General features: G+C 46.3%; 1 long non-coding RNA gene across 1 annotated transcript; it reads right to left on the bottom strand.

Moving 5' to 3' along the window:
• Positions 1-41695: 41695 nt before the first annotated feature.
• LOC309520753 lies at positions 41696-43622 on the bottom strand. The gene is made up of 2 exons (XR_014214377.1): positions 43542-43622; positions 41696-42373 (listed from the first exon to the last, which is right to left on the bottom strand). It is a non-coding gene; the product is annotated as an uncharacterized lncRNA (long non-coding RNA).
• Between the last annotated feature and the right edge of the window lie 28467 nt (positions 43623-72089).

Consider the following 72089-nt stretch of genomic DNA (forward strand, 5'->3'; position numbering starts at 1 on the left):
CCTCCAGACACTCACACAGGACCTTCACCGCCTTTACTGGTTCTGATTTAAAAGAGAGGTAGAGCTGGGTATCATCCGCATATTGATGAACACTCAGCCCAAACCCCCTGCTCAAAAAATTCAGTTTCTTGTAATATTAACTTTTTGCTGAAACTCCCATCATTCCTTGGCCAAACTAGATGAGCTTGGTGCTACTTGGAATGCAACAACTTCATGGCAGCCACAGGTTCCCCACCCTTTCTCCAGCAACAGAAAGCAGATATGTTCCAGCAACCATGCCACATCCCTTATGATATTTGGCAATGGAAGGTATATGGCCTCATAATCACCTCTTCCTTCCTCACCCCCTTTCCCTTTTATGCTGTGCTTTTTCAGTTGCAAACCTAAACTTGCAACAAAAAGCTACCCCTTCAGTGTTTCATTTTGCTTTCATTTCTGATTTTTTGCCACATGTTCTAGGAGCCCTGCCAAATACACTTTGGAGAAAGAAATGCCTGGCATCTCAAGGTAAGGAAGGAAAGGGGCCCTGCTGAAAATTGGGAGAGCCCTCAGCACCAGCCCGTGTGGACCAGGAATAGGGTGGGGGTATCTGTGAGTCTCCAGATGTTGCTGGACTCCAACACCCATCAGCTCAACTGGCACAGAATGGCCAGGAACTCTGGGAGGACAATCAATATTCCCCATCCCTTCTGTAGATAGGACTGAACTAGATGGAGGATTGCTCTGACTCCATACGAAAGGAGCCTTCCTACTTAGCCAAAGTGCCCTAGGAAATGACAAAGAAGATGAGCAAGGAGAGGCAGGTCTGGGTTTAAAGAAGGTGACAGACAGAGTGAAGTTCAGAAAGGGAGAGGCAGCAAAAGGCATGGAGTTCTCTTAATCACCAGGGTCTCAAGAAATGTACTCAGTTGAAGGTGAGATGAGCTGTCGTTAGAATCGTGGGCAGCAAGTCCTTTTATACGATTCCAAAACTGAAAGTCCCTCCCTTGTAGACGAAAACTGCCTTCAGGTGTCCTACCCTCAAAGGCCCTGACTAATTATTGGAAGCGGACTGCATCTTGAGCCACCCTGTATTCATTAGCATGTCCAATTCCATTCCCCTTTCATTATCCTCCTATTTACTCCTTTTTGATGACATTTGATGATACGTTTTTCAATTGGTGTTGCCCCCTGCTTCATAAAGAATGTGTACATGTCAAGGTTACAAACCCCCAGTCCACTCAATTCTAGAGATTGGTGTAAAGCCCACCTTCCCAGGCATGGGTGGCTCCATCTGTTTCATAGAAGACCTTTTAAACTTCCCTTAAAAAAAAGTCTTTGAAATTGAATTCAGGGGACATCAGGCACTCAGGCCATGGGTCCATCTGGCTAATAGTATCCTCCACTTTCCAGCTGAGGAGTGGAGAGTTCAATCCTGCTTGGGGGGTCCGCTTGCAGAGTGCCTCCCCTGTGTCTTCCTGCCTGATGGCTTCCCCAGGTTGCTCCAGGGCTATGTCCTCCTGATGGAAGGCACTCTGTGCTACTGAGGTCAGCTGAGCCTCAAGATACAGAAATGGATCCAGAATTACCCCCAAACTACATACCCACTCCTTCAGAGGGAGTGTAAGACGATCAAGTACAGGCATCCATTCACCCAGTCTATGAACCCACCCATTAACCATTCCTCAGTATTATCTGCATGGACCTCCACTTGCATTCAAACCATCTCCCAGCTTGTTTCATTGTCCTATGCTCTGGAGCAGTGGTCAGCAAACTTTTTCAGTAGGGGGCCGGCCCACTGTCCCTCAGACCTTGTTGGGGGCCAGACTATATTTTTTTGGGGGAAATGAACAAATTCCTATGCCCCACAAATAACCCAGAGATGTGTATTAAATAAAACACACATTCTACTCATGTAAAACACACACTGATTCCCAGACTGTTCACCGGCTGCATGTAGAAGGCGATTGGGCTGGATCCGTCCCCTGTGCCTTAGTTTGCCTACCCATGCTCTGGAGTATAACAGAGACCCAAGCAGGCTTCACAAAGCAGGAGAGGGTGTTCAGGAGTGAATGTGTCAATGGCCTGGGCCATTCAGATGTTCCACAAGTTGGCCAGGACTTGAGAGGAGCGCCACTCAAGGCTTGACCAATGGAGAAGGCTTATAGTCCAACAACATCTGGAGGGTACTATGTTTTGCTCAGCTTTGGTCTACACAAATTGAGAAGCAGCTCTCACCAATGGTTTCCGCTAGGATCCAATTCTCAGTCCTACTTGGAGGTGTTTGGCAATTGAACCCAAGACCTTCTGTGTGTGATGCACTTCTTTTTTTCTTTTCTTTTTTTGATGGTGTTTTTATCCGGTTTTATTGATGTCACGGTTTTGGGTTTTTTTAGCAGCATCTTCAAGTTCCAAACCTATTGCAGAGAGAGAACACCGCCCAGCCCCCTCCCCTCCCCCACTCGTGCTGGGTGGGTTGGTACCCAAGCAATTGGGGGGAGGAAGTATTTGGCTTCTCAAAAAAAGGGGGGCCAGAGGTTTAGGAAGCAGGGATGTTTTTCCTGTTTTGTTCCCTTCCCCACTTTCATTCCACACACTTTTTATATTATTAAAATAAATAAATAACCCCCCCCCAAATAACCCAACCATAAACAGGACAGTATCTCAATAAACAGAGGATGTACAAAGACAAAACGACGAATGGATACATGTTTGGGGGCAAAGAAGGAGGGCAAGGGTGGGGGAAACAGCTTTTGACATTCCAAAGAAGAATTTGGGGGGGGGGAGAAGCAGGGAGAAAGAGCGACACGAGCAGGAATTTTATAACACAGAACTAGGACGGTGCCCTTTTTTAAAACCACTGATCCACAGCCCTTCTCTGTGCCAGAAGCCTTCTAACGTAAGCAGCAGTAGAGGTTTGGGATGCACAGTTGTGGTGCCCATGACAGTCTCTCCAGTTTGCAAAGGTGCTCCTGGTTCACAACTCACCATGGCAAAAGAATATACCTGACAGCAATTCCATCTATGGCTTGTGAAGGAAACATAGGCCTAGCTGGGAAAGACTACCCAAGACCCTCCAATAGGAAAATTGGGGGGGGGGTGGCCCACCAAAACGTGTGTCTTTGGCAGGAGCCAAACCAGGGCATCCCAGGATCCAGTCAGAAACCAAGGTAATTCTGGGAAGTCCTGCTCAAAGCCCTGGGGGTGGTTGTGAGGTCTGCTCCCCAGTCCTGCTCAAATCCCCGGACAGACATACCGTATTTTTCGCCCCATAAGACGCACTTTTTCCCCTCCAAAAATGAAGGGGAAATCTGGGTGCGTCTTATGGGGCAAATGCAGGCTTTCGCTGAAGCTTGAAGAGCGAGAGGGGTCGGTGCGCACGGACCCTTCTCGCTCTCCAGGCTTCAGGAAGATATCCGCAGCCCAGGCAGCCCCGTGGGAGGTCCCACAGGGCTGCCTAGGCTGCGGATAGCAGCCTGCTTCTCGGAGCGTCGGGCGCCCTGAAAGCAGAGCAGGGCTTCCTAGGCTGCGGATAGCAGCCTGCTTCTCGGAGCGTCGGGCGCCCTGAAAGCAGAGCGCCTGATGCTTCGGGAACAATTCCGCAGCCCAGGCAGCCCCGTGGGAGGACCCGCAGGGATGTCTAGGCTGTTCCTTGAGCCACTTGCCGGGGCTTTATGGGACCAGCGCAGCTCTGCCCGGCCACCGGGAGCTGGGGGAGAAGCTCCGCCCCGCTCCCGGTGGCCCTGCAGAGCTGCCTGCGGTCCTGGGACCATCGCAGCTCTGCGCCGCCATCCCGAGCGGGGCGCTAAGCTCCGCCCCGCTCCCGGTGGCCGTGCAGAGCTGCCTGCGGTCCTGGGACCAGCGCAGCTCTGCCCGGCCACCGGGAGCCGGGGGAGAAGCTCCACCCCGCTCCCGGTGGCCGCGCAGAGCTGCCTGCGGTCCTGGGACCAGCGCAGCTCTGCCCGGCCACCGGGAGCTGGGGGAGAAGCTCCGCCCCACTCCCGTTGGCCCTGCAGAGCTGCCTGCGGTCCTGGGACCAGCGCAGCTCTGCCCGGCCACCGGGAGCCGGGGGAGAAGCTCCGCCACGCTCCCGGTGGCCCTGCAGAGCTGCCTGCGGTCCTGGGACCAGCGCAGCTCTGCCCGGCCACCGGGAGCCGGGGGAGAAGCTCCGCCACGCTCCCGGTGGCCCTGCAGAGCTGCCTGCGGTCCTGGGACCAGCGCAGCTCTGCGCCGCCATCCCGAGCGGGATGGCGGCACAGAGCTGCCTGCCGTCGCGGGACTGCAGGCAGGTCTACGCCGCCATCCCGAGCGGGGCGCTAAGTCCCGCCCCGCTCGGGATGGCGGCACAGAGCTGCCTGCCCTCCCGGGACTGGTGCACTTCTCCCCATCGCCAGCCCCACAAGCTCGGGGGACAGCGGGGAGGCAGAGCGTGCCTTCCCACTGTTCCCCAACCTGGTTCTTCCAGCCCCGCACCTGGGGGGGGGGAATAATTTTTTTTTCTTTATTTCCCCCCCAAAAAACTAGGTGCATCTTATGGGCCGGAGCGTCTTATGGGGCGCAAAATACGGTATTCACTTACAAAGTGGTTGGTTTGTTTTGACACAAATTAGCTGCCAACCTGACTATTATATGGAAGCCTGAGGTGGTACATGTGACTATCCACGGGTGTCTGAGTAAAAACACCTGCTGTTTTTCATTTATTAAGTCCAGCCTTAATAATTCCCACAATAGTCAATGAGCAATACATCCATAAAGATCTGAGCATCTTGTCCCACCTACTTGTTTTGACTGCATATGGCTACCCTGTAATATTGAAGAAATCAAAGCAGCACTGCTGGACCATTTAGCAGCTCAGACTGCTTATGTCTGAGTATTTTTACTTAATTTTATGGCCTCCCCAAAGCAAAGAAACAGGATGCAAAGTGCTAAAGATGGATCATTCATGCTCCAAATCTCAGAAACAACACTGACGGAACATCCAAGGAAGAAGATTCTGATCTCAAGATTCTGATCCTCGGCTTAATGAATGAACATGGTATTCAGAAATGCTGAGTGCTCCAGAATCCCCACTGTGGAACCTGTGGGATTTGCGAGGCCTCAGCACTTCTCTTACCAATCCAGATGCTGCTTTTACTTTAGTCCTTTGAGTTTTTCCTATCTTGGCATGCTTATCTTAAGAGCAGGCTCCTGTTTCCCAGGCACACCGATCACCTTCTATTCCACCCATTACTGATGAACCAGGACCCTCTACCACAGCTCCTTCAACTATGAAAGATACTAAGTCAACATGGCCAAAGTGAAGATTGGTGGTCAACCCTGTTGGCTTAGCCTACAATGATTTATCAGCTTTGTCTTTGTGATGTCTAGCTCAGTAGGCAACATGTCTTATCATTGTTTTTTCAGTGTTCCGTGTTGCATTTATCTCCATCTACCCTGAGTCATTTCCACTGACTCCTTCCTTCATTTTCACATTAAAATGTTCAGCATATCATAGAATGATTCTGTTGAGTTTTCTTCTCCTTCCTTTCACTTCACCCTCTGTCACAAAGTAACCAGTGCGGCATCTTCCAGAATTTGTTGGTCTCCGTGTCAAATTCGTCTCACCTATGGCTAGGGATAATGGGACTTGCAGCTCCAGAACATATGGATGGGACTTCATTGACTACTCCTGCTCTATGACACACGTGCAGGAGCTTTTGGCCAACAAAGATATTTTTGGACTATAAACCCCATCTTCCCTGAGCATTGTTCATGTTGGGGAATTGGCTGGGGAATTATTGGTGCTGTCGTCCAACAATGTTTAGAGGGCCAGAGCTTTTTGAAATCTAATTTTTCATTAAAAAATATTCCACATCACAAGGGGAAAGAGAGAGAAAAATGTATGCTCTATGGAAAGCTTTTCATCAAGCCCAAGGGCTATCTAGTTCAACATTTATATCACATACAGTAGTACCTCGGGTTAAGAACTTAATTCATTCTGGAGGTCCGTTCTTAACTTGAAACTGTTCTTAACCTGAGGTACCACATTAACTAATGGGGCATCCTGCTGCCGGCAAACGATTTCTGTTCTAATCCTGAAGCAAAGTTCTTAACCCGAGGTACTATTTCTTGGTTAGCGGAGTCTGTAACCTGAAGCGTTTGTAACCCGAGGTACCACTGTAGTGGCAGAGCAGATTCATCTGGGGAGCCCACTAGCAGCATATAATATATTTCTTTCTTTCTTGCATCTATGCTCTACCTTTCATTTGAGGAGTTCAAGGTGATGCATGTGATGTGCCCTCTCTCACAACAAACTTGTGAGATCGCTTAGGATGAGAAATGGTGACTGGCTTAAGGTCAGCCAGTGAAAGTCATGGCTGAGTGGGGATTTGAGCCCCTATATTTCCATTGAAGCCGAAACTGTAGGTTGCATCAGAGCCAATGACAGGGAGAGCCAGCTAAAACTTGTTTTCTCCCCATTCCCCTTTCTGTTGAGTTATACAAGGGCAACACTGAGGTTAAGAAGGAGGAAGGTGACAGGCAGCTCCCCAAATCTGGAGTGTCTGCCAGTAAGAAGGGCAGACTATAGTTGGGGGGGGTAGTTCCACATTTGTCCTAATGGACAAGCCTCAAACAAGAACATAAGACTGTTTGATCAGGTTGTCCATGAGCTAGTATCCACTTTCTGCCCTACATAATTTTATAAGCACCTCCTTGATCATTCTGACTGCTCTTTTCTGCCCTGTTTCTAACACCTGACCTACCAGATGCCTCCATGAAGACCACAGGCAGGACATGATAATGGCACCTCTCAATCGTGTGTGTTTGTATTGCTAGAGCAAGAGATTCTTAACCTCAGGGTCGTGGGTTTGAGCCCCACATTGGACAAAAGGTTTCAGGATTGCAGGGGGTTGGACTGTATGACCCTCATGGTCCCTCCCAACTCTACAATTCTATGATTCTACAGTGGCATCTTGGTTGTTGAATAGCTTGAATCCCCAAAAAATTGGCTCCCAAACACCGCAAACCCAGAAGTGTGTGTTCTGGTTTGCGAATGTTTTTTGGAAGCCAAACGTCCTACGCGGCTTCCGATTGAGTGCAGGAAGCTCCTGCAGCCAATCGGAAGCCAGGCCTTGGTTTTCGAACAGTTCCGGGAGTCGAACGGACTCCTGGAATGGATTAAGTTCAACCACCAAGGTGCCACTGTAATTGGGCCAGCTATTCGTTATATGTGTAGCCAACATTACTACTCAGGTGTAGAAAGCTCTAGGGGATGAGCAGAAAAACCCTTAATGGAGAATTGCCTTGCCAGACCACAAAGCCAAGCCAGTTCATCCAGTATCCTCCTTCCAACTGTGACCAGCCAGATCCTCCCATGAGAGGTCCAAAGGCACCAGTTATCTCTGTCGTTTGGCCCTAGCACCTGTGCCTTAGGGGTAGACTGCTGTCATCCACAGAGGCTCCATTTCGAATGCAGCCGATACAACACTCTCTCCCTCCCTCGTGCTACTCTCTAATCTTAAGAGGAACATCTCCCTCTGCTGTCAAGCTAGAAGCCAAGCAATTTTGTGGCTTTCTATTTTGACTCCACGCCATCCCTTTGAGGTTTTTATGCCAGATTGCTGCAGGGTATTGTTATAGCCTGTTCTTCCAGACAGTTGTTAGGAATTGCACCTGAGGTGCAAAAGGAGTAATTACCATACTTCAATGACACATTGACAGTGCTCTCCTACTCACTCCCTGCTGTAAAATTAGGTGAGCTCAGTCTTTCAGCCGGGCTGAAATCCACCATCAGGAATCAGTGTTTCACTCAGTTCTGTGAGAAGAAAGGAGGAAAGCACAGAAGCTGGAACGTGTAATGAATCGGAGCTTCCTAAGGATGGGTAGTGATTGACAGACACACATTGCTCCCCTCCCCCTCCTGCGAGTATTTCATACCCTCCAAGTGTCCCTGTTTTCCAGGGACATCCCTGATTTAGAGAAGCCATCCCGGTTTCTGATTTGATCCTGGAATGTTCCCACTTTTCTTTAGGATGTTCCTAGTTTCATTGGAGAAATGTTGGAGGGTATGGAGTGCCAAGGAGGGGGTCGCTTTCCTGAATCTTCCCTCCAAGCTACTAATCAACCACATGCAGGCAACGAATGGGTTACCAGACTTTATTGCCTTCTTCTCCAGCACCAGCTACAGAACATCAAACAGCAATATTTATACATACATACATACATACATACATACATACATACATACATAGGGACGCGGGTGGCGCTGTGGGTTAAACCATAGAGCCTAGGACTTGCCAATCAGAAGGTTGGCAGTTTGAATCCCTGCAACAGGGTGAGCTCCCGTTGCACGGTCCCTGCTCCTGCCAACCTAGCAGTTCGAAAGCACATCAAAGTGCAAGTAGATAAATAGGTACCACTCTGGTGGGAAGGTAAATGGTGTTTCCGTGCGCTGCTCTGATTCACCACAAGAGACTTAGTCATGCTGGCCACATGACCCAGAAGCTGTACACTGGCTTCGTCGGCCAATAAAGCAAGATGAGCGCCGCAACCCCAGAGTTGGCCACGGCTGGACCTAATGGTCAGGGGTCCCTTTACCTTTACATACATACATACATATATACATACATACATACATACATACATACATACATACATACCCCTCTCTGGGTGGCTCCTAACAGAATATTAAAACATTATATTAAAAATTAAAAACATAATAAAACAGCAAACATTAAAAACTTCCCTAAAAAGGGCTGCCTTCAGATGTCTTCTAAAAGTCAGATCATTATTTATTTCCTTGACATTTGATGGGAGGGTGATCCACAGGGCAGGTGCCACTACCAGGAAGGCCCTCAGTAATACATGGCATGTTCTCTGCCTCCTCATGGAGGTAAACTTGAAGGGGCTGGGGAATGCTAGCCATCAACCAGCTCCATCACATGCTCCCGCTGTTGGAACTAATTGTTCCCACCTGCCTCAGGGACCCCACGCAGCAATACCTGCTCACAGGATCACTACTTCATGACATGGGGTTATCTGACCCATGAGGAGGTTGAAGGCAACATTCCCACATGCTCCTATGTATTCATAGCAGCAAACTTAGAGCCATGTGCAAATTTATGTGCCCTCCAGACCTTCCATGGCAATTAAGCATAATAAGCTTCTACAAAGAATTATCACTTTTTATACCCCAGAAGTTGTGGTGTCTCAAATACAAATTTCTGTGGATTTCTGTAATAAAGATTTATAATCCTACCACTTAGGAGAAATTTGTATGCCATGAAATTAAATCATCTGCTATTGAAGTGGGCCAAAGAGACTAATATTTCAGGAACTGAGCAAACTCATTTTCAAAATGGCCATTCTGCAAAATGCCTGCATTTTTAGGAATGGGGGCGATGTTCAATTCAGGAAGAAGGAGGATGGGGACAAAAGTAGAAAAAGAGCTGCTTCATTTTGTGGCTTCATGAGTATGTCAGCAGTCTCATTTTGTTTCTAGAGTATGAGCGGAGGATTTTTTTCTTTTAAATACAATTTCAAAGTGAACAGAGGCAGACTTCCTTGTGCGTGAAGCTTCCATGGGTTTTCAAGGTAATCCTGCTTCCAATCATAACGAAGGAGATGAATAAATCCACTTTGTCTCAATTTTGGAATACCTGTTTCTTCCCCCCCAGCTAGAGCTAAAAATATTTTCTCATTATGAAGTTATTGTTCTTTAAATAGGCCATGGGTTGTTGTCTGCTTTCCAAAGAAGAGGAATACTTATGGTATATAGTATGGAGTTTATTTCCCCACAGTCTTCATTGGTGCTGTCCAATTCCCAGTTCCATTATGCGGCTTTAATCCTACTTTATGTAGGTTTATGAATGTCCTCATGGAATGGGACATGGAAGAAGAAAACATTTTCTCTGCTGTCATTTCTGTGACAGGTCTAAATTTCCATTTTCATAGAGCCTGCAGGCAACAGGGTGGCAGCTCATGGGATCTCCTGAGAAGGAGAAGGGGTTGAGACATTTGAAGAACTATCCCTTATGGGGATAGGGCTGTTTCCCCCTACAAATTTCCCACCCAACTCTGAGGTATTTTCCTCCAAACTCAATTAGCTCTTGGTTGTTGCTTCTGTGTCAAGACCCCGAGGCCTCCATGGAAGCTGGAACAAGAGGGAACTCCCCTTGGCTGTGTGGCTGTTATAAAGGGGATAAGCTATGGCCCCTGGCCGCCGGATTGGCCGGCCGGGGGCCATGACATGGGGCCACATGGTCTGACCACAACGCCATCACACCCGGAAGTGGAATGCCTTTTTCTTCGCCTTTGTCATCTCCCCCGAATAAAATATTTGAGGGGGCTGCCACCGTAAGCTGAGGGACGTCGCCATTCAATTAGTGTGCGTGCTGTCACGGCTTAAAATTAGCCGCTCTTTCTTTAATACAAAAGGAACTGTGTCAGCATGAGTCAGAGGTCAACAATATATCAGCAAAGACTGCATGACTCATGCAACCTTTCACCTACAAATGCCTATATATATATATATATTGTGTGTGGTTGTGGGTTGGTTGGTTGGATGGTAGAGAGTTGGCTGAGTTTGGTGTGTGTAAAAGCTGTCAGTCGTGGTTGGAGAAGATGACTTTGTAAGAATAAAAGCAGCTATACTCTGCAGAAATACTCTTTCTCAAAGACTCTTTTGTGCCAGCTAGGGTCCGAGGACAAGGCAAAGGAGTAAAAAGGAGGTCAGAACCTTTTCTTTTTCAAACACTGACACTTGCAACATGTTATGTGAACGATTATGTGGGGCAGAGCTTACCTCCCCCAAAAATATTTTATTCAACTTGGCAGCATGCCCACAAAATTCCCAGACAACGCTGAGCTGTTTGTAATGGTTTTTTTCTTCCCAACCTTCCACATTTTATGGTGCAATTTTTATTTGAAGAGTAAAATGCCCCACCCCCACCCACAAAAAAGGGTTGTTTCTCAGGGATATGGATCAAAGTTGGGTGTTGGCGCAGGAGTGAGGGGCAAGCATGAAAGAAACCCACAGAGAACAGGTGCTTTGCTGAAGCTAAGTTTAATGCATAATGTTCATTCCAGAAACAAAGGAAGAATTGCCTTTCAGGCATTGCAGTAAGGTAATTCAGACATTGATCTTCATGACACAGGTAATATATACACATTTAGAGTAGAAGAAGAAGAAGAAGAAGAAGAAGAAGAAGAAGAAGAAGAAGAAGAAGAAGAAGAAGAAGAAGAAGAAGAAGAAGAAGAAAGACATAGTGTATAGAAGAGTTGGGATCAACACATCCTAGAAAGCAGCTTGGTGGTTTAACTGGGGACACTTGGCACTTCTGGCACCAAGGCCCAGGAGATAATCAGTCATGAAGCCATGCTGAGTTTGTCAGTTGCTGGTGAGGGCATCCTGCCGTTCTGTGTGCTCCCTTTAATAGCATGAATAGCATCCAGAGCAGCCGTATCCCAGGCCTCCTCCCATAGACGATGTGCCACCACAGGCGGTGTATCCTCCCACACAAATCGGCTCACACGTGGCAGCAAGTACTGCTCCTGGGATGATTACTTTAACTGGAGGTGGCTGGATGCATACTTGCGATGGTGGTACCTGAGTCATGCAACCAACACTGGCAGCAGGATTTATAGCGAGGCTACTTGATGACACTCCACCACCACTTGAACCCCCAAAGCCCCCACTTCCCCCCAAACCCCCAAAGCCACAACTTGGTTTCAGCGATTCCAGACAGCCAGCTGGGTAACAGCAGGAGGAATTGTAGCCACAGGTCATTTTGGAGGGATGGGTACTGGATCTGAAATGATGATGAGCAAACATTCATCCAATTTATTCATGATTCACGCATCCAATTTATAACAAAACAACAACCATAACAACAAGCCCAACCACCAGCAGTGAAGAAGAAGGAGAGGAAGAAGAGGAGATTATAACACAATCTGCAAGTTCATTAAAAAAAACCCCATATCATTAAAAAATCCCAAGCCAGCTATAGTGCAGCAGTCCAGCATTGGAGGCCTCTTGGTGGTGTCACCAACGGGTTTGTCTCCCTTGCGACCTCATGAGATGGTCTTCTTCCACGCAGCTCCCCCCTTTTGGAACACATTCCACACTGATGTGTGTGTATCTCCTTATGATAGATAGACTTAGATAAAAGATCTAAAAGCATTCTTGTTTACCCTTGTCTGTTCCTGCGAACCCGGAAATTATTACATTTTCATGCTTTTCTTTTATGTTTCTAGGAGTTGAAGGTTGTCCAGACCCCTCAGAATAAACTTTGAAGGGTGTGAGAGCACAGGAAAACTCAAGGAAATGTAAGATATTAATTCTGTTATATATTTGTGTCCTTCCCTTTCTTGTACACAAACCCTTTCTCTGGATGGGACCATTTTATGTTGTGTTTACCATATGTTGTTGATTGTTAAAAATTAATACTCTAAAAATATTAAATAAATATCTGACCATATGGTTGGATTGGAATCTCATAATACTCAAAAAATCCAATTTCCTGTAATATTAACTTTTTGCTTCAGCTCCCTGGCCCTTGGCCAAATTGGCTGAGCTTGATGCTACTTGGAATGCAACAACTTCATGGCAGCCACAGGTTCCCCACCCTTTCTCCAGAAAGCAGATATGTTCCATCATCCATGCCACATCCCTTACGATATTGGGTAATGGAAGATATATGGCCTCATAATCACCTCTTCCTTCCTCACCCCCTTTCCCTTTTATGCTGTGCTTTTCCAGTTGCAAAGCTAAACTTGCACCAAGAAGCTACCCTCTTCATGTTTCATTTTGTTTTCATTTCTGAATTTTTGCAACATGTTCTAGGAGTCCTGCCAAATACATTTTGGAGAAAGCAATGCCTGGCATCTCAAGGTAAGGCAGGAAAGGGGCCTTGCTGAAAATCAGGAGAGCCACCAGCACCAGTCCGTGTAGACCAGGAATAGGGTGGGGTATCTGTGAGCCTCCAGGTGTTGCTGGACTCAAACATCATCAAGGGCCCAACTGGCACAGGCAATGGCCAGGAATGATGGGAGTTGTAGTCCAGCAACTCTGGGAGGACCATCAATATTCCCCGTCCCTCCTATAGACAGGCCTGAACTAGATGGAGGATTGCTCTGACTCCATACGAAAGGAGTCTTCCTTCATAGCCAAAGTGCCTGTAGGAAATGAGAAAGAAGATGAGCAGGGAGAGGCAGGTCTGGGTTCAAAAAAGGAGACAGAGAGAGTGAAGTTTGGACAGGAATAGGCAGCAAAAGGCATGGAGTTCTCTCACTTACCAAGGTCTCAAGAGAAGTACTCAGGTGAAGGTGAGAGAAGCTGTTGTTAGAATCGTGGGCAGCAAGTCCTTTTATACGATTCCAAGACTGCAAGTCCCTCCCTTGTAGATGAAAACTGCCTTCAGGTGTCCTACCCTCAAAGGCCCTGACTAATTATTGGAAGTGGACTACATTCTGAGCCACACTGTATTCATTAGCATGTGTTTTATCCAATTCCATTCCCCTTTCATTATCCTCCTATTTACTCTTTTTGATGACTAATTATGATACTTTTTACAATAGGTGTTGCCCCCTGCTTCCTAAAGAACGTGTGCCTGTCAGGGTTACAAGCCCCCAGATCACTCAATTCTAGAGATTGGTGTAAAGCCCATCTTCCCAGGCATGGGTGGTTCCATCTGGTTCATAGAAGACCTTTTAAACTTCCCTTTAAAAAAAGTCTTTGAAATTGAATTCAGGGGACATCAGGCACTCAGGCCATGGGTCCATCTGGCTAATAGTATCCTCCACTTTCCAGCTGAGGAGTGGAGAGTTCAATCCTGCTTGGGGGTCCGCTTGCAGAGTGCCTCCCCTGTGTCTTCCTGCCTGATGGCTTGCCCAGGGTGCTCCAGGGCTATGTCCTCCTGATGGAAGGCTCTCTGTGCTACTGAGCCTCAAGATACAGAAATGGATCCAGAATTGCCCCCAAACTACATACCCACTCCTTCAGAGGGAGTATAAGACTATCAAGTACAGGCATCCATCCATCCATCCAGTCTATGAAGCCACCCATTAACCGTTCCTCAGTATTATCTGCATTGACCTCCACTTGCATTCAAACCATCTCCCAGCTTGTTTCATTGTCCTATGTTCTGGAGCAGTGGTCAGCAAACCTTTTCTGCAGGGGGCCGGTCCATTGTCCCTCAGACCTTGTGGGGGGCCAGACTATATTTTTGGGGGGGAAATGAACAAATTCCTATGTCCACACAAATAACCCAGAGATGTGTATTAAATAAAACACACATTCTACTCATGTAAAAACACACTGATTCCCAGACTGTTCACGGGCCGCATTTAGAAGGCGATTGGGCTGGATCCGTCCCCCGTGCCTTAGTTTACCTACCCATGCTCTGGAGGATAACATAGACCCAAGCAGGCTTCACAAAGTAGGAGAGGGTGCTCAGGAGTGAATGTGTCAATGGCCTGGGCCATTCAGATGTTCCACAAGTTGGCCAGGACTTGAGAGGAGCGCCAGTCGAGGCTTGACCAATGGAGAAGGCTTATAGTCCAACAACATCTGGAAGGTACTATGTTTTGCTCACCTTTGGTCTACACAAATTGAGAAGCAGCTGTCCGCCATGGTTTCCGCTAGGAGACAATTCTCAGTCCTACTTGGAGGTGTTTGGCAATTGAACCCAAGACCTTCTGTGTGTGATGCGCTTCTTTTTTTCTTTTCTTTTTTTGATGATGTTTTTATCCGGTTTTATTGATGTCACGGTTTTGGGTTTTTTTAGCAGCAGCTTCAAGTTTCAAACCTATTGCAGAGAGAGAACACCGTCCAGCCCCCTCCCCTCCCCCACTCGTGCTGGGTGGGTTGGTACCCAAGCAATTGGGGGGGGGAGGTATTTGGCTTCTCAAAAAAGGGGGCCAGAGGTTTAGGAAACAGGGCTGTTTTTCCTGTTTTGTTCCCCTCCCCACTTTCATTCCACACACGGTTTATATTATTAAAATAAATAAATAACCCCCCAAAAAAACAACCCAACCATAAACAGGACAGTATCTCAATAAACAGAGGATGTACAAAGACAAAACGACGAATGGATGCATGTTTGGGGGCAAAGAAGGAGGGCAAGGGCGGGGGAAACAGAACAGCTTTTGACATTCTAAAGAAGATTTTGGGGGGGGGGGAGAAGCAGGGAGAAAGAGCGACACGAGCAGGACTTTTATAAGACAGAACTAGGACGGTGCCCTTTTTTTAAACCACTGATCCACAGCCCTTCTCTGTGCCAGAAGCCTTCTAATGTAAGCAGCAGCAGAGGTTTGGGACACATAGTTGTGGTGCCCATGGCAGTCTCTCCATTTTGCAAAGGTGCTCCTGGTTCACAACTCACCATGGCAAAAGAATATACCTGACAGCAATTCCATCTATGGCTTGTGAAGGAAACATAGGCCTAGCTGGGAAAGGCTACCTCAAACCCTCCAATAGGATAATTGGGGTGTGTGGCCCACCAAAACGTGTGTCTTCAGCAGGAGCCAAACCAGGGCATGGCAGGATCCAGTCAGAAAGCAGGGTGGCTTCAGTAATTCTGGGAAGTCCTGCTCAATGCCCTGGGGGCAGTTGCGAAGTCTGCTCCCCAGTCCTGCTCAAAGCCCCGGACAGACATATTCACTCACAAAGTGGTTGGTTTGTTTTGACACAAATTAGCTGCCAACCTGACTATTATATGGAAGTCTGAGGTGGTACGTGTGACTATCCACGGGTGTCTGAGTAAAAACACCTGCTGTTTTTCATTTATTAAGTCCAGCCTTAATAATTCCCACAATAGTAATGAGCAATACATCCATAAAGATCTGAGCATCTTGTCCCACCTACTTGTTTTGACTGCATATGGCTACCCTGTAATATTGAAGAAATCAAAGCAGCACTGCTGGACCACTTAGCAGCTCAGACTGCTTATGTCTGAGTAATTTTACTTAATTTTATGGCCTCCCCAAAGCAAAGAGACAGGATGCAAAGTGCTAAAGATGGATCATTCATGCTCCAAACTTTGTTCCTCCATCAAAGTTGGCTTTCAGAATGAGTTTAAGTTGCTGGACGGGATAACTCTTCCCTCTCTTGCTTTTACATTGTGCTTTTCTTTTTCTGTGACATTTGTTTCAAGCTTCCTGGACTGTCTCTCTATATAGAGACAAGAAATACACACAAACACATACACTCACACACCTGGGCAATGATGTCCTTGTGTGTGTGTTGTGTAGGGCTGGAGCCTAGGAGATTCATGTCCAAATCCTCATTCTGCCATTAAACTCACCGCATGACCTTGGGCCAGTCAGTATCGCTCATCCCAAGCCACTTGGTAGTGCTGTCATGATGATTAAATAGGGGAGGTGGGACCATGTATACCCGACCCTTTGCTCATTGGAGGGAAAGGCAGATTGAATTCTACCAGAATTCCAAAAAATCGGCTAAATATCAAGTGCTGGGTGGCATGAGATGTTATACACCCTATTGCAAAGTTTGGAGCACCCATCATTTCACACTTGTAGTGTTGTGCCCATAGCACCACCGTGCTCCAACTCACTTCCAACTACATTTTAGATAGGATATTGACTGTGGAAAGGCATTCTGCCCCTCTTTCGGTGATCCTTGACAGTGACTTACCAATCCTACCATTCCTGGTTTGGAAAACCTATCTGATAGTTTGTGACTCCATGCACATATGCGGCCTAGGACCCACATACCTACAGGACCGACTCTCCTGTTATGCCCCACAGAGGACCTTAAGGTCCACAAATGACAACATTTTGGAGGTCCCAGGTCGCAAGGTGTTTAGATTGGTCGCAACTAGGGCCAGAGCCTTTTCAGTACTGGCCCCGACTTCGTGGAACGCTCTGCCACAAGAGACTAGGGCCCTGCAGGGCTTGACATCATTCCGCAAGGCCTGCAAGACAGAGCTGTTCTGCCTGGCCTTTGGTTTGGACTCCGTCTGACCCTTATGTCTTCCCTCCTCTTATGGTTTTGATCTATGGGCTACTTTTAAAATGGGGCTGCATTTTAAATTGCATTTTAACCTTTATTTTAAATTGGGTTTTTTCCCCTATTATGATTTTACTGTCACTTTACTGGTTAGCCGCCCTGAGCCTGGCTCTGGCCAGGGAGGGCGGGGTATAAATAAAATTTATTTTTATTAGTCTTCTGTTTATGAATTTTGATACAGTAAAGGTAAAGGTACCCCTGCCCATAAGGGTCAGTCGTGTCCGACTCTCGGGTTGCGTGCTCATCTCGCTCTAGAGGCCGTGAGCCAGAGCCATCCGAAGACACATCCGGGTCACGTGGCCAGCGTGACGAAGCTGCAGCTGGCGAGCCAGCACCAGCGCAGCGCACGGAAACGCCATTTACCTTCCTGCTATAAAGCGGTACCTATTTATCTACTTGCACTTAAGAGTGCTTTCGAACTGCTAGGTGGGCAGGAGCTGGGACCGAACGACGGGAGCTCACCCCGCCGTGGGTATAGTGTTATAAAAATACAGTGGTACCTCGGGTTAAATATGCTTCAGGTTACAGATGTTTCAAGTTACAGACTCCGCTAACCCAGAAATAGTACTTCAGGTTAAGAACTTTGCTTCAGGATGAGAACAGAAATTGCGTGGCGGTGTCGTGGTAGCAGCAGGAGGCATCATTAGCTAAAGTGGTACCTCAGGTTAAGAACAGTTTCAGGTTAAAAATGGACTTCCAGAACGAATTAATTTCTTAACCCGAGATACCACCGTATATTATTAGCCGATATGTTGCTTGTTGATGTTTGGAGTCAGTTCTCCAGTGGGCTTCCCATAGGCATCTGGCTGGAGGAACAGGAAGCTGGCTCAGATGCTGAGGCTGTTCACTGGATTCACTCAGAGTTCAAACCTTCCCTGAATTGAGCCCATTTGGGAGGATCATGGATGAGTTGGGAGGACACAGCCCTGGAACACCCTGGGTGAGCCCACCCAGAAAGATCAGGGGCTATAAAGGAGTTGAACATCAGGCAGGAAGACACAGGGAATGCCCTTTGGAAGTAGACCCTCAAGCAGGATTGAATCCTCGCCTCTCCACCTGTAAAATGGAGATTCAATACTGTGCGCTGTTCACTTGCAAGGGCACTGCTGCTCATAATGCATTGTAGGGGAAGTTGCAGGGTGAAAGTTTAGGCAATACAGTGGTACCTCGCAAGACGAATGCCTCGCAAGACAAAAAACTCACTAGATGAAAGGGTTTTTTGTTTTTTGAGCTGCTTCGCAAGACGATTTTCCCTATGGGCTTGCTTCGCAAGACGGAAACATCTTGCAAGTTTGTTTCCTTTTTCTTAACACCGTTAATACAGTTGCGACTTGACTTCGAGGAACAAAGCATAGAACGCGGTATGGTAGCCTTTTTTGAGGTTTTTAAAGACTTTGGTGATTTTTGAAGCTTTTCATAGAATAGAATCATAGAATCATAGAGTTGGAAGAGACCACAAGGGCCATCGAGTCCAACCCCCTGCCAAGCAGGAAACACCATCAGAGCACTCCTGACATATGGTTGTCAAGCCTCTGCTTAAAGACCTCCAAAGAAGGAGACTCCAGTTTTTCCAAAACTTTCCCAACACTGTGCTTCGCAAGACGAAAAAAATCACAAGACGACAAAACTCGCGGAACGAATTAATTTCGTCTTGCGAGGCACCACTGTATTGAGCTAGATGCACCAATGGCTGACTTTGCTTAAGGAAGCTCCCTTTGAGACGGATGTCCACTGAATTAAATTTGGAGGGCTTTGTTTAAAGCAAACATATGTAGGGATTATAAGGGAAGTTTAAAATGTCTTTTTAAAACAGATAAACCCATCCCAGCATGGGAAGATGGGGTTTACACAAATCTCTAGAATTCAGTGGAAAGGGGGCTTCAAGCCTAGACAAGCATGCATTCTTTACGAAGCAGGGGGTGACACCAATTGTAAAACGTATCATAATTAATCATCAAAAGGAGTAAATAGGAGGATAAGGAAAGGGGAATGGAATTCGATAAAACACATGCTAATGAATACAGGGCGGCTCAGGAATGGCTGGATGAAGTCCGCTTCCAATAATTAGTCAGAGCCTTTGGGGGTAGGACACCTGAAGGCAGTTTTCGTCTACAAGGGAGGGACTTGCAGTCCTGGAATTGTATAAAAGGACTTGCTGCCCACGATTCTAACAACAGCTCCTCTCACCTTCACCTGAGAACTGCTCCCGAGACCTTGGTAAGTGAGAGAACTCCATGCCGTTTGCTGCCTATTCCTTTCCAAACTTCACTCTCTTTGTCTCCTTCTTTGAACCCAGACCTGCCTCTCCTTGCTCATCTTCTTTGTCATTCCAACGGCACTTTGGCTATGTAGGAAGGCTCCTTTCATATGGAGCAATCCTCCACCTAGTTCAGTCGTGTCTACAGGAGGGACGTGGAATATCAGTGGTCCTCCCAGAGTTGCTGGACTACAACTCCCATCATTCCTGGCCATTGCCTGTGCCAGCAGGGCCTGATAGGTCTTGGAGTCCAACAACACGTGGAGGCTCACAGATGCCCCCACCCTATTCCTGGTCCACACGGACTGGTGATGGGGGCTCTCCGGATTTTTATTTTTTTTTTTATAATAATAATTTTTATTACATTTTTCCAAATTACAGAGAGAACAGAAGAAAAAACAGAACAGAAGAAAAAAAGAGAAAAGAACAGAAAATCACCTCCATTTCAACAACTTATTTCAAATTTCCAGTGGACTTCCCCACATCTCCCGCATAATGCATTCTTGATAATAAAGTCATCAGCAAATTATACCCTTATTTCGTGTGTTTCTTCATATTTTCAATTGCAAATTTAAGTTTAAATCTCTTATTCTCCATTTATTCTAAAAATATAACATGATTTCATTTTTACCCATTTAAACTTTGATTCTTTCACAAATATTAGCAATTTCATAGATAATTAAATTTCATTACTGGGGCTAGTGTTCCAAGTCATACGACGTCTTATGTTTCATACAACTTATAATACTTTTGCAAATAGTCTTTAAATTTTTTCCAGTCCTCCTCCATTGCCTCTTCTCCCAGGTCTCGGATTCTTGCAGTCATCTCGGCCAGTTCCATGTAGTTCATCAATTGCGTCTGCCACTCCTCCAGTGTGGGCAAATCTTGGGTCTTCCAATGCTTGGCGATAAGAATTCTTGCTGCAGTTGTAGCATACAGAAAAAAAGTTCTATCCTTTTTTAACACCTTCTGGCCGGGGGCTCTCCGGATTTTTAACAGGGCCCCTTTAAGCCTTATCTTGCTTCTTGGTGTAAGTTTAGCTTCGGAACTGAAAAAGCATAACATAAAAGGGAAGATTGTAAGGAAGGAAGAGGTTATTACGAGGCAATATACCTTCCATTGCAAAACATCTTAAGGGCTGTGGCATGGATGACAGAACATACCTCCTTTCTGTTGCTGGAGAAAGGATGTGAAACCTGTGGCTGCCAGGGGGCTGTTGCATTCCAAATAGCATCAAGCTCAGCCAATTTGCCCAAGGGATGATGGGAGTTGGAGGAAAAGTTAATATTACAAGAAATTGGATTTTTGGGGTATTATGAGATTCCAACTAAACATATCAACCCAGGTTCGGTGCACCTTGGTATGACTCCAAATGTAAGCAAGCTAGACTCTCTCTCTGTTGTATCTACAACAGATATAAATCTTCTGGAGCTGAAACTCTTCCCCCAGAGTACTTGCAGGCCAAAATTGCTTACAAACAAGCACAGAAGTCAGCCAAGCATGAATGGCACCTAAGACGTTGGCAAGTGCTGATTGCTGCCTCTAAGCTTCGCAGCTCTCGTGGTTTTTGGAATTTAATCAACAAAAGATCAAGGAAATACCCATTGACGGTTTTACCAGCCCCGACATGGGAACAATTTTTAAGAAAATATTTCTCCCAGACAGCTTTCTCTAACATTAATTCTGATACTCTTTCATGTCACTTGCCCATATGGCCAGATACTGACCCGGAGGAAATAGTAGATTTAATTGCTAAACTGAAAACTGACAAAGCACCAGGGCTCGATCTGATCCCGGCGGAAGCTATTAAACAACACCCAGCATGGCGGGCCAAAATTCTTGCAAAAGTTTTTGATGCAATTAATGCCACGGGCCAGATACCAAGATCATGGAAGGAGTCCATCATAATCCCTATATACAAAAAAGGACCACCAGAGGACCCAGGAATCTATCGTAATATCAGTTTATTATCAATCATCGGAAAAATCTACACTCGCTTCTTGCTAACTAGACTAACCCAATGGGCCGAAGATTCCAATCTGATAGGCCATGAACAGGCCGGGTTTAGACCAAATCGTGCTTCTATTGACCAAGCACTAATTCTATATCATTTGGCGTGGAAGTATTCTCCCCCCCCCCTTCATGGTCTTTTATGTGCCACTTTTATAGATCTGAAGGCGGCTTTTGACAGTATCTCTAGAGAGCTGCTATGGGAAAAATTGGCAAAGTGGGGCATAGATAAAAGGCTGTTGTGGCTTATGATCAAATTACATGAAGGGACGGCCGCGAGGGTGAGGTTAACACCTGAGGGCGATCTCACAAACTCTATACCAATCAATAAGGGGGTACGACAAGGGTGCATCCTTGCCCCCTATCTCTTTAACCTCTATATTAGTGATATGAGAACTCCCCTAGTTGAGGCCCAAACCATCATTCATGCACCCAGGCTTGCAGACTATCGCTGTCCCTTACTATTGTACGCGGACGATGCGGTGATCCTCTCATATTCAAGAATCGGTTTGAGGAGGGCCTTTAAGATCTTCTCGTTATATTGCCAAACAAATTTACTTACTATTAACCACTCCAAATCTAAAGTCCTAATTTTTTCCAGGAGCTGTAAATTGTATAGGTGGGAACTCGAGGGGAAGCCAATTGAACAAGTCCACAAATTTCAATATCTAGGAATTTACCTCCAGCATAATATGGGATGGAAGGCGCATATCACATACTTACAAAATAAGGGCAAAGCCCTTATCTGCGCTCTATTACGCTTTTTCTTTACAGAGGGGGCTATGCATGTTCCATCTGCCTTAAAAGTTTATAGTGCAAAAGTGGTTGCAACTATGGCCTATGCAGTCCCTTTATGGGGCGCTTTTGTAAACCTCATGCCTCTGGTGACATTGCAAAATCTTTTTCTCTGACGCCTTTTGAAACTACCCTCCTGTGTAAGCAATTCTGCTATTCGCTTAGAACTTAAGACCCCCTCCTTAGAGATCCTGATGTAGAGACATGCTTTTAATTACTGGCTGTCCCTTTGGCATAAATTGCCCAATTATCATCTAATTCAGTGTCTTTGGAGAGATGAATTTACCAGCCCATGGGCAACAAAAATCCATTCCAAACTGTTGACATATGGAATCTCTCCTTCCGATATACTAAATTTAGATCTAATTACAGCAAAAAAGGTCATCAAACAAAGATTGGAGGAGGTTGATTTGCAACAAAATCTTACTACAGGTGGAGGTACATGTTCCCCGATAAACCAGGGCATTACATTTATGCCCCAGATTCCTCGATATTTGTCTACCTTATCGGTTGCGTCGCATAGATTCGCTTTTGTTAGAGCCAGATTTAATGTGTTCCCCTCAAATGTGCTTAGCAATAGATTTTCTAATGGTAAAACCTCTGTTTTATGCGCATGTGACAACAAATCAATAGAATCCCTTCATCATATCTTGTTTAATTGTCCTTTATATATTGTTCCCCGAGGATTCTGAGCTCAATCATTTTGGAAACTCTTGCTAAACCTCCTGAATCACATCTAGCCTATCTACTCCAGGACATTGATTCTTATAGAACATTACAGGTTGCCAGATTCCTGAATTCAGTTCTTTCATATAAAAGACTTCATGGAATGCTGCATGACTATTAAAATCTAGTAAACTCTATCCACCATCTTTATAATCAAGGCCACAATATGGTACATCTAGAGATTGTATGTAATGTGAAGGAGAGTATGCGTTGAAATATTTTAGTTGATATTTTAGAATGTAAAATGTTATTTTATTTATTGATTGGTTTTTACCTTGTGGGCTTATAGCCGAATAAAGTATTATCATATATCATATCTGTCAGAGCTGCTACCAGGTCCCAGCTCACATAGGACCACGCCACACAGCGTCCACTTTAAAAGAGTCTTTATTGAGTTACAGGTTTCATTTCCGAACTGCAGCGTGCAGCTCTACACCTTCTGCTCTAGGTCGGCGAAGACCCGTCTGAGTCCCCGCCTCTTGCACACCAGCTTAATACCCTAGCCTTGCTCCACCTCCTTCGCCTCTCCCTACGTCTCTGGGTCCTTCTGCCCCCCTGGGCCTCCTCCCTTCTACTCTCCTCTGACGCTGACCCCCCTGATCCTTCTGCCTCCTTGCGGCGGGCTTTAGGACCTGGCTCACTCTCCGGGCTGCTTACTGCTCCAGCTTCCGCTGCATTTGAACTTGGCGCGCGCGCCCAACTCTCTACTTTCCTCTTAACCGTTGCCTCGCTCTCTGAGGAGGGCGTGACCACCCCTGACTCGTGCCCTCCCTCCTGCTGACAGCCTCCGGAACCCGATGCCTGGCTACCTTCCTCCCTGCTGCTCTCAGTCTTGAGCGTGGGTCCCGACTTCCAGCTGCTGCCGCCCTCAGTTATGAGCGTGGGTCCCGACTTCCAGCTGCTGCTCTCTGAATCTCCTCTGTTCCCTTCCTCCTGGGGTGTCCCCCCGGATCCCCCCCTTGCTCTGCTCACTGGGGCTCCCTTTTGGGAGTCCTCTGACTCACTGCTTAGGCTTGGAGATCTCGGGTCGTCATCATCACTCATTCTCCCTTCGGCTTCCTCCCCCTCGCTCTCTGTTTCCACCCTTCTCTGCGTCTCTGCTTCTGAACCCCTGACATCCATCCCCCCCTCGAAGCCCCCCCTTCCCCCCTCCCCGCTGTCAGGTGTGGGTGCTGGGCGCTCCATCATCATGGGAGGGAATGCTGGATACAGGTCGCTCCCCGTGGGTGGCCGCCAACTGAAGACCTCCGAGTCTTCCCCCTCGCGGTCGTCGACGTTGACTTGTTGCTCTTCCATCTCTGTACCGCCGTGCTCGAACCCGAGGTCCTCCCCGAACACGTCCATGTCAGTCTCTGCGTCGGTCGCTCGACCTGGCATCTCCAGCCACTTCCTGCGCCATCGCTCCTCTGGTCGATCGTCCCACCAATACGAGTTGCCTGATGCCGAACCTGCCGGTGAACCTTCTGGGGAACGGGTGCTCCGTGCGGGTTCCCCTTCTGAGTCGAATCCATGGAACGTGCTGGAAGAAAGTGTGGGTGTGAACAACCAGTCGTCGAAGAAGCTCGCTGGCATGGGTTTGTGTGGGAAGAGGGCATGAAACTCGTCCTTGAGCAGGGGTTCCTCCAAAGCGTAGTCTGGTACCCAGCTATTGGCGCTGGCCCGGGTGCCCTCTCTGGCTAAGAGGTATTCGACTCCCTCTTCCCCCCATCTGGAGTCCAAAATCTCCGTGACCTCGTTGATGTGGTCCTGGTGCTTCACCTCCCGCGTCTCCGTCCGTTCCCGGAGCGGACTTGGCGCCGTCCCTGGCTCCTGGAACCTGTGAGGTGCCTTGTAGGGAGTGAGCACCGACCTGTGGAACACCGGATGCATTCTGGAACCCTCCGGCAGCGCCAGTCGGAAGGCTACCGGGTTGATCTGCGCTTCGACTTGGTACGGACCGATCTGCTTTTGCCCCAACTTCTTCTTGGCAAGCGACCTGGTCGGCACTGCGTGGGCTGCCAACCAGACCCAGTCTCCCACTTGGATCACTTCGCCAACCCGCCTGTGCTTGTCAGCTTGCACCTTGTAGGCGTGCTTAGCTAGCTCCAGCTGCCGTCTGAGTTGATCGTGGACCGCCTGCAGCTCTGACGCGAACGCGTCCGCCGTCTGTGGTTCTCCTTCCCCCACTCTCTCCAGTCCCGGGAAGGTTCTGGGATTCCTCCCATTGTTGGCAAAGAACGGCGTCACTCCTGTGGACACGTGCTTCGTGTTGTTGTAAGCGAACTCGGCTAGCGGCAGGTAATCCACCCACGTCGCAGGCTGTTGATTGGCATAGCATCTCAGGTACTGCTGCATGATGGCATTGACCCTCTCTGCTTGCCCGTTGGTCTGCGGGTGTCTTGCTGATGCCAGATTGACCTTGACATTTAGAAAACCCATCAGCTTCTGCCAGAAAGACGAGATGAACTGGCGTCCGCGGTCGGACAGGATAGACCGTGGCAGGCCATGCACTTTGAACACGTGATCTATGAACAGTTTGGCGGTTTGTTCCGCCGTGGCCACCTTCGCACACGGAATGAAATGTGCCATCTTGGTGAACAAGTCCACCACCACTAGCACAGCTGTCTTGCCTCTCGAGTTGGGTAAATCCGTCACAAAGTCCAGGGCCACCCTCTCCCACGGTTCAAACGGTGTTTGCAGCGGTTCTAACAGTCCCGCCGGTGGTCTGTGTACCGGCTTGGCCCTCTGGCAGGTGTCGCACCTCGCGACGTAGTCCGCGACCTCTCCTCTCAGCCTGGGCCACCAGAAGTCTCTCGCGACTAATTCCATCGTTTTCTCTGTGCCAAAGTGACCGGCCGTGGGTGCGTCGTGCAACTGTTGCAGTACCTTGGCGCGAAGGTCGTCTCCTGGTACATAGACAGCCCCTTTGCGTAGGAGCAAGCCGTCCCGCACCTGGAACTCGTCCGTGGTAGCCGTGCCTCTGAGCAGTTCCGCCATCTTGTCTTGCGCGAATGAGTCGTCCCGCAATGCACGTCGCACCGCATCCAGGTCTACTGTAGCTGAGGCACACGCCCACGCCGTCGGTGCGAAGATGTGCATGGCCGCCGCTGGCGTCACCTCTTCTAGGTATTGCGGTTTTCGGGACAGTGCATCCGCCATGATGTTGGTGTCGCCTGGGACGTACTCTATTCGGAAATTGAAGTCAGCAAAGAACTCCGCCCAACGTATCTGCCTCTGGTTCAGGAACTGAGCCGTGCGCCAGTGCTCCAGATTCTTGTGGTCCGTGCAGACCTGCACCGTGTGCTTGGCGCCGATTAGGAAGTGCCTCCACGCCTTGAAAGCTGCATGAATGGCCAGCAACTCCCTGTCCCAGATGGTGTAGTTCTGCTCCGACTTGCTGAGCTTTCTGGAGTAGAACGCTCCCGGCCGCCACACCCCCTGCGGGTCTCGCTGCAGCAGGACAGCTCCCACGGCTCTGTCTGACGCGTCTGTCTCTACCCTCAACGGTTTACTGGGGTCGATATGCAGCAGTTGCTTCTCCGATGCGAAGAGATGCTTGAGCGCTTGAAAGGACTGTTCCGCCTGCTCCGTCCAGATGAATTTCTTTTTTTTGGAGCTGAGCGTGTCCGTAATTGCTGCCGTCTGCATCGCGAACCCCTTGATAAACTTGCGATAGAAGTTGGCGAAGCCGACAAACCGCTGGACCTCCTTCCGGTTGCGCGGGCTTTTCCAATCCAATACCGCACGAACCTTGGTGCTGTCCATGGCTATCCCCTTGTCCGACAACTTGTATCCCAGGAAATCCACCTCCGTCGTGTCGAACTGGCACTTCTCCAGCTTGGCGTACAGTCTATGTTGTTGCAACCTGCTGAGCACCTCCCTCACGTCTCGGTCGTGAGCTTGCTGCGAGTCAGAGAAAATCAGGATGTCATCCAGGAAGCAGACGCATGTCTTGTAGAGGAGTCCCTCCAACACGTGATGCATAAAAGCTTGAAAACAGTGAGAGCCATTTTGTAATCCAAAGGGCATAACTCTGTATTCGTAGGTGCCCAGCGGTGTGAACATGGCCGTCTTCCACTCATCGCCCTCCCGCATGCGGATGAGATTGTACGCCCCTCGCAGGTCCAACTTGGTGAACACGCGTCCCTTGCGCACCGTCGCGAGGAGGTCGTCAATCCTGGGCATGGGGTAATCAGACGGTTTGGTCATCTGGTTCAAAAGGCGGTAGTCCACAACTAGTCTTTTTTGGGGCGTGTCTTTCTTTTTCACGAAGAAAACGGGACTGCCCCCCACTGCCTTGGACTCTCTGATGAAGCCACGCTCCAGATTATGCTCGATGAACTGTTTGAGTTCCTGCATTTCATCTTCAGACATGGAGTATAGCCGCCCCTTCGGCAGCGTCGCCCCCGGTAGGAGGTCAATCTTGCAGTCATATGGCCGGTGAGGGGGTAGCTTGTCCGCCTCCTTCTCGCAGAAGACCTCCAAAAAGCTCGCGTATTTGTGGGGGACCGCTTGCAACGTTCCCAACTGCAGTTGTGATTCCTCCTCCTCTCCCTCCCGTCGGGGCAGGATGCAGTGTTCTGCGCAATAAGAGGAGCCGAAGATCAGTTGTCTCTGGTACCAAGCCAGTGTCGGACTGTGCCTGTCCAGCCAACTCATGCCCAACACAATGGGCGTGTCCGACAGTTGGGTGACATTAAAACTGATGACTTCCCTGTGGTTGCCAAGGCGCATCACCATCGGTGGCGTCTGCTTCACCACCTGCCCCCCTAGCAACTCTCTGCCATCCACTGTGACGACTTGCAGGGGCAGAGTGGCAGGCAATAGCTGTATAGCGTGCTGCTCCACAAAGCTCTGCGCTATAAAGTCTGCGTTGCTTCCAGAATCCACAGAAAGCGGCACTTCGATAGTGACGCCGTCGGGTAGCTGGAGAGATGCTGTGAGCTGCACTACTGGTTTGGGTGGGAGGGGATCCGTGGGTTGCAAGATTGCTGGGGACTGCTTCACAGATGCGTCTGGCTGGGCCCCAGTGCCTCCGTCTCCAGCCAGACATTGTCGTTTCCCTGCTGTGGTTCTCCTTGCTGCGTTGCTGCAGTCACCATTGCTGAGGCTGCAGTGTGCTTGTGGAGCCTCCGGGGACACTCCTTCGCCAAATGGCCTGGATCCTCGCAGATGTAACACTTCCTGTTCCCTCTAGGAGGCTTCGCTTTCACTGCTGCCGGTGCTAGGGCTCTGGCTGCTGACTGAGCCCTTGCACCTCCAACCTCCATCGGTTCCCCTCCCCCTCCTGGCGGAGGTGTGGATTGCGCACGCGCTGCTTCCCTCGGAACGAAAGAGAAACTTCTCGCTGCTTCGCGCCCTCCACGTCCTTCATCTCTGCACCATGGACGTTCTTCCAGCCTCACCCCCACAGTCAGCGCCCTTTGGACCACCTCCTGCGTGCTTCGGGGCCTCTCCCCCCTTGCAATTTCATCCTTAACCGCTGAACTTAGACCCTCCCAGAAGAGGTCTCTGACAGGGGGCGAATCCCGATCCCATTCTAAAGCACTGACCAGCGCAAAAAATCGGGCGTGATACTGCCGGACGCTCGCCCTCCCTTGTTTTAGTCCATGAATCTCCCGTCTGGCAAGATCCACATCAATAGTAGACAAAAAACACGCATCCATCGCTTTGATAAAGGCATCTGCATTCTGAAGCGCCGGATCTTTATCCCTCCACAAATTGCGCAGCCAGGCTTTGGCATCCCCATGCAAATGGGACAATATGAACCCCACCTTCTCTTCCTCATCTCTAAAGTCTTTTGCCAGCAGTTGCAGTGCGCACATTACGTCTGCTCTAAAATTAGGGTACTGTTGCAAAGTCCCATCGAAGTGAGCCACAAGCCCTCCTGCTCTCCGTGCCAATCTCACGCCCTCCGGTCTGGGTCCCGGTTGCCCTTGCTTAACAAGCATTTCAAACCTGGCGTGTAGGTCTCTGTAGGCGGCTGTAGTCTCCTCCTCCCGTTTCTTGGAAGCCAATACCTCTGAGGACAACTGGGTCACTGCCTCTTGCAGCGCGGAGATCCTCTGTTCTTCCGTCATCTTGCTAACCTTTGTGAGCTCGCTTACAGACACCCCTCTTCCTCCCCTAGCGGCTTCTGCTCCCGCTGCGAGGTTTCAGGTTTCTGAAGCTTTGAAGAGACGGGTCTTACTGTCAGAGCTGCTACCAGGTCCCAGCTCACATAGGACCACGCCACACAGCGTCCACTTTAAAAGAGTCTTTATTGAGTTACAGGTTTCATTTCCGAACTGCAGCGTGCAGCTCTACACCTTCTGCTCTAGGTCGGCGAAGACCCGTCTGAGTCCCCGCCTCTTGCACACCAGCTTAATACCCTAGCCTTGCTCCACCTCCTTCGCCTCTCCCTACGTCTCTGGGTCCTTCTGCCCCCCTGGGCCTCCTCCCTTCTACTCTCCTCTGACGCTGACCCCCCTGATCCTTCTGCCTCCTTGCGGCGGGCTTTAGGACCTGGCTCACTCTCCGGGCTGCTTACTGCTCCAGCTTCCGCTGCATTTGAACTTGGCGCGCGCGCCCAACTCTCTACTTTCCTCTTAACCGTTGCCTCGCTCTCTGAGGAGGGCGTGACCACCCCTGACTCGTGCCCTCCCTCCTGCTGACAGCCTCCGGAACCCGATGCCTGGCTACCTTCCTCCCTGCTGCTCTCAGTCTTGAGCGTGGGTCCCGACTTCCAGCTGCTGCCGCCCTCAGTTATGAGCGTGGGTCCCGACTTCCAGCTGCTGCTCTCTGAATCTCCTCTGTTCCCTTCCTCCTGGGGTGTCCCCCCGGATCCCCCCCTTGCTCTGCTCACTGGGGCTCCCTTTTGGGAGTCCTCTGACTCACTGCTTAGGCTTGGAGATCTCGGGTCGTCATCATCACTCATTCTCCCTTCGGCTTCCTCCCCCTCGCTCTCTGTTTCCACCCTTCTCTGCGTCTCTGCTTCTGAACCCCTGACAATATCATATCAACTAAACATGAAGATGAATATGAATATGTGAGCACTGAAGGCATTGGGCTATCAATGGTCAGATATTTATTTAATATTTTTGTAGTGAGCTGGGTGTTCATCAGTATGCAGATGACACCCAGCTCTACCTCTCCTTTAAATCAGAACCAGTGAAGGCGGTGAAGGTGCTGTGTGAGTGCCTGGAGGCGGTTGGAGGATGGATGGCGGCTAACAGATTGAGGTTGAATCCTGACAAGACAGAAGTACTGTTTTGGGGGGGCAGGGGGCGGGCGGGTGTGGGGGATTCCCTGGTCCTGAGTGGGGTAACTGTGCCCCTGAAAGACCAGATGCGCAGCCTGGGAGTCATTTTGGACTCACAGCTGTCCATGGAGGCACAGGTTAATTCTGTGTCCAGGGCAGCTGTCTACCAGCTCCACCTGGTACGCAGGCTAAGACCCTACTTGCCCGCAGACTGTCTTGCCAGAGTGGTGCATGCTCTAGTTATCTCCCTCTTGGACTACTGCAATGCACTCTACGTGGGGCTACCTTTGAAGGTGACCCGGAAACTGCAATTAATCCAGAATGCGGCAGCTAGACTGGTGACTGGGAGTGGCTGTCGGGACCACATAACACCGGTTCTGAGAGATCTGCATTGGCTCCCAGTACGTTTCCGAGCACAATTCAAAGTGTTGGTGCTGACCTTTAAAGCCCTAAACGGCCTCGGTCCTGTATACCTGAAGGAGTGTCTCCACCCCCATCGTTCAGCCCAGACACTAAGATTCAGCGCCGAGGGCCTTCTGGCGGTTCCCTCATTGCAAGAAGTAAGGTTACAGGGAACCAGACAGAGGGCCTTCTCGGTAGTGGCGCCTGCCCTGTGGAACACCCTCCCAGCAGATGTCAAGGCAATAAACAACTATTTTACTTTTAAAAGACAACTGAAGGCAGCCCTCTTTAGGGAAGTTTTTAATGTCTGATGCTGTACTGTTTTTAATATTCAGTTGGAAGCCGCCCAGAGTGGCTGGGGAAACCCAGCCAGATGGGCGGGGTATAAATAATAAATTATTATTATTATTATTATTATTATTATTATTATTATTATTAATCTTAACAATCAACAATGTATGATAAACACAACATAAAATGGTATCACCCAGAAAAAGGGTTTGTGTACAAGAAAGGGAGGGACACAATTATATAACAGAATTAATATCTTACATTTCTTTGAGTTTTCCTGTGCTCTCATACCCTTCATAGTTTATTCTGGGGGGTCTTGACAACCTTCAACTCCTAGAAACATAAAAGAAAAGCATGAAAATGTAATAATTTCAGGGTTCACAGGAACAGACAAGGGTAAAGAAGAATGCTTTTAGATCTTTTCTCAAAGTCTATCTATCATAAGGAGATACACACACATCAGTGTGGAATGTGTTCCAAAAGGGGGGAGCTGCCTGGAAGAAGACCATCTCATGAGGTCGCAAGGGAGACAAACCCGTTGGTGACACCACCAAGAGGCCTCCAATGCTGGACTGATGCACTATAGCTGGCTTGGGATTTTTTAATGATAGGGTGTTTTTTTAATGGGCTTGCAGATTGTGTTATAATCTCCTCTTCTTCCTCTCCTTCCTCTTCACTTCTGGTGGTAGGGCTTGTTGTTATGGTTGTTGTTTTGTTATAAATTGGATGCGTGAATCATGAATAAATTGGATGAATGTTTGCTCATCATCATTTCAGATCCAGGACCCATCACTCCAAAATGACCTGTGGCTACAATTCCTCCTGCTGTTATCCAGCTGGCGGTCTGGGCTCGCTGAAACCAAGTTGTGGCTTTGGGGGTTTGGGGGGAAGTGGGGGCTTTTGGGGTTCAAGTGGTGGTGGAATGTCATCAAGTAGCCTCGCTATAAATCCTGCTGCCAGTGTTGGTTGCATGACTCAGTTACCACCATCGCAAGTATGCATTCAGCCACCTCCAGTTAAAGTAATCATCCCAGGAGCAGTACTTGCTGCCACGTGTGAGCCGATTTGTGTGGGAGGATACACCGCCTGTGGTGGCACATCGTCTATGGGAGGAGGCCTGGGATACGGCTGCTCTGGATGCTATTCATGCTATTAAAGGGAGCACTCAGACCAGCAGAATGCCCTCACCAGCAACTGACGAACTCGGCATGGCTTCACGACTGATTAACTCATGGGCCTTGGTGCCCACCAAGTCTGCAGGATTCCCAGACACTTGGCTCATCCATGCTTGCCTTACAAATGTGCAGCTGCTTTCCTAGGATGTGTTGATCCCAACCTCTTCTTCTTCTTCTTCTTCTTTATAAATAATATTTATTAAAATTTTAGAGACAATAAAAGTTTACAAAATTTAAACATAAAAGTTAAAAACAAAGAATAGTCGTAGCAGAAAAAAGAAAGAAAAAGGGTACAAAAATACCAAAAACAAAACACAGAAAAAATAAAAATCAGTTTAAAAAAGAAGAAAAATCAGTATTTCATATCTCATAGTTCATTTACTTGATTCCTGACTTCCTCACACCTCCCCTTTTGTATTCCCATTTAAAATTGCTTTCAGCAAATCCTTACCCTCTGTCATTTATCTTTACTCAGTATCTTAACCTGTTATAACTATATATTTTCAACCATTGTCAATCCATATTTACATATTCTTAATGGTCTTTTTTGCCAATACCACTTATTTTCCATTCCAACATCATTTTAACATTCATCTCTTCTTCTTCTTTTGGGCTTTTGCTATGTATGGAATTTATCTCCAGCTAAGGGGCAATTTTTTTAATGCCTCCAACTTGTATTGCGCTCGAATGCTATAGAAACACAATACAACTCTGAATGTTTATGTACCATCTCTCTCATCAAGATCAGTGTCTGAATTACCTTACTGCAGTGCCTGGAAGGCAATTCTTCCTTGGTTTCTGGAATTGAAATGTTCTGTCTTCCTCCTATGCATTAAACTTAGCTTCAGCATAGCACCGGTTCTCTGTGGGTTTCATTAATACTTGCCCCTCATTCCTGAGCTAACTCCCAGCTTTGATCCTATCCCTGAGAAACATGATACTTTTTGTGGGTGGGTGGTGGGGTATTTTACTCTCAAAGATAAATTGCACCACAAAATGTGGGAGGTTGGGAAATAAAAAGATTGAGGTTGGGAAGCGGGGGAGGGGGCATTCCAAATACCTCAGGGTTGTGTCAGAATTTTGTGGACAGGCTGTCAACTTGAATAAAATGTTTGGGGAGGTGTTTAAGCCCTGCCCCGTATAATGGATCACATGACACGGTGCACGCACACCATTTGAATGGCAATGCCCATCAACTTTGAGGCGGCAGACCCCTCAAATATTTTATGGGGGGCCCGAATACCCCCTGGCTCCAATAATAATAATAATAATTGTCGAGAGCCTGCTCGACATCCGAAATAATCAGTCTCACACCAAGATGACTTGAAGAAAAAGCTTTGGCTTTTGCCGTGCAATGTTTATTGTGTCCGGTGAAAATAATTCATCCTCTCTCCTCCAGCACAGCGCTTGTTGTGGGAAGGAGGACAGGAGCCTTTGGTGGGGCATATACCAGAACAGCAGAAGGCGGCAATGCTGGATGTAGCAATGGAAAGTCGGCAGGCAAAGAAACAGATGCAGCAGCCCAAAGGAGATTGGCTGGAGTCAAACTGGACATTGCTGTGTAAACTTCAGACCAAGCATGCAAAACCTTGACATCAATCTGAGGATGGCTTTGGAAAAATTGTCCTATCTTCTCCCAGTCTTTTAAACTATAATTCCCATGCTGAGGAAACCAGGGACAGTGAGTATCCAAAGCTTCTATAAGGGACTGAAGGTCAGCATCCCAAACAGCAAGGTTGTTACTGGCCAAAAGAAATTTAAGGTCTTCAAAAAACTTTTTCTGTGGTGGAGAGAGAGACTGCCCCATAATGGCAAAAGAAAAGGGGGGGTTGGGAGCACTCACCAGGGATCCACTAGGTGGATGAAGCCCTTGCCGGGCGAGGTGAGAGCTGAACGTTGTAAAACAGCATGAAGTCCGAGATAAATCACACGAGGGCACCAAATGTCGAGAGCCTGCTCGACATCCGAAATAATCAGTCTCACACCAAGATGACTTGAAGAAAAAGCTTTGGCTTTTGCCGTGCAATGTTTATTGTGTCCGGTGAAAATAATTCAGCCTCTCTCCTCCAGCACAGCGCTTGTTCTGCCTCGTACTCAACAAAGTAACAATCAAAAGGAATGCAACCTTGCCTTTGCCCACAGACAAAGAGAGTGTTATGCTACGTGAGCCAATCATTTAGTCTAGCATGAGGTGTTCACGTGCTCATCATGCTCTTAACAATATCTCGTGCTGTAAAATCAATCTGCAATCATAAGTACTCTGCTCATGCTCTTATGTACAAGCAATCATTTTCCCACATGCCCTCTTTTCTTGTTTATATTATAAGAGGGACCATTAAGCAGAATCGCATTCCCATTACCTAAGCGTTTATATTTTGCAACATAAATTCCCCTTGTAATCCCTGTGGTGGGCTGTGGTCGAAACCACCATGCAGTACATTGGGAAATCAAAAAAAAAAAAAGCAAGCATTGAATACAACACACCATAATAAAACCCACAATACATGCAATTACAATCAATAATATTTTTCTTAACCATAATCCATTAGGCAACCAAGAAAATAACCAATCCCATGGATCAAAACCTTCAGGCAGATCCAAAGGATTATGGGTTATCATTTGTTCCATATCAGTTATATACATACAACAATGAGAATGAATTAAGGCACAAATCCACCTTTAGAGGCAAAGATTACATTTAAAGCATAAAAAGCTTATAAAACAACTTCTCTTATTTCTGACATTTCTGTGTTAATAATTTTTAAAGCCAAGATAGTAGAATTAAACAAGGCTTCGGTCGAATTTGCCAATCTATGCAAATCACGGTAATTCATCCCTACACCTAAAGAGGGAAAAAGGTATCTAGAGATGGCTGTTCCTCTATAATGAGAAATAGGTGATTATACTTCCCTTCTGTTACGCAAACGAACCTCTGGGAGCTTATCTATTTTATATATCAGGGGTATCAGTATGCCTAGAGTGTAGGTTCCAGAAAAGGCAAAGGGGATTTCTTTGTAGGCCCTTGTGCCACAGAGTAACCATAAATCAGATTGAAGCAAATATGCAGATTTACTGCTCTTTCTCATCCTGTTGAACCAAACATAAAAATCTCTACACGCAGCCTGTTGTTCATAAGTCATGTAGGTTGTGACATTATTAACTAAAACTTTTGGCCTATCACTCATAGTGGTAACATTAAGAAAACAAGAAGATCCATTAACATACTCATATGTCCAATCACAATATGGATAATGACCTAAAAATATACTTCTATTATGATTAAAACGAAAACAAAGAGACGCTATTTCAAGAAGCGATAAAGACACAGGAGGTGAACTTGTACGACTGTCCTTCATATTATTGCTAATCTTATATGAAGCATTTACTGGAATGCTAGAATACCACCACCAAAAGAAAGGTTCAAAGCTTTGAGAAGCTTTTTAAAATCATTTTTCTCAGCAGCTAAAAGGCACTAGCCAAGCATATTCCGCTTGCTGTAACTAAAAAGATTGCAACAAGGTCGAGAACAGAGCCCCTTGTCTTCGCAGGCCTTGCTAAAGAACCATATTGCAACTTGCTTTCTGTCCGGGAACCATGCCAAAGCACAAAAATGAAACAACTGGAACACACTGAAATCCCCTCACCCCCTCCCCTGCCAAGAGTCCAGAATAGTTCCAAGACAGCCCTCTGTACATGCTCAGGGGAACACATCATAGGGCAGGACTCCTGAGGGAGGAGAAAAGAAAAAAAATCTGGGGGGTAAAATCCAAGTGATGCCAATAAGAATGAGAATGGTAAATTAGTCCAATGGCCACTTCCGAGCAACCTGTGTGATATTTCGTGGCTCGATTATTGGCATGTAAAACCACAATCCAGAAGAAGTCACACAACCATTTCTGCAGATACAGGAGCCCATTTGCTGTAAATAAGTCTGATGTATTGCTCCTTGTACTGCTGAGTCAAAAGTCCAAGCCCAATGAAGCGTGATGACACAGATGGGATGGTTGCTATTAGGAGGCAGCAAAACTGTAATAATGTTTGGTGGTTGAAGTGGCTTCCCAAGAAAAAGGGGGGCCAACGCAGTAGGGGTGAAGATGGCCTTTCAGCGTGCCAGGAAACACTGGAACAGCTGTGGAAGAGCCTCTTCCATTGCAGAGGTGATTGTGATCTTGTCCGCTGGATTCTTGTGTCCTTTAAGGGCAGAAAATAGTGGAGACAGAGTAGAGGTGGGCAGGTCCAAGTAACTCTTTATCCAATTCAGCTGTCCAAGAATTTGTTGTAAATCCACCAGTTTATGATGATCAGGGAACTGTAGTTGAGGCGTGACTGGAATGGCAGCAGATGCTGTCAGCTTGTGTCCCAGGTACGTAATGGGTAAAGTCCGCTGGGTAAAGTCCTTAGCCATTGTCAATCCAACAGGTTTTATCCTTTGCAGGATTTTGGGACACGGTGGAGGACAAGGCCGTGGCTAGCAAGCGAGCTTTATGCGTCTCAGTGCCCACTGGCTGGCAGGCTTTAAGCATATCAGCAATGGCTATATTTGATGTTGTCATCAAAGGGCACAGTGCTTGCTTACAGTCCTCATTTCCATTATCAAACGCAAGCTGGCGTACAATCAGTTCTTGTGCTGCCAGGTCCTGAACTTGCCGCTTGAGGGTATTATACAAGCCATCAACAAATTGTCCATAGGGCTCTGTAGGGCCCTGTCTGACGCTTCCCAATCGGCCATCGCGCTCATTCTTGTCATCAGGGACAGAGGCCAGAGCCTCTCGGGCTGAGGCTGTAGTGGCCTCCCAATACTGAGGGTCGAGAGTTAGCTGTTGGGCAATGGTAAGAAAATTGCCTCCACCCGTCAGCCCATCGAGGACATCAGTTTGGGTCAGCATAATGGGGGCTGGGGGTGCAGGAGAAATCACAGGAAAGAGATTAGGAGTTGTACAATCAAAACCCAACAATGGGGCAGCGGCGCGGAGAGATTCTTGGAGAGGAGTCGTAACGGGAGGCGCAGGAAGCGGAGAATGCGGAGAATGCAGGAGAGGGAGGACAGGAGCCTTTGGTGGGGCATATACCAGAACAGCAGAAGGCGGCAATGCTGGATATAGCAATGGAAAGTCGGCAGGCAAAGAAACAGATGCAGCAGCCAAAAGGAGATTGGCTGGAGTCAAACTGGACATTGCTGTGTAAACTTCAGACCAAGCATGCAAAACCTTGACATCAATCTAAGGATGGCTTTGGAAAAATTGTCCTATCTTCTCCCAGTCTTTTAAACTATAATTCCCATGCTGAGGAAACCAGGGACAGTGAGTATCCAAGGCTTCTATAAGGGACTGAAGGTCAGCATCCCGAACAGCAAGGTTGTTACTGGCCAAAAGAAATTTAAGGTCTTCAAAAAACTTTTTCTGTGGTGGAGAGAGAGACTGCCCCATAATGGCAAAAGAAAAGGGGGGGTTGGGAGCATTCACCAGGGATCCACTAGGTGGATGAAGCCCTTGCCGGGCGAGGTGAGAGCTGAACGTTGTAAAACAGCATGAAGTCCGAGATAAATCACACGAGGGCACCAAATGTCGAGAGCCTGCTCGACATCCGAAATAATCAGTCTCACACCAAGATGACTTGAAGAAAAAGCTTTGGCTTTTGCCGTGCAATGTTTATTGTGTCTGGTGAAAATAATTCATCCTCTCTCCTCCAGCACAGCGCTTGTTCTGCCTCGTACTCAACAAAGTAACAATCAAAAGGAATGCAACCTTGCCTTTGCCCACAGACAAAGAGAGTGTTATGCTACGTGAGCCAATCATTTAGTCTAGCATGAGGTGTTCACGTGCTCATCATGCTCTTAACAATATCTCGTGCTGTAAAATCAATCTGCAATAATAAGTACTCTGCTCATGCTCTTATGTACAAGCAATCATTTTCCCACAAATAATAATAAATTTATTATTTATACCCTGCTCATCTTCCTGGGTTTCCCAAGCCACTCTGGGTGGCTCCCAACAGAATATTAAAATACAATAGTCCGTCAAACATTAAAAGTTTCCCTAAACAGGGCTGCCTTCAGATGTCTTCTAAAAGTCTGGTAGTTGTTTTTCTCTTTGACATCTGGTGGGAGGGTGTTCCACAGGGAGGGTGCCACTACCGAGAAGGCCCTCTGCCTGGTTCCCTGTAACTTGGCTTATCACAGTGAGGGAACCGCCAGAAGGCCCTCAGCGCTGGGCCTCAGTGTCCGGGCAGAACGATGGGGGTGGAGACACTCCTTCAGGTATACTGGACTGAGGCCTTTTAGGGCTTTAAAGGTCAGCACCAACACTTTGAATTGTGCTCGGAAATGTACTCATCCTGGAATGTCCCACATTTCCTTAGGATGTTGTTAAAGCTTGTTGGGTCATATCTCTTTTGACCCACTGCATCTGCTGCAAGGGCCCTGCATGTTCTCAGCTTTCTGCCTCTTAACAAAACGAAACGACCTTGCTAAGATTCTCAGACAGACTGCTCTCCAGAGAGAGCTCAGATCAAAGGAGAAATGGATGCATCATGTGGGCAGTGCACCCACTTGATAAGAACACTCCTGGAGTGTTAACTCCTGAGAAGCCAGAACCACAACAGATGTCCCTATTTTCATAGGAGAAATGTTGGAGGGTATGGAGATATCCGACCCCCAAGCTGTTTGATGGCAATCTTGTATAGGGAAGTTTTTTAAATGTTCAATGTTTTATTATGTTTTGTAGAGTGTCTGGGGCAGCCCAGTAAGATGTGTGGAGTATAAGAAGTAAAGTTTCATTATGGAATGGGACTTCCCTATACTCATCAGAGAAAGGATGGAGCATATCTAACACCCATCCCTTCCCTATATCAGCATCTATTGCATAATCGTTCATTTCTCTTTTATCCTGTGGTATTTTGTAAAGGTTGCATGAAAGCTTCCATACACAATAGAGTAATTTTCCCCAAATGAAATATAGAGAAGTATATATGCTCACAACCTTCAGAGTGCTGGCAATGAAATTGATTGAGAACAGTAAAACAAAGATGATCAAAATGATTAAGGAGAGGACTGGACAAAGGGGAAACCCCACAACACAAGCACTCAAGCAAGGGTTTCTCTTTACACACTGAGAGAGACGTGAAGACCCAACCACCTTTGCAGCAGGCAGGGTTGGTCTGGAGAGACGGGGTGATTCCTCCCCTCTGCAGAGAATGTTGCAAGACCCTGCCTGTCTCCCATAGGGGGAGTCATCCCTATCAGGAATGGCGTCCCCCTCCATCTGGTAAATAGCCAGACACTACATGACATTGATCCCTGGCATTGATGCTCTTCCAGAAGTAATCTGGGAAGAAGAAGAAGAGAAGAAGAGTTTGGATTTGATATCCCGCCTTTCACTCCCCTTCAGGAGTCTCAAAGCGGCTAACATTCTCCTTTCCCTTCCTCCCCCACAACAAACACTCTGTGAGGTGAGTGGGGCTGAGAGACTTCAGAGAAGTGTGACTAGCCCAAGGTCACCCAGCAGCTGCATGTGGAGGAGCGGAGACGCGAACCTGGTTTCCCAGATTACGTGACTACCGCTCTTAACCACTACACCACACTGGCTCTCTGGGACAATGTCAAAGGTTTCTATACCACTTATTTTCCATCTGTGGTGAATGGTGGAATCGGTGTGAGTAACCCCAAAGATTATACAGTTGTCTGGGACTGGGCAGAGGAGGAGTGTTGGAGACTGCCTCTCCATCCTGACCCTTCCAGGGAGGAGGAAGAGGAAGGCAGTATTGATTTACAGCCATGGTTTGAGGGAGGTCACAGCTCAGTGGCAGATGAGAGGGAAAATTGGGAGAGGAGGAGGCAGAACTGGAACGGCAGCTGGCTGACATGGTGTCTTTAGAAAGGATTCCAGGCCCCCACCTCCCAGAACCCAGTGACCCTTAAAAGTAGGAGAGCAAAGAGCCCAAAGACAGAGGGCATGTAGCAGCACCCATAGAAGCGATGAAGTGGGAGAGAGAGGCGGTGGAGATTAACTCAGGACAGTGCCATTGGCTGGGTTCCATAGCCTCTCTCTGTAATATTGAAATCAAAAGGAGGGTAAGAAACTTTTCCTTGTCTTTATACTTTCCTGGGCAACCAGCCAGGAGCTGCTGACATCACCCTGACAACTGTTTTGTGTGCCAACACAAGCACTCCATTGGTGCTTCCTGCTACTCATTTCCCCACTGACTTATTGCTTGCTTCCTTGATCACTTTCCTTCCCCTCATGAGTTTTCGTTCCTCCACCCCTCCTCTGGCCACTTTCCCTCACTCTTGCCTGCTCTTGCGCTTGCTCTGGAAGTCCCTGCTCTCTGGATGCAGAGACAAACATGACTTTCTGCAAAATAGGTTCCTGCATCATTTTCCACCAGCTGCTAGGAAGCTGGATAAATCCAGTCTGTGATAAAGTGCTGTGTAAGTATCACTGGGAACAAGGCTGCAAGACTAACAGTGTCAGCCTACAAAGAAATATGGCTGATAAAGTGAGTCAGGGCATTGGAATACTTTCACTCCTTTCCCTAGAGTCTATGTTTTGTAATACTTTTGGGTTTAACCATTATAGCTATGCTGTAAAGGGTTCCAATTACTTCACTAATTTCCATGCATTCGCATGCCTGTGGCTTATTTACCTGACAGATGGTGATCCAGCCTCTGTTTAAAATCCTCCAGAAGTCCACTATTTAGCTCTTACCATCAGAAATGCCTGGTGGTCGGAATCTCCTTTCTTCTCATTTGAATCTATTGGTTCTGGTCCAACACTCTGAAGCAGGAGAAAAACAAGCTCGCTCCATCTTCCATGTGATGGAAGGAATGTCTATAGAAGTGACGAGTCTCTGAGAGATTTTGAACAGTGGACTGCACTGCTTTGCAATGTGGTGGACTGTCCTTCTCCTAGATGACCCCCAAGGTCCCTTCCATCTCTACACTTCCATGGTTCTATGAATGACTATAAGTCTAATAAAAGGAAACTCAATGGAACCACAACCAGTGGTGATACAGATAGGTGAGATTTATTGTAGCGGGAGGACAGTTGCATGACATAATGTATGTTAACATTATGGGGTTATTGGGTTGTTGCTCTTAACTTTATGTTAACTTTATGTTAACATATCTTTATGTTGCATGACATAAAGTTAAGCAATTGTGGTCCCTGCCTGTTTGGAGGAGGCAGTGGTAAATCCACTTCTTAAGAAACCTTCCCTGGATTTGGAAACCTAACTAACTATGGACCAGTTGCTAATCTTCCTTTCCTGAGCTGGAAAGGTTCTGGAGCGAGTGGTCGCAGACCAGAACAAGGCGCTTTCGGAAGAAACTGCTTTTCTGGATCCATTTCAATTGAGGATTAGGAACAGTTTTGGTACAGAACTGCTTTGGTTGCCCTGTATGATGTCCAGATAAGACTGAGACACTGTTAGTGGGTGGTTCCCTAGACCAGATGGGTGGGAGATTGAGAGGTCTGGAGGGTGGCAACTCGAGAAAGGGACCTTCACTGTGGTGGCTCCCCGTCTGTGGAATGCTCTCCCCAGGAAAGTTCACCTGGTGCCATCATTATATACTTTTAGGCGCCAGCCAAAAATGTTCCATTTTAATGGAGCCTTTGGTTGATTTGATTGACATCCTATGCCCTTTAAAAATGGGGGGTAGGGGGATTATTTGGTTGTTGCTTTTATCTTGTTTATATATTTTGTGGTTTTATATTTTGATTTTGTTCTGTGAACTGCCTTGAGACCTCCTGGTATAAGGCAATATATAAATTCTAAATAATAATAATATTAATAATAAAACAAACAATGCATTGAAGTGTAAAATAATTAAAAGACTGTTTTAAGGTTGCCTGCTGTGATTTAATCAAAGGGATACAGAGAAAAACAGAGCTTCTTGGGAAACAGGAAGCATCATATTCAGAGATCCATCAATGAATGACAAGTGTATGTCATTCACACTTTGGTGTCCCACAAATTTTGGTCAAAGTACATTAGGTACAAGGGGAGAAAAAGTTACATATCCAAGAGAAAAGGGAGGAAAACAGAAAGATGCACTGAGCAGAGAGGTGTAGACCTGAGTATCAGAGATGCTAGGAGATCCTTGATCCAGTCCATTTGGGCTTGTCTAGAAGGAAAGACCCAGCATTTCTGACCCCTGAGTGCATACAATCACCAGCCATTCACCCAACACATGCAATTCAGGGACCATTTCCCCCCTTTCCTCTGGGGATCATGTTCAGATTCAAAAGAGGAAAAAGTTAATCCTTCTCTCAGTAAAGGAGCTGTCACCAGAGGGGTAGAGCGCTAGTTTTATTTCAGGCGAGATGCAGTGAGCCCTGAATTTATTCACATAAAGTTGATGTCGGCTATTCTACCGAAAGAGCCTCTGTATATTTTAGACGTTGTAGTACTTCGACCAGGAACAGGAAAAGGAAAAGGAACAGGAACAGGAATGGGACGTAGCTGGATGGATATACCCATGTTCATAGATGGCATCTTGAACGGCAGCTGTTAATCTGAAAAAAAGGAGACAAACACTTAGAATCATAGAATCATAGACTTTGATTATGTTTATAGATGACATTGTGGAAAGGCAGTTCTGAAAAAAGAGGGACATTTAGTCCAACTCCCTGCAATGCAGAAAACTCAATTCAAGTATCCATGACAGATGGCCCTTGGCATCCATATAAATAACAGAGGTAAGGAAAGAGTGAGAAAACACATAAAAAGAAAAAGAATTAACAAATCCCCCTAAAAAAGAGACAGTGAAACAGGACATTAAGATATTACACAATTGCGTGGCAAGTCCCCCTCCCCCCATGAGAAATAAAGACACAGGACACGGTATATAAGGTTAATGGGCGGGAAATGGCCGCAAATTTATTGATTGCAGGAATTGAGCGGTATTGGCTTAGGCATTGGTCCTATCAGCTAACCGGCTTCAGCCCGATTGCATGAAGACCGATGAGGGTTAACCACCAGTAGGGGGAGTCCTGCTGATGTACATCAACTAGGATCTCCCCCAGGGTCACCACTCGGGGGCGTGCCTTAGGCCCACACCTCCATAGGCTTTGGACAGGGCAACGCCCCCTGGAATCCTTTACCGGACTACCCTTTGCTTTGGGGGAAGGTGATGGCACTTCCTTCCCCCTCATTTGCATAACAATACCCCTACCAATGCCTAACTGCCAATGCTGAGGAATTGTGACGATCTGCTACGAGGTGGACTAAAAAGACCAAATGGCAGGTGCCAATTCACCAAGTGAAAAAAAATCCTACCAGGCCCCTTGACGGTGACCAAACGAAGTCCATAGCAAGGTCAGAGGAGCAAGTAAAGGGCGGGCAGGGTGGGAAACCTGATCAGATGTAGAGGCAAGAGAGGGTGGACCTTGGGCGTGCCAGGCATAAATAGCCCGGGCCACGCCTCCCTGACCAGCTGATTGGCTATGCAGGGAGCTGACGCGCCCGAGGATTTTATATATTGAATATATAAAACAGAAGCAATTAGAGAAAAAGGCAGGTGACTGCATCACTACAGAGTATTGGTATTAGGTTATCGTCTCTCTCTCTCTCTCTCTTCCTCAGCCACCTATCACAGCTTCCAAGAATTTGGTAAAAACCATTCAGAAACCAGAGGCCACCGAGAGCAAGTCTCAAAATCCATGGTAAAACCCCAGAGCTGACCTGTCTGAAGGTGTTGACAATGGGATGACATTTTAAAACGAGTAAAACGGAAAGAACACGTAGTAGAATATCATCTGGGGAAGATACTAGAATCCTGTTACAAAGTGGATGGAGAGTAGGAGCCCAGTGGTGTAGCGTGGGCAAGTAATTTACGCCCTCTAACCCGTGGATTTTAGCACTCAATTTTCGCACTGCGAGTGCGCGTGCGCCCCCCCCCCATGTTGCGCCCGGTGCGGCCGGCCCCCCTGCACCCCCCACGCTACGTCACTGTAGGAGCCAGATGGGGGAAAGGACATTTTAGAAGAAAACTGGCAATTGTATCCAATATATTATTTCCCTGATGATATTCCTCTAATAAGAGCGTTGGACAAAAGTTCCTTTGGAAGATGAGGAAAGGCTTCCTATTTCACAATACCTGGCTTTACTTATTCTATAGTGGCTGTAATTATGGAGATGAACTTCCAACGGGAAAGCGTTTCTTAAAAAATCAAAAATCACACACTGGGTTTTCTGGTGCCTGGTCAAATGTGAGTTCCGATTGAACCTTCTCCCACATTTGAGGCTCATGAAAGGTTTCTCCCCTGTGTGAATCCCCTGGTGCTTCTTAAGGCATGAGCTCTGACTGAAACATTTCCCACACTTGTAGGGATTCTCTCACAGTTAAAGGACTACAACTCCCATCATTCCTGGCTATTGGCTGTACCAACACAGTTACGGGGCACAAAATGTGTTAATTCCTTGTAAAGGCTTATTATGCTTATTAGTCAGTCAAGAGACTAGGAATGTTTTATTTGATCAAATTACCACCTACCCAACAAATTGCTAATTAAACCATTGAAGGCCTTCCTCTTTCAATAAGAAGCCTTTGAAGTGGAATATGTTTTTAAGTATATGTGTTAGAAGCTGCCCAGAGTGGCTGGGGCAACCCAGGCAGACGGGCAGGGCTTAATTCTTATGATTCTTATGATTCTGGTTATGATTATCCCAGTCTGCACTACATGAGAACTATATTTTGACTGAGTTATATATGGAACTGTGCTTAATTGTTCTTACCCTTTTCTCATTTTATGGTTGTACCAGTTTTATTTTTATGTAATTGTATATTTTATTGTAATAACCCACCATGGGACCTTATAGCAAACGGCAGGTAAGGATTCAAATCAGATCAAATGAGCAATATTGGTAAAACCACAATGTAAGATTTTTGTTTCTCACAGTAAATGAGGCAGGAAGATTCTTTTAAGTCAGAGGGGAGAGATATTCACAAGCAGCTGATGAATGGAGGGGAAACAAGAGGCAGTCATTAAGTGAATTTGAATTTATGCTGCTGTGCATTTAACATGGGATACCATTGATTTGGTAATTGGGCACTGTGCAAACTAGCTTTCACAAAGGACATTCTACACTGAGCCATGCATTTTAGGGATGGAAGAGATGTTCAGTTCAGGCAGAAGTCATTTTGCAGAGTTTCAAGATAATCCTGCTTTCCTCATCTCTCTCTCTCTCTCTTTCTCTCTCTCTTCCAATTTTCCAAAAGTTAATCCTTTTGGAATTAACACAGAATTAACACAGAATTAACATCCAACACAGAGGTAATGAGGACATGCCTGAACCAAGACTCACAGAAATATGACAGGGGCGATATGGTTGAGGCACTGGTTGTGCAACTTTTAACTAAAAATAAAAAAACCTGCCCCAGCATTACTTGATTGGAATGTAAGCAGAAAATTGGTGTAGAGAGTGTTGTCAATGAAGGGCAACTTAAAATCATTAGAATATCACAATGGCGAACTCTGAGGCCACATTAGCCCAAGTAGACTCAGTATGTGACCCATGAGAGCAGCAAAAGAATGAGACTGTACAAAGGTGGTGGGTTAAAATCAGGCTGAATCTCTATTGACAGCAGCAGGCAGCAAAAGGGTTGCCATGGCTGTGGGTCCCAGGCTCAGTTCATCATTCCACAAGCCCCACATTGAGGGAATAGACGCACAGGGTTTTAACAGCCACAGCAGGTGATGCAACCTTCAAACAGTTTGACTTCATCCCCAAAGGCAGACTGTGCCATTGTCTCCCAAGACCAATGGATGTTACCTTCCTGAAAGCAGCCTAGTATTGCAACTGAATGGTCTCTCAAAAGGTGCTTTTTAGATAATTTTCAAAATAGAACTGCATTACTTTGGTATAAATGAACTAAAATCTTACATTCTGTCTTTCTACCTCCCATCCCAAAAAAACTCAAAAACAGCTTAGGGATGCTGGATTAGATGGTGAGGCTGTTCACTGGATTCATCCAGAGTTTGAACCTTCATTGAATGGAGCCCATTTGGGAGGATCATGGTTGAGTTGGGAGGACACAGCCCTGGAACACTCTGGGTGAGCCCACCCAGAAAGATCAAAGGATTTAAAGGAGTTGAACATCAGGCAGGAAGACACAGGGAATGCCCTTTGGAAGTAGACCCCCCAGCAGGATTGAATCCTCCATTCTCAAGCAGTAAAGTGGAGGATTCAGTACTGTGCACTGTTCCTTTGCAAGGGCACTGCTGCTCATAATGCATTTTGGGGAAGTTGCAGGGTGAAAGTCTAGGCAATATTGAGCTAGATGCACCAATGGCAGACTTTGCTTAAGGAAACTCCCTTTGAGGCTGATGTCCACTGAATTCAATTTGGAGGGCATTGTTTAAAGCAAACCTATGTAGGGATTATAAGGGAAGTTTAAAATGGCTTTTTAAAACAGATAGACCCATCCCAGCGTGGGAAGAGGGGGTTTACACAAATCTCAGGAACTGAGTGGAAGGGGGGTTGCAGCATAGTACCCCTGCTCTCGCTTGAACAAGAGGCACCAACCATGTATACATACTGTAGAAACATGTAGCAGAATAGCGCTGAACTGGCACATACCAGACACTCCAACCTTTGAAATGATTCATCAATGATTGAGGTTCTGAACCAATAAGGATGAAAGCAACAATACTTAGCGCTAATTAAAAAGAACACCGGATCTCATAAAAGAAGGTAGAAATTTTAGTGTCATAGAAACACCAACTATTAAAGGAATAGCAGCACAAACCAATTAGGAGAAACAGAGTGAACTTCCAAAATGAGCTGCTGCCTCCAACTCAAGCCTAACCGCAACGGCAAATGAAAGAGAACCTCTTTGAATATAGCACATGGAATCCCCACAGAGAACGGTGGGTGAACACTTATATGAATGTCTAGCCATTCTTGCCAAGAGAACACATAGCAATTTGGATTCTTCAGGACTGACTCAGTACCTCAAAGCTCCTAAGTGGAGTTCAGAGGAGGCTGGTGTTATGGAGCCTGGATGAGGCAATAGTCTCCCATGCTCTCCAATCAGCCTTGCCGTTTGGGAGATTTGCATTGACTAAGCCATCCTTCCTCTTCCAAGATCCAGCGGCGCCATGCAATGTGGTCGATTATGTAGGGCATAGCTTACCTCAGGCATCCCCAAATGTGGCCCTCCAAATGTTCAGAACTACAATTCACATCATCCCTAGCTAACAGGAATGGTTTTTCCACTTCCCAGCTTCAATTAGCCTAAAATGTGGGACAGTGTGGGACATTTATGGTGAGTTTATCTTTGAAGAGTAAAATACCCCACCACAAAAAAGAGTTATGTTATGTTTCTCAGGGATATGGATTTAAGTTGGGTGTTGGTGCTGGAGTGAGGGACAAGCATGAAAGAAACCCACAGAGAACAGGTGCTTTGCTGAAGCTAAGTTTAATGCATAAGAGGAAGACAGAGAACATTTTCATTCCAGAAACCAAGGAAGAATTGCCTTCCAGGCATTGCAATAAGGTAATTCAAACATTTTTGACCAAACTGTGGGAGGCAGTGGAAGACAGGAATGCCTGGCGAGCTCTGGTCCATGGGGTCACGAAGAGTCAGACACAACTAAACAACTAAACAACAACAAAATTCAAACATTGATCTTGTTGACACTGATAATACATGCATATTCAGAATTGTATTGTTTCTATGGCATTCAAATGCAATACAAGTTGGATGCATTCAAACATTTGACTCTCAACTGGAGATACATTCCACAGCAAAAGCAAAGAAGAAGAAGAAGAAGAAGAAGAAGAAGAAGAAGAAGAAGAAGAAGAAGAAGAAGAATAATAATAATAATAATACAGGGCGGCTCAGGATGAAGTCCATGTCCAGCAATTAGTCAGGGAAGGTAGGACACCTGAAGGCAGTTTTTGTCTACAAGGGAGGGACTTGCAGTCCTAGAATCGTATAAAAGGACTTGCTGCCCACGATTCTAACAAGAGCTCCTCTCACCTTCACTTGAGTACTTCACCTGAGATGTTGGTAAGTGAGAGAACTCCATGCTTTTGCTGCCTCTTCCTTTCCAAACTTCATTCTCCGCTTCCTTTTTTGAACCCAAACCTGCCTCTCCTTACTCGTCTTCTTTCTCATTTCCTATGGACACTTTGGCTATGTAGGAAGGCTCCTTTCATATGGAGTCAGAGCAATCCTCCATCTAGTTCAGTCCTGGCTACAGGCGGGACGTGAAATATCAATGGTCCTCCCAGAGTTGCTGGACTACAACTCCCATCCTTCCTGGCCATTGCCTGTGCCAGTTGGGCCTGATGGGTGTTGGAGTCCAGCAACACCTAGAGGCTCACAGATACCACCCCCCAATTCCTGGTCCACAAGGAGTGGTGCTGGGGGCTCCCCCAGTTTTTAGCAGGGTCCCTTTCCTGCCTTACCTTGAGATGCCAGGCGTTTCTTTCTCCAAAGTGTATTTGGCAGGGCTCCTAGAACATGTTGCAACAAAATCAGAAATGAAAACAAAATGAAACACTGAAGTTTAGCTTTGCAACTGAAAGAGCACAGCATAAAAGGGAAAGGGGGTGAGGAAGGAAGAGGTCATTATGAGGCCATATACCTTCCATTGCCAAATATCTTAAGGGCTGTGGCATGGATGACGGAACATATCTGCTTTCTGTTGCTGGAGAAAGGGTGGGGAACCTGTGGCTGTCATGAAGTTGTTGCATTCCAAGTAGCATCAGGTTCATCTAGTTTGGCCAAGGGATGATGGGAGTTGAAGCAAAAAGTTAATATTACAAGAGATTCCAACCAAACATGAAGATGAACAGTAGCATGGAATATGCGACCACTGAAGGCATTGGCCTATCAATGGTCAGATATTTATTTAATATTTTTGTAGTATTAAATCTTAAAAATCAACAACATATGGTATACACAACATAAAATGGTCCTATCCAAAGTAATGGTTTGTGCACGAGAAAGGGAAGGACACAAATATATAATAGAATTAATATCTTACATTTCTTTGAGTTTCCTGTGCTCTCATACCCTTCATAGTTTATTCTAAGCGGTCCGGACAACCTTCAACTCCTGGAAACCTAAAAGAAAATCATGAAAATTTAATAATTTCAGGGTTCGCAGGAACAGACAAGGGTAAACGAGAATGCTTTTAGATCTTTTCTCAAAGTTAGTCATAAGGATGATAGACACACTTCAGAGGGGCACATGTTCCAAGAGGGGAAGCTACCTGGAGGAAGACCATCTCATGAGGTCGCAAGGGAGATAAACCCATAGGTTACACCACTAAGAGGCCTCCAATGCTGGACTGCTCCACTCTTGCTGGACAGGGTTTGTTTAATGATAGGTTTTTTTTAATCGATTGCAGATTGTGTTATGATCTCCTTTTCTTCCTCTCCTTCTTCACTGGTGGTGGTAGGGCTCGTTGTTATGGTTGTTGTTTTGTTATAAATTGGATGTGTGAATCATGAATAAATTTGATGAAATTGATCATCATCTTTTCAGATCCAGGACCCATCACTCCAAAATGTATCCTAGCTTTGGTGCTGCCTACACGGCCTTTGTGGGAATTGGGATCTATGGGATCAATGGGGGTTATGGAGGCTTTGGGGGCTTAAGTGGTGGTGGAGTACCATCAAGTAGCCTCGCTATAAATCCTGCTGCCAGTGTTGATTGCATGACTCAGTTACCACCATCGGAAGCAGTCGTCCAGCAATCTCCATGTATTCTGACATGTCCTGGACCAATACTCTCTGCCTCGTGTGAGCCAGTTCGTGTGGGAGGATATACTGGCTGTGGGGGCACATCCTCCTTTGGAGCTGGCCTGGGATATGGCTGCTCTGGACTCTATTCATGCTATTAAAGAGAGCACTCAGACCGGCAGAATGCTCGCACCGGCAACTGATGAACTTTGCATGGCTTTATGATTGATGATCCCATGGGCCTAGGTGCCAGAAATGCCAAGCGTCCCCAGTTCAACCACCAAGTTTACAGGATTCCCAGATGTTTCGCTCATCCATGCTTGCCTTACAAATGTGCAGCTGCTTTAGAGGATGTGTTGATCCCAACTTCTATACACTATGTCCTCCTTCTTCTTCTTCTTCTTCTTCTTCTTCTTCTTCTTCTTCTTCTTCTTCTTCTTCTTCGCTTTTGCTGTGGAATGTATCTCCAGTTGAGGCACAAATATTTGAATTGCTCTTGAATGCCATAGAAACATAATACAATTCTGAATGTGTATGTATTATCAGTGTCATCAAGATCAATATTTGAATTACCTTATTGCAATGTTTTGAAGACAATTCTTCCTTGGTTTCTGGAATGAAAATCACTGCCTTCCTCTTATGTATTAAACTTAGCTTCAGCATAGCACCTGTTCTCTGTGACTTTCTTTCATGCCTGCCCCTCACTCCAGCACCAACACCAACTTTGATCCATATCCCTGAGAAACATAACCCCCTTTTTGTAAGTGGTTTATTTTACTCTCCAAAAATAAATTGTACCATAAAACGTGGGAGATTGGGAAGAAGAAACACCATTACAAATAGATCAGCGTTGTGTGGGAATTTTGTGGGCATGTTGCCAACTTGAATAAAATATTTTGGGGGGAGGTAAGATCTGTCCCACATATCAATCACATAACACAGTGCACACACACACTAACTGAAAAGCAATGTCCATCAGCATGGGGGTGGCAGCCCCCTCGAATATTTTATTATGGTGAGAAGACAAAGGTGAAGAAGAGCAACAGCCAAGAGCTAATTGAGTTTGGAGGAAAAGAAATAGATTTCAAAATACCTCAGAGTTGGGTGGGAGGTTTGTAGGGGGAAATGGCCCCACCACCATAAGGGTTAGTTTTCTAAAAGTCTCAACCCCTTCTCCTTCTCAGGAGATCCCATGAGCTGCCAGCTCGTTTACTGCAGGCTCTATGAAAATGAAATTTAGATCTGTCACACAAATGGCAACAGTGAGAGAACAAGCCTGTGCCCCCCATATATATATATGTTTTCTTTTTTCATGTCCCATTCCATGAAGACATTAATAGACCTACACAAAATAGGATTAAAGCCTCATAATGGAACTGGGAATTGGACAGCACCAATGCAGAAACTGTGGGAAAATAAACTCCATACTATGTACCATAAGCATTTCTCTTTGGAAAGCAGAAAAAATCCATGGCGTATTTAAAGGACAATAACTTCATAATCGGAAAATATTTTTAGCTCTAGCTGGGGGAAAAGAAACAAGTATTCCAAAATTGAGACAAAGTGGATTTATTCATCTTCTTGATCAACATAGCTCACTCATGAAAATGTGAATTAATCGACTTTGCTCATCTGCAGGCAGAATACATCACTTGTGACCAAGCCTCTTATATCTGGGTATATCTATTAGTATTCTCACTCCAAAATCTCAGAGACAGAGGCAGAGAAAAGGAAATGGGAGGAAGCGGGATTACCTTGAAAACCCGTGGAAGATTCACGCGCAAGGAAGTCTGTCTCTGTTCACTTTGAAATTGTATTTAAAAGAAAAACATCCTCCACTCATACTCTAGAAACAAAATGAGACTGCTGACATACTCATGAAGCCACAAAATGGGTGAGACCAGAGTCAATGGCAGACAGAGGCAGCTCATTCTAGTTTTGTCCCCATCCTTTTGGTCTCCCTACCAAAAGCCAATCTGCCACCTGACCATTTAAGGTAAGTGGACTTAGCTTGAAAGCCCATGAAGGCTTCATGAACAAGCCACTCTGCCTGTGTTCATTTATTATTATTATTATTATTATTATTATTATTATTATTATTATTTATTAAGAAATTCTCCTCTACCTGTTCTCTAGAAACAAGATGAGACTGGCATCATACTCAGGAAGCCACAAAGTGGGTGGGACCACAGCCAATGGCAGACTGAGCAGCCTCATTCTAGTTTTCTCCCCACCCTCCTTCTGTTTGAACTGAGCATGTCCTCCAACCTTAAAAATACAGGCATTTTGCAAAATGGTCATTTTGAAAACTAGTTGGCTCAGCTCCTGAGGTATTATTCTCTTTGGTCCATTTCAATAACAGATTATTTAATTTCATGGCATACAAATTTCTCGTGATAGGCAGTAGGATTATAAATGTGTACTGCAAAAAATCCAAGGAAATTTGGACTGAAATTTGTATTTGAGATGGAAATTGGCACCACAATTTCCCACACTCCCGGGGCATAAAATGTGATAATTCTTTGTAGAAGCTTATTATGCTTCTTAGCCATGGAAGGTCAGGAGGGGACATAAATTTGCACATGGCTCTATGCTTGTTACTATGGATACATAGGAGCATGTGGGGATGTTATGTAATTTGGTGGGCTTTCTTTTTATATATATAAATTTTTATTTGTTTTTTAACATATCATTTTCAACAGTAATTAAACATACTTTTACATCTTATTCCATTTTTTTTGACTTCCATCAGTCCTGTCTGAAAATTTTCTAATCTAATCTCTTAGTATGCATTTCTTATTTTCCCTATTACATTTCAAACTCATAACCAATATCTCTATCTTTTTCTACTTTGTAACACTTCGTATATTTCTCCTTACAAAACTTCTTTTAGTCCTACTAGCGTAATTTGTTTGATTACAGTTGCTCTTCAAATAATTCATATACTTCATCCAATCCTCTCGAAATCTCTGGTCCCGCAGATCTCGAATCCTTCCTGTCCTTTTGTCCAATTCTGCATAATCCATTAATTTCGTCTGCCAGTGTGGTGTAGTGGTTAAGAGCGGTAGTCACGTAATCTGGGAAACCGGGTTCGTGTCTCCACTCCTCCACTTGCAGCTGCTGGGTGACCTTGGGCCAGTCACACTTCTGTGAAGTCTCTCAGCCCCACTCACCTCACAGAGTGTTTGTTGTGGGGGAGGAAGGGAAAGGAGAATGTTAGCCGCTTTGAGACTCCTGAAGGGGAGTGAAAGGCGGGATATCAAATCCAAACTCTTCTTTTGTCGGAATTTCTTCTTGCTTCCATTTCTGGGCTAATAATACTCTTGCTGCTGTTGTTGCATATAAGACCAGTTTGACATCTCGTCTATTAATGTCTTGGCCTATAGTACCTCGTAAAAATGCTTCTGGTTTTTTTAAGAGTGTATATTTCAACATCTTTTTCAGCTCATTATATATCATTTCCCAGAAGTTCTGTACTTTCTTACATTCCCACCACATGTGATAAAATGTTCCTTTTTTTCCTTTACATTTCCAACATTTATTATTTATCTTATACATTTTAGCTAATTTCACTGGTGTAATATACCATCTATACATCATTTTCACTATATTCTCTTTAAAAGCATTACAGGCTGTAAATTTGAAACTCTAGACCGCCGAAGCTCCGTCTGAATCTCCTCCCCCCAGACACCAGTTTAAGACTCTGGCCTTGCTCCACCTCTTCCTTTGCTCTTTCCTCCTCTGGTTCCGCCCGTCCGCTGGTGTCTTGCCGCTCCTAGACTCTTCTGACGCTGAGTCCCCTGAATCTTCCCCCTGCCTCCGGCGGGCTTTAGGACCTGGTTCCCAATCTGGGTTTTCTGCTGTCTCACACGCCTGTACATTCGAACTTGGCGCGCGCTCCCAGCCGGCAACCTTCCTCCTGACCGTTACACTGCTCCTGTCACTGCTTCCCCCTTTGGGGGGGCTAGCTGGACCTGACCTCCTTTCCGTTCCCCCAATCTCCGATAGAGGCGTGGTCAGCCCTGACTCATCTTCTCTCCCTGCTGGAGGAGACGCTGGCCCTGACACATGGGACTCTTCCCCCCCACTACGCTCTGGTGGGGAAGCTGGTCCTGATCTCCCGCTGCTGCTTTGGGAGTCCCCGCTGGCCCCTTGTTTCTGGTGCGTCCCCCCTGGGACCCCCCTTGCCCTGACCATCGGCGCCTCCTTCTGGAAATCTTCCGATCCGCTGGAGAAGCTCATGGAATCTCTCGGGTCACTGTCATACTCCCCTACGCTGCCCTCAGATTCTTCCCCTTCACTCTCCATTTCCTTCCTCCCCTGTGCCTCTGTTCCTGAGCCCCTGACACATATGAAGTCAAAAGCACAATAACCCATTCCAAGAAGAGATGTCCTCTCCAACAAGGTTTAATTGAAAAGGAGACGTACCAAGAGCAGGAGAAAACACGGGAGCTGGAGACAAGGGTTGGCTACTCAAATTAGTGGGGGGAAACGTCTGTGGGGAGCCCTTTTATACAGTTTCATTCACCACTACCGAGTTTGAGTCAGTCCTAGAGAACTAATTCCTATTTGCAATCTGGCTGCACATCCTGGGTATTTGCTGTTTTGGGCACTCACCTCTGAAACAGTCCCATCAATCACATCCCCACAGAGCTCTTTTAATTTGATTTTATGAACCTCATTTGGAATGACTTCTTGAATTTGTTAATTGCTGTGTGGGTTGGTTTCCAAACCAACTGATTAGTGCTTTGGAAGTTTAATTTGAAAAACAACAACCAAGAAGCCAATGTTGGCCGCGGTGCTGGTGCCTGCCAAGATGACCAGTGGCCCTTTGCAATTTCTATACTGGTTGTACCTGTTTGGCATCTCCTGGATGGTTTTTGCACCACTGCTGCCAGGATGGCTTAGTCAATGCAAACATCCCATGCTGCAGGGAGTCTCCTCTAAAGTCTCCTTAGGAGCTTTGAGGTACTATGTCAGTCCAGAAGAATCAAAATTGTTATGTGTATCCTGGCCAAAATGATTACACATTCATATTAATGTTCACACTATTTCTCTCTGCAGGTATTTCATGTGCTATACTCAAAAAAGTTCTCTCTCACATGCAGTTGTGGTTAAGCTTGAGATGGAGCCAGCAGCTCATTTCAGAAGTTCACTCTGCTCCTGCTATTTGGTTTGTGATGTTGTTCCCATCATGCTTGATGTAATGTTGCTTTCATCGGCATTGGTTCTGAGTTGCAATAATGAGTGTTTCTATGACAAAATAATTTTATACCACATTTTGTGAGCTTCGGTGTTCTTTTTAATTAGCTAGAAGCATTCTTGCTTTCATTATTGGTTTTGAGCCAAAATGACTGATGCATCGTTTCAGATTTTGGCATGTTTGGTGTATGTCATCTCAGCTCTATTCTGATCCTAGAAGCTAATGCTGGCCACAGTGGAGTGCTGGTGCCTGCCAAGATGAGCAGTGGCCCATTGCAATTTCTATATTGATTGCACTTGTTTGGCGCCTCCTGGATGGGTTTTGCACCACTACTGATAGATCTTAGAGGAGGAAGGATGGCTTAGCCAATGCAAACGGCCTCGGCCCAGTATACCTGAAGGAGCATCTCCACCTCCATCGTTCTGCCTGGAAACTGAAATCCAGTGCTGAGGGCCTTCTGGCGGTTGCCTCGCTGCGAGAAGCCAAGTTACAGGGAACCAGGCAGAGGGCCTTCTTGGTAGTGGCACCCGCCCTGTTTAACGCCCTACCACCAGGTGTCAAAGAGAACAACAACTACCAGACTTTTAGAAGACATTTGAAGGCAGCCCCGTGTAGGGAGACTTTTAATGTTTAATAGATTATTTTATTTTAATGTTCCATTGGAAGCCGCCCAGAGTAGCTGGATAAACCCAGCCAGATAGGCGGGGTTTAAATTATTATTATTATTATTATTATTATTATTATTAAACCTCCCATGCTGAAGGACTGATTGGAAGGCATGGGAGAATTTTGGGTCTCCTCTAAAGTCCACTTAGTGGGACGCGGGTGGCGCTGTGGGTTAAGCCACAGAGCCTAGGACTTGCCAATCAGAAGGTTGGTGGTTCGAATCCCCGACAGGGCGAGCTCCCATGAACTCCCATTGCTCAGTCCTAGCTCCTGGCAACCTAGCAGTTCGAAAGCACCTCAAATGCAAATAGATAAATACCTTCTGGCGGGAAGGTAAACGGCAGTTCCGTGCGCTGCTCTGGTTCGCCAGAAGCAGCTTAGTCATGCTAGCCACATGACCTGGAAGCTGTAAGTCGGCTCCCTCAGCCGATAAAGCGAGATGAGCGCCGCAACCCCAGAATCGGTCACGGCTAGACCTAATGGTCAGGGGTCCCTTTACCTTTACCTAAAGTCCACTTAGGAGCTTTGAGGTACTGTGTCAGTCCTGAAGAATCAAAATTGTTATGTGTATAAATTGTTATGTGTATCTCGGCTCTATTCTGATCCATGTTTGTATAATGTACAAACATGATTGGCATCTCTCCTTCAGGTGAGAGCAGGGGCACAGCCACTAGTTGCTATTGGGGGAAAGTAGCAATGAGTTTATCCTACTCCCATCTCTCTCTGTTGGATGTGAGGATGGGTAAAGAGATGGATTGAAAGTCTTTTCTTGCAATGTGTATGAAAAGATGGTCAAAATATTTCAATGTCAGTCTCTCATTTTCTCATTCTCTAGCTCACTTTCCATATTTCCATGCTATAAGTCATTCAGTGTTCATTTTGTTTTGTTTAGGTATTTAACCCCACCTCACAATGAAGACTCATGAGACAAAGTGAAGGTGAAAAGGCTAAATTTATTTATATTATAAAAGAAAGTTCTGCAACCCACAATGATCAAATTCAAAAAGCACAAGCAGGGCAGAATTTTTCTAATTTTGGCAGGCAAGCAAACAGCCAGAGTTCTAGATTGGTTTCTAACCAACTTTTCCCCCTGAAATTCGCTGGAACACACTGGGTGACCCCAACCAGAAAGATCAAGGGCTACAATGGTACCTCAGTTTCCGAATGCAATCCGTTCGGGAAAACTGTATGAGTTCCAAAATGTTAGATAACTGAAGCATTTTCTTCCGGAAGCATTTAATTATGGAAAACTCAATACGGAAGTCGTGTGGCCAGTTCGACTTCCGAAAAGTATTTGAAAATGAAGCAGTTCCGGGTTTTCGGCATTAGAAAACAAAAAGTTTGACTTTTGAGATGCTCAAAAACCGAGATACCTATGAATCAGGAAGTAGAGCATCAGGCAGAAACACACACTTCGGAATAGAGCCCCAATCAGGATAGAACCCTCCACTCCCAGCCAGAAAGGGGAGGATAATACTGAGCTAGAAGGACCAACGGCCAGACTACACAGAGGCTGATGCCCCCTGAATTCAATTTAGAGGGCTTTGTTTAAGCAAACATATATAGGGATTATACGGGAAAGTTAAAACGGCTTCTAAAAGAAACAGATAAAGCCGCTCCAGACTGGAAAGATGGGGATTGCACATATCTCTAGAATTCAGTGGACAGAGGGCTTGCAGCCTTGAAGGGAATAGTTTCCTTTTGAAGGGAGGTAGGGCGCTAATTTTTATAAGTGTATTACATAACCACAGGAGTAAATAGGAGGATAATAAAAGGGGAATGGAATTTAATAAAACACATGCTAATGAATACAGGGTGGTTCAGGGATAGCTGGATGAAGTTCAGTTCCAATAAATATTTGGAGCCTTTGAGGATAGGACACCTGAAGACAGTTTTACTTCACAAGGGAAAGACTTGCAGTCCTGGAATTGTATAAAAGGACTTGCTGCCCATGACTCGAACAAGAGCTCCTCTCACCTTCACCTGAGTACTTCTCTTGAGACCTTGGTAAGTGAGAGAACTCCATGCCTTTTGCTGCCTCTTCCTTTCCAAACTTCTCTCTCTCTGTCTCCTTCTTTGAACCCAGACCTGCCTCTCCTTGCTCATCTTCTTTCTCATTTCCTACGGGCACTTTGACTATGACGGAAGCCTCCTTTCGTATGGAGTCAGAGCAATCCTCCATCTGGTTCAGTCCTGTCTACAGGAGGGATGGGGAATATTGATTGTCCTCCCATCCTTCCTGGCCATTGCCTGTGCCAGCTGGGCCTGATGGAGGCTCACAGATACCCCCCCCAATCCTGGTCCACATGGACTGGTGCTGGGGGCTCTCCTCATTTTCCGCAGGGCCCCTTTCCTGCCTTACCTGGAGATGACAGGCATTTCTTTCTCCAAAGTGTTTTTAGCAGGGCTCCTAGAACATGTTGCAGAAAAACAGAAATGAAAACAAAATGAAACACTGAAGGGGGTAGCTTCTTGGTGCAAGTTTAGCTTTGCCGCTGAAAAGGTAAAGGTAAAGGTAAAGGTACCCCTGCCCATACGGGCCAGTTGTGACCGACTCTGGGGTTGTGCGCCCATCTCGCTTAAGAGGCCGGGGTCCAGCGCTGTCCGGAGACACTTCCAGGTCACGTGGCCAGCGTGACGAGGCTGCTCTGGCGAGCTTGCACCAGCGCAGCACACGGAAACACCGTTTACCTTCCCGCTATAAAGCAGTACCTATGTATCTACTTGCATTTAAGGGTGCTTTCAAACTGCTAGGTGGGCAGGAGCTGGGACCGAACGACAGGAGCTCACCCCGCCGCGGGGATTCGAACCTCCGGCCATACGATCAGCAAGTCCTATGCACTGATGTTTTACCCACAGCGCCACCCACGTCCCTTGCCACTGAAAAAGCACAGCATAAAAGGGAAAGGGGGTGAGGAAGGAAGAGGTGATTATGAAGCCACATACCTTCCATTGCCAAATATCTTAAGGGCTGTGGCATGGATGATGGAACATAGCTGCTTTCTGTTGCTGGTGAAAGGTTGGGAAACCTGTGGCTGCCATGGGGTTGTTGCATTCCAAATAGCACCAAGCTCCTCTAGTTTGGCCAAGGGATGATGGGAGTTGAAGCAAAAAGTTAATATTACAAGAAACTGGATTTTTTAAGTATTTTGAGATTCCAACCAAACATGAAGATGAACATTAGCATGAAATATGTGACCACTGAAGGCATGGGCCTATCAATGGTCAGATATTTATTTAATATTGTTGTAGTATTAAATCTTAACAATCAACAACATATGGTAAACACAACATAAAGTGGTCCAATCCAGAGAAAGGGTTTGTGTACGAGAAAGGGAAGGACACAAATATATAATAGAATTAATATCTTACATTTCTCCCAAACCCTTCATAGTTGATTCTGAGGGCTCTGCACATCCTTCAACTCCTAGAAACCTAAAAGAAAAGCATGAAAATGTAATAATTTCAGGGTTCTCAGGAAGGGAAAAGGGTAAACAAGAATGCTTTTAGATCTTTTCTCAAAGATAGTGATAAGGATGACAGACACCATTCAGAGGGGCACGTGTTCCAAAAGCAGGCAACTGCCTGGATGAAGACCATCTCATGAGGTCGCAAGGGAGACAAACCCGTTGGTGACACCACCAAGAGGCCTCCAATGCTAGACTGCTGCACTATAGCTGGCTTGGGATTTTTTTAATGATAGGGGATGTTTTTAAAGAACTTGCAGATTGTGTTATAATCTCCCCTTCTTCCTCTCCGTCTTCACTGCTGGTGGTAGGGCTTGTTGTTATGGTTGTTGTTTTGTTATAAATTGGATGTGTGAATCATCATGAATGTGTGAATAAATTGGATGAATGTTTGCTCATCATCATTTCAGATCCAGTACCCATCACTCCAAAATGACCTGTGGCTACACTTCCTCCTGCTGTTACCTAGTTGGTGGTCTGGGCTTGCTGGAACCAAGTTGCCGCTTTGGGGGCTTTTGTGTCCGGCCCCCCCGCCCGCCACCCCGGTCCTGGTCCACATGGACTGGTGGTGGTTGTACCAGAAATTGTGTCTGCGCATGTCCAGACACCGAAAATCGCTTCTGCACAGGTGTGCTTTTCGGAATCTGGGCATGTGCAGAAGCAATTTCCAGTGCCATGGATATACGCAGATGCGATTTCCGGCGTTGCACTGCGCCGGTCCAGCCCATGGACGATCTCCATGGGAGTGATCCATCCCATGGCCGGTTAACCTTGCTGACCCCTGGTTTGCACCATGTCAAGGTTCGACAGTAACTGACTTCATGGGGCTGTTAAAACCCTGTGCATCTATTCCCTCAATGTGGGGCTTGTGGAATGATGAACTGATCCTGGGACCCACAGCCATGGCAACCCTTTTGCTGCCTGCTGCTGTCAATAGAGATTCAGCCTGATTTTAACCCACCACCTTTGTACAGTCTCATTCTTTTGCTGCTCTCATGGGTCACATACTGAGTGTACTTGGGCTAATGTAGCCTCAGAGTTAGCCATTGTGATATTCTAATGATTTTAAGTTGCCCTTCATTGACAACACTCTCTACACCAATTTTCTGCTTACATTCCAAACAAGTAATGCTGGGGCAGGTTTTTGTGTGTTTTTTAGTTAAAAGTTGCACAACCAGTGCCTCAGCCATATCGCCCCTGTCATATTTCTGTGAGTCTTGGTTCAGGCATGTCCTCATTACCTCTGTGTTGGATGGTAATTCTGTGTTAATGCTGTGTTAATTCCAAAAGGATTAACTTTTGGAAAATTGGAAGAGAGAGAGAGAGAGAGAGAGAGAGAGAGAGAGAGAGAGAGAGATATGAGGAAAGCAGGATTATCTTGAAACTCTGCAAAACGACTTCTGCCTGAACTGAACATCTCTTCCATCCCTAAAATGCATGGCTCAGTGTAGAATGGCCTTTTTGAAAGCTAGTTTGCACAGTGCCCAATTACCAAATCAATGGTATCCCATGTTAAATGCACAGCAGCATAAATTCAAATTCACTTAATGACTGCCTCTTGTTTCCCCTCCATTCATCAACTGCTTGTAATATCTCTCCCCTCTGACTTAAAAGAATCTTCCTGCCTCATTTACTGTGAGAAACAAAAATCTTACATTGTGGTTTTACCAATATTGCTCATTTGATCTGATTTGAATCCTTACCTGCCATTTGCTATAAGGTCCCATGGTGGGTTATTACAATATAATATACAATTACATAAAAATAAAACTGGTACAACCATAAAATGAGAAAAGGGTAAGAACAGTTAAGCACAGTTCCATATATAACTCAGTCAAAATATAGTTCCCATGTAGTGCAGACTGGGATAATCATAACCAGAATCATAAGAATCATAAGAATTAAGCCCTGCCCGTCTGCCTGGGTTGCCCCAGCCACTCTGGGCAGCTTCTAACACATATACTTAAAAGCATATTCCACTTCAAAGGCTTCTTATTGAAAGAGGAAGGCCTTCAATGGTTTAATTAGCAATTTGTTGGGTAGGTGGTAATTTGATCAAATAAAACATTCCTAGTCTCTTGACTGACTAATAAACATAATAAGCCTTTACAAGGAATTAACACATTTTGTGCCCCGTAACTGTGTTGGTACAGCCAATAGCCAGGAATGATGGGAGTTGTAGTCCTTTAACTCTGAGAGAATCCCTACAAGCATGGGAAATGTTTCAGTCAGAGCTCATGCCTCAAGAAGCACCAGGGGATTCACACAGGGGAGAAACCTTTCATGAGCCTCAAATGTGGGAGAAGGTTCAATCGGAACTCACATTTGACCAGGCACCAGAAAACCCACACAGTGTGATTTTTGATTTTTTAAGAAACGCTTTCCCGTTGGAAGTTCATCTCCATAATTACAGCCCCTATAGAATAAGTAAAGCCAGGTATCATGAAATAGGAAGCCCTTGCCCATCTTCCAAAGGAACTTTTGTCCAACGCTCTTATTAGAGGAATATCATCAGGGAAGTAATATATTGGATACAATTGCCAGTTTTCTTCTAAAATGTCCTTTCCCCCATCTGGCTCCTACAGTGAGGTAGCGTGGGGGGTGCAGGGGGGGCGTCCGCACCGGGCGCAACATGGGGGGGCGCACGCGCACTCGCAGTGCGAAAATTGAGTGCTAAAATCCACGGGTTAGAGGGCGTAAATTACTTGCCCACGCTACACCACTGGGCTCCTACTCTCCATCCACTTTGTAACAGGATTCTAGTATCTTCCCCAGATGATATTCTATTACGTGTTCTTTCCGTTTTACTCGTTTTAAAATGTCATCCCATTGTCAACACCTTCAGACAGGTCAGCTCTGGGGTTTTACCATGGATTTTGAGACTTGCTCTCGGTGGCCTCTGGTTTCTGAATGGTTTTTACCAAATTCTTGGAAGCTGTGATAGGTGGCTGAGGAAGAGAGAGAGAGAGAGAGAGAGAGAATGAGACGATAACCTAATACCAATACTCTGTAGTGATGTAGGCACCTACCTTTTTCTGTTATTGCTTCTGTTTTATATATTCAATATTCCACTCTATTTCCTGATTTATTATCATTGAAAAAGCCACTTCCGAACTGGTGAGGAGGTGGGGTTGCGGGCCCACACTCTCCCCACAAACACGGGGGCTGGAGATTGAGGGAATCCTCGGGCGTGTCAGCTCCCTGCATAGCCAATCAGCTGGTCAGGGAGGCGTGGCCCGGGCTATTTATGCCTGGCGTGCCCAAGGTCCACCCTCTCTTGCCTCTACATCTGATCAGGTTTCCCACCCTGCCCGCCCTTTACTTGCTCCTCTGACCTTGCTATGGACTTCGTTTGGTCACCGTCAAGGGGCCTGGTAGGAATTTTTTTCACTTGGTGAATTGGCACCTGCCATTTGATCTTTTTAGTCCACCTCGTAGCAAATCGTCACAATTCCTCAGCATTGGCAGTTAGGCATTGGTAGGGGTATTGTTATGCAAATGAGGGGGAAGGGAGTGCCATCACCTTCCCCCAAAGCAAAGGGTAGTCCGGTAAAGGATTCCAGGGGGCGTTGCCCTGTCCAAAGCCTATGGCGGTGTGGGCCTAAGGCACGCCCCCAAGTGGTGACCCTGGGGGAGATCCTAGTTGATGTACATCAGCAGGACTCCCCCTACTGGTGGTTAACCCTCATCGGTCTTCATGCAATCAGGCTGAAGCCGGTTAGCTGATAGGACCAATGCCTAAGCCAATAGCGCTCAATTCCTGCAATCAATAAAGTTGTGGCCATTTCCCGCCCATTAACCTTATATACCGTGTCCTGTGTCTTTATTTCACATCGGGGGAGGGGGACTTGCCACGCAACTGTGTAATATCTTAACGTCCTGTTTCACTGTCTCTTTTTTAGGGGGATTTGTTAATTCTTTTTCTTTTTATGTGTTTTCTCACTCTTTCCTTACCTCTGTTATTTATATGGATTCCAAGGGCCATCTGTCATGGATGCCTGAGTTGAGTTTTCTGCATTGCAGGGAGTTGGACTAAATGTCCCTCTTTTTTCAGAACTGCCTTTCCACAATGTCACTATAAACATAATCAAATTCTATGATTCTATGATTCTAAGTGTTTGTCTCCTTTTTTTCAGATTAACAGCTGCCGTTCAAGATGCCATCTATGAACATGGGCATATCCGTCCAGCTACGTCCCATTCCTGTTCCTGTTCGCATTCCTTTTACTTTTGCTGTTCCTGGTCGAAGTACTACAACGTCTAAAATATATAGAGGCGGTTTCGGTAGAATAGCCGACATCAACTTTATGTGAATAAATTCAGGGTTCACTGCATCTTGCCTGAAATACAACTAGCGCTCTACCCCTCTGGTGACAGCTCCTTTACTGAGAGAAGGATTAACTTATTCCTCTTTTGAATCTGAACATGGTCCCCAGAGGAAAGGGGGATAATGGTCCCTGAATTGCATGTGTTGGGTGAATGGGTGGTGATTGTATGGGCTCAGGTGTCAGAAATGCTGGGTCTTCCCTTCTAGACAAGCCCAAATGGACTGGATCAAGGATCTCTTAGCATCTCTGACACTCAGATCTACACCTCTCTGCTCAGTGCATCTTTCTGTTTTCCTCCCTTTTCTCTTGGATATGACCTTTTTCTCCCCTTGTACCTAATGTACTTTGACCAAAATTTGTGGGACACCAAAGTGTGAATGACATACACTTGTCATTCATTGATGGATCTCTGAATATGTTTCCAGATTCCCAAGAAGCTCTGTTTTTCTCTGTATCCCTTTGATTAAATCACAGCAGGCAACCTTAAAACAGTCTTTTAATTATTTTACACTTCAATGCATTGTTTGTTTTATTATTAATATTATTATTATTATTATTTAGAATTTATATATTGCCTTATGACAGGAGTTCTCAAGGCTGTTCACAGAACAAAATCAAAATATAAAACCGCAAAATATATAAACAAGATAAGAGCAACAACCTAATAACCCCCCCAACCCACCCCCACACATTTTTAAAGGGCATAGGATGTCAATCATATCAACCAAAGGCTCCATTAAAATGGGACATTTTTGGCTGGCGCCTAAAAGTATATAATGACGGCACCAGGTGAACTTTCCTGGGGAGAGCATTCCACAGACGGGGAGCCACCACAGAGAAGGCCCCGTTCTCGAGTTGCCACCCTCCAGACCTCTCAATCTCCCACCCATCTGGTCTAGGGAACCACCCACTAACAGTGTCTCAGTCTTATCTGGACATCATACAGGGCAACCAAAGCAGTTCTGTACCAAAACTGTTCCTAATCCTCAATTGAAATGGATCCAGAAAAGCAGTTTCTTCCGAAAGCGCCTTGTTCTGGTCTGCGACCACTCGCTCCAGAACCTTTCCAGCTCAGGAAAGGAAGATTAGCAACTGGCCCATAGTTAGTTAGGTTTCCAAATCCAGGGAAGGTTTCTTAAGAAGTGGATTTACCACTGCCTCCTCCAAACAGGCAGGGACCACAATTGCTTAACTTTATGTCATGCAACATAAAGATATGTTAACATAAAGTTAACATAAAGTTAAGAGCAACAACCCAATAACCCCATAATGTTAACATACATTATGTCATGCAACTGTCCTCCCGCTACAATAAATCTCACCTATCTGTATCACCACTGGTTGTGGTTCCATTGAGTTTCCTTTTATTAGACTTATAGTCATTCATAGAATCATGGAAGTGTAGAGATGGAAGGGACCTTGGGGGTCATCTAGGAGAAGGACAGTCCACCACGTTCCAAAGTAGTGCAGTCCACTGTTCAAAATCTCTCTGAGACTCGTCACTTCTATAGACATTCCTTCCATCACATGGAAGATGGAGCGAGCTTCTTTTTCTCCTCTTCCTGAGTGTAGGACCAGAACCAATAGATTCAAATGAGAAGAAAGGAGATTCCGACCACCAGGCATTTCTGATGGTAAGAGCTATATAGTGGACTTCTGGAGGATTTTAAACAGAGGCTGGATCACCACCTGTCAGGTAAATGGCCCACAGGCATGCGAATGCATGGAAATTAGTGAAGTAATTGGAACCCTTTACAGCATAGCTATAATGGTTAAACCCAAAAGTATTACAAAACATAGACTCTAGGGAAAGGAGTGAAAGTATTCCAATGCCCTGACTCACTTTATCAGCCATATTTGTTTGTATGCTGACACTGTTAGTCTTGCAGCCTTGTTCCCAGTGATACTTGCACAGAACTTTATCCCAGACTGGATTTATCCAGCTTCCTAGCAGCTGGTGGAAAATGATGCAGGCACCTATTTTGCAGAAAGTCATGTTTGTCTCTGCATCCAGAGAGCAGGGACTTCCAGAGCAAGCGCAAGAGCAGGCAAGAGTGAGGGAAAGTGGCCAGAGGAGGGGTGGAGGAACGAAAACTCATGAGGGGAAGGAAAGCGATCAAGGAAGCAAGCAATAAGTCAATGGGGAAATGAGCAGCAGGAAGCACCAATGGAGTGCTTGTGTTGGCACACAAAACAGTTGTCAGGGTGCTGTCAGCAGTTCCTGGCTGGTTGCCCAGGAAAGTATAAAGACAAGGAAAAGTTTCTTACCCTCCTTTTGATTTCAATATTACAGAGAGAGGCTATGGAACCCAGCCAATGGCATTGTCCTGAGTTAATCTCCACCGCCTGTCTGTCCCACTTCCTCATTCATCGCTTCTATGGGTGCTGCTACCTGCCCTCTGTCTTTGGGCTCTTTGCTCTCCTAATTTTAAGGGTCACTGGGTTCTGGGAGGTGGGGGCCTGGAATGCTTTCTAAAGACACCATGTCAGCCAGCTGCCGTTCCAGTTCTGCCTCCTCCTCTCCCAATTTTCCCTCTCATCTGCCACTGAGCTGTGACCTCCCTCAAACCGTGGCTGTAAATCAATACTGCCTTCCTCTTCCTCCTCCCTGGAAGGGTCAGGATAGAGAGGCAGTCTCCCACACTCCTCCTCTGCCCAGTCCCAGACAACTGTATAATCTTTGGGGTTACTCACACCGATTCCACCATTCACCACAGATGGAAAATAAGTGGTATAGAAACCTTTGACATTGTCCCAGATTACTTCTGGAAGAGCATCAGTGCCAGGGGTCAATGTCATGTAGTGTCTGTCTATTTACCAGATGGAGGGGGACGCCATTCCTGATAGGGATGACTCCCCCTATGGGAGACAGGCAGGGTCTTGCAACATTCTCTGCAGAGGGCAGGAATCACCCTGTCTCTCCTGACCAACCCTGCCTCCTGCAAAGGTGGTTGTGTCTTCATGGCTCTCTCTGTGTGTGTAAAGAGAAACCCTTGCTTGAGTGTTTGTGTTGTGGGGTTTCCCCTTTGTCCAGTCCTCTCCTTCATCATTTTGATCATCTTTGTTTTAATCAGTTTTCAATCAGTTTCATTGCCAGCAATCTGGGAGCATATGTACTTCTCTATATTTCAGTTGGGGGAAATTACGCTATTGTGTATGTGTCAGGGAACTGACATCGGAGCCATAGGCGGAGGGAAGGCTCTCAAGTGATGCTGGAGAGGGACCCAGCAGGGAGAGAGGTAGCTCAGCGGGGGAAGGAAATCAGCGCAACACCAGGGATAAAGGGGGGCAGATGGGGGAATCGGCGAGAGGGCTCCAGGACTCTTCACCGGACACCAGTGGGGAGAGCACGGGTCCTCCGCTACCCACACCCTCCCTGCGCAGAAGACTTCCGCGCAGGGAGAGTAGGAGGAGACTTGGCGTCAAACAGCTTTTATGCTGGAAAAGATTTAAGAAACGCCCACTGATGGATTCTGCTAGCGACTGAGGCAGCCACGAAGTGAAGGGCTGCCCAGACAGAAAAGGTTTAACAAGGCAACTTAGCCAGGAGTGGCGGCAACTTACGCACGAGCAACCCCTATATTCATTACAGTATGGAAGCTTTCATGCAACCTTTACAAAATACCACAGGATAAAAGAGAAATAAATGGTTATGCAATAGATGCTGATATAGAGAAGGGATGGGTGTTAGATACCCTCCATCTTTTCTCTGATGAATATAGGGAAGTCCCATTCCATAATGAAACTTTACTTCTTATACTCCACACATGTTACTGGGCTGCCCCAGACACTCTACAAAACATAATAAAACATTGAACATTTTAAAAACTTCCCTATACAAGATTGCCATCAAACAGCTTGGGGGTCGGATAACTCCATACCCTCCAACATTTCTCCTATGAAAATAGGGACATCTGTTGTGGTTCTGGCCTCTCAGGAGTTAACACTCCAGGAGCGTTCTTATCAAGTGGGTGCACTGCCCACATGATCCATCCATTTCTCCTTTGATCTGAGCTCTCTCTGGAGAGCAGTCTGTCTGAGAACCTTAGCAAGGTCGTTTCGTTTTGTTAAGAGACAGAAAGCTGTGTACATGCAGAGCCCTTGCAGCAGATGCAGTGGGTCAAAAGATATATGACCCAACAAACTTTAACAACATCCTAAGGAAATGTGGGACATTCCAGGATGAGTACATTTCCAAGCACAATTCAAAGTGTTGGTGCTGACCTTTAAAGCCCTAAACGGCCTCAGTCCAGTATACCTGAAGGAGTCTCTCCACCCCCATCATTCTGCCCGGACACTGAGGTCCAACTCTGAAGGTCTTCTGGCGGTTTCCTCCCTGCGAGAAGCGAAGTTACAGGGAACCAGGCAGAGGGCCTTCTCGGTAGTGGCACCCTCCCTGCGGAACACTCTCCCACCAGATGTCAAAGAGAAAAACAACTACCAGACTTTTAGAAGACATCTGAAGGCAGCCCTGTTTAGGGAAACTTTTAAAGTTTGACGGACTATTGTATTTTAATATTCTGTTGGGTGCCACCCAGAGTGGCTCGGGAAACCCAGCCAGATGAGCAGGGTATAAATAGTAAATTATTATTATTATAGTAGCCAGGGGGTATTCGGGGGCCCCATAAAATATTTGAGGGGTCTGCCAACTCAAAGCTGATGGGCAATGCCATTCAAATAGTGTGCGTGCACCGTGTCATTTGATCCATTATGTGGGGCAGGGTTTAAACACCTCCTCAAACATTTTATTCAAGTTGACAGCCTGTCCACAAGATTCTGACACAACCCTGAGGCATTTGGAATGTGTCCCCGCCCCCCGCCCCCACCCCCCGCTTCCCAACCTCAATCTTTTTCTTTCCCAACCTCCCACATTTTGTGGTGCAATTTATCTTTCAGAGCAAAATACCCCACCACCCAACGACAAAAAATATCATGTTTCTCAGGGATAGGGTCAAAGCTGGGTGTTAGCTCAGGAGTAAGGGGCAAGTATTAATGAAACCCACAGAGAACCGGTGCTATGCTGAAGCTAAGTTTAATGCATAAGAGGAAGACAGAACATTTTCATTCCAGAAACCAAGAAAGAATTGCCTTCCAGGCATTGCAGTAAGGTAATTCAAACATTGATCTTGATGAGAGAGATGGTACATAAACATTCAGAGTTGTATTGTGTTTCTATAGCATTCGAGCGCAATACAAGTTGGAGGCATTAAAAAAATTGCCCCTTAGGTGGAGATAAATTCCATACATAGCAAAAGCCGAAAAGAAGAAGAAGAGGTTGGGATCAACACATCCTAGGAAGCAGTTGCATGTTTGTAAGACAAACATGGATGAGCCAAGCGTCTGGGAATCCTGCAGACTTGGTGGGCACCAAGGCCCATGAGATAATCAGTCGTGAAGCCATGCCGAGTTCGTCAGTTGCTGGTGAGGGCATTCTGCTGGTCTGAGTGCTCCCTTTAATAGCATGAATAGCATCCAGAGCAGCCGTATCCCAGGCCAGTTCAAAAGGAGGATGTGAAACTACAGGGAGTGTATCCTCCCACACGAATCGGCTCACACGTGGCAGCAAGTATTGCTCCTGGCATGATTACAATAGCTGGAGGTGGCTGGATGCATACTTGCGATGGTGGTACCTGAGTCATGCAACCAACACTGGCAGCAGGATTTATAGCGAGGCTACTTGATGACATTCCACCACCACTTGAACCCCCAAAGCCCCCACTTCCCCCCAAACCCCCAAAGCCACAACTTGGTTTCAGCGAACCCAGACCGCCAGCTGGGTAACAGCAGGAGGAATTGTAGCCACAGGTCATTTTGGAGTGATGGGTCCTGGATCTGAAATGATGATGAGCAAACATTCATCCAATTTATTCATGATTCACGCATCCAAATTATAACAAAACAACAACCATAACAACAAGCCCTACCACCAGCAGTGAAGAAGAAGGAAAGGAAGAAGAGGAGATTATAACGCAATCTGCAAGTCCATTAAAAAAATCCCTTATCATTAAAAAATCCCAAGCCAGCTATAGTGCAGCAGTCCAGCAATGGAGGCCTCTTGGTGGTGTCACCAACGGGTTTGTCTCCCTTGCGACCTCATGAGATGGTCTTCTTCCAGGCAGCTCCCCCCTTTTGGAACACATTCCACACTGATGTGTGTGTATCTCCTTATGATAGATAGACTTTGAGAAAAGATCTAAAAGCATTCTTGTTTACCCTTGTCTGTTCCTGCGAACCCAGAAATTATTACATTTTCATGCTTTTCTTTTATATTTCTAGGAGTTGAAGGTTGTCCAGACTCCTCGGAATAAACTATGAAGGGTGTGAGAGCACAGGAAAACTCAAAGAAATGTAGGATATTAATTCGGTTATATATTTGTGTCCTTCCCTTTCTTGTACACAAACTCTTTTTCTGGATGATACCATTTTATGTTGTGTTTATCATACATTGTTGATTGTTAAGATTAATAATAATAATAATAATAATAATAATAATAATAATAATTTATTATTTATACCCCAGCCACTCTGGGCGGCTTCCAACTGAATATTAAAAACAGTACAGCATCAGACATTAAAAACTTCCCTAAAGAGGGCTGCCTTCAGTTGTCTTTTAAAAGTAAAATAGTTGTTTATTGCCTTGACATCTGCTGGGAGGGTGTTCCACAGGGCAGGCGCCACTACCGAGAAGGCCCTCTGTCTGGTTCCCTGTAACCTTACTTCTTGCAATGAGGAAACCGCCAGAAGGCCCTCGGCGCTGAATCTCAGTGTCTGGGCTGAACGGTTGGGGTGGAGACGCTCCTTCAGGTATACAGGACCGAGGCCGTTTAGGGCTTTAAAGGTCAGCACCAACACTTTGAATTGTGCTTGGAAACGTACTGGGAGCCAATGCAGATCTCTCAGAACCGGTGTTATGTGGTTCCGACGGCCACTCCCAGTCACCAGTCTAGCTGGCGCATTCTGGATTAAATGCAGTTTCCGGGTCACCTTCAAAGGTAGCCCCACGTAGAGTGCATTGCAGTAGTCCAAGCGGGAGATAACTAGAGCATGCACCCCTCTGGCAAGACAGTCCGTGGGCAGGTAGGGTCTTAGCCTGCGTACCAGGTGGAGCTGGTAGACAGCTGCCCTGGACACAGAATTAACCTGTGCGTCCATGGACAGCTGTGAGTCCAAAATGACTCCCAGGCTGCGCACCTGGTCCTTCAGGGGCACAGTTACCCCATTCAGGACCAGGGAATCCCCCACACCTGCCCGCCCCCTGTCCCCCAAAAACAGTACTTCTGTCTTGTCAGGATTCAACCTCAATCTGTTAGCCGCCATCCATCCTCCAACCGCCTCCAGGCACTCACACAGGACCTTCACTGGTTCTGATTTAAAGGAGAGGTAGAGCTGGGTGTCATCTGCATACTGATGAACACCCAGCCCACTACAAAAATATTAAATAAATATCTGACCATTGATAGCCCAATGCCTTCAGTGCTCACATGTTCATATTCATCTTCATGTTTAGTTGGAATCTCATAATACCCCAAAAATCCAATTTCTTGTAATATTAACCTTTCCTCCAACTCCCATCATCCCTTGGGCAAATTGGCTGAGCTTGATGCTATTTGGAATGCAACAGCCCCCTGGCAGCCACAGGTTTCACATCCTTTCTCCAGCAACAGAAAGGAGGTATGTTCTGTCATCCATGCCACAGCCCTTAAGATGTTTTGCAATGGAAGGTATATGGCCTGGTAATAACCTCTTCCTTCCTTACACTCTTCCCTTTTATGTTATGCTTTTTTCAGTTCCAAAGCTAAACTTACACCAAGAAGCAAGTTAAGGCTTAAAGGGGTCCTGCTAAAAATCCGGAGAGCCCCCATCACCAGTCCGTGTGGACCAGGAATAGGGTGGGGGCATCTGTGAGCCTCCACGTGTTGTTGGACTCCAAGACCTATCAGGCCCTGCTGGTACAGGCAATGGCCAGGAATGATGGGAGTTGTAGTCCAGCAACTCTGGGAGGACCATTGATATTCCACGTCCCACCTGTAGCCACGGCTGAACTAGGTGGAGGATTGCTCTGACTCCATATGAAAGGAGCCTTCCTACATAGCCAAAGTGTCGTAGGGATGACAAAGAAGATGAGCAAGGAGAGGCAGGTCTGGGTTCAAAGAAGGAGACAAAGAGAGTGAAATTTGGAAAGGAATAGGCAGCAAACGGCATGGAGTTCTCTCACTTACCAAGGTCTCAAGAGAAGTACTCAGGTGAAGGTGAGAGGAGCTGTTGTTAGAATCGTGGGCAGCAAGTCCTTTTATACAATTCCAGGACTGCAAGTCCCTCCCTTGTAGATGAAAACTGCCTTCAGGTGTCCTACCCTCAAAGGCCCTGACTAATTGTTGGAGGTGGACTTCATCCAGCCATTCCTGAGCCGCCCTGTATTCATTAGCATGTGTTTTATCCAATTCCATTCCCCTTTCATTATCCTCCTATTTACTCCTTTTGGTGATTAATTATGATACGTTTTACAATTGGTGTCACCCCCTGCTTCGTAAAGAATGCATGCTTGTCTAGGCTTCAAGCCCCCTTTCCACTGAATTCTAGAGGTTTGTGTAAACCCCCTCTTCCCACGCTGGGATGGGTTTATCTGTTTTAAAAAGACATTTTAAACTTCCCTTATAATCCCTACATATGTTTGCTTTAAACAAAGCCCTCCAAATTGAATTCAGTGGACATCTGTCTCAAAGTGAGCTTCCTTAACCAAAGTCCGCCACTGGTGCATCTAGCTCAATATTGCCGACACCCTGCAACTTCCCCAAAATGCATTATGAGCAGCAGTGCCCTTGCAAAGGAGCAGCCCACAGTATTGAACCTCCATTTTACAGGTGGAGAGG

Source organism: Podarcis vaucheri (genome assembly GCF_965113315.1).
Source record: "Podarcis vaucheri genome assembly, chromosome: 16".
Classification (NCBI taxonomy): Eukaryota; Metazoa; Chordata; class Lepidosauria; order Squamata; family Lacertidae; genus Podarcis; species Podarcis vaucheri.